Source organism: Telmatherina bonti, assembly GCF_933228915.1.
Source record: "Telmatherina bonti genome assembly, chromosome: 4".
NCBI classification, from domain to species: domain Eukaryota; kingdom Metazoa; phylum Chordata; class Actinopteri; order Atheriniformes; family Telmatherinidae; genus Telmatherina; species Telmatherina bonti.
In genome coordinates, this window is record NC_136622.1 from 9,859,431 (window position 1) to 9,919,727 (window position 60,297).

At 40.0% G+C, this 60,297-nt stretch overlaps 2 protein-coding genes across 2 annotated transcripts in view; both read right to left on the minus strand.

Moving 5' to 3' along the window:
* Window positions 1-18,871, minus strand: part of LOC306755366 (natural resistance-associated macrophage protein 2-like) — a gene marked incomplete at both ends in the record, with an annotated part of 22,449 nt that extends 3,578 nt beyond the window's left edge. Inside the window, 13 exons of the mRNA XM_079239727.1 lie at window positions 1,240-1,389; window positions 1,583-1,702; window positions 2,675-2,761; window positions 3,234-3,392; window positions 3,478-3,633; window positions 6,359-6,426; window positions 6,521-6,591; window positions 6,687-6,793; window positions 9,801-9,920; window positions 13,235-13,357; window positions 13,452-13,606; window positions 14,284-14,376; window positions 18,850-18,871. Of these exons, the coding sequence (XP_079095853.1) occupies window positions 1,240-1,389; window positions 1,583-1,702; window positions 2,675-2,761; window positions 3,234-3,392; window positions 3,478-3,633; window positions 6,359-6,426; window positions 6,521-6,591; window positions 6,687-6,793; window positions 9,801-9,920; window positions 13,235-13,357; window positions 13,452-13,606; window positions 14,284-14,376; window positions 18,850-18,871 (1,431 nt within the window). The remainder of the gene's footprint in view (window positions 1-1,239; window positions 1,390-1,582; window positions 1,703-2,674; window positions 2,762-3,233; window positions 3,393-3,477; window positions 3,634-6,358; window positions 6,427-6,520; window positions 6,592-6,686; window positions 6,794-9,800; window positions 9,921-13,234; window positions 13,358-13,451; window positions 13,607-14,283; window positions 14,377-18,849) is intronic.
* A 6,453-nt stretch (window positions 18,872-25,324) lies between these two features.
* On the minus strand, window positions 25,325-51,016 carry marchf9 (membrane-associated ring finger (C3HC4) 9; the record flags this gene model as incomplete). The annotated part of the gene is made up of 4 exons (XM_079238889.1): window positions 25,325-25,656; window positions 27,343-27,535; window positions 33,568-33,723; window positions 50,684-51,016. 4 exons carry the CDS (start codon window positions 51,014-51,016, stop codon window positions 25,325-25,327), a joined length of 1,014 nt encoding a protein of 337 aa, XP_079095015.1.
* Window positions 51,017-60,297: the final 9,281 nt, after the last annotated feature.

The window sequence follows — 60,297 nt, forward strand, 5'->3', positions numbered from 1 at the left end:
CTCGTCAACTTCTCAAAAACCTCCATTAGGAGCTGCAAATAAACTACAAAGATACTCAAACAATACTTCGGTACTCAAGTTTCTTAGCGCTAGCTAGAGCTACATGATCCGATTTAATTTAAACAGGAGGCTGGCAAGGCTGATGGCGGCACGGTGGGATAGTGGTTAGCCCTGTGACCTCACAGCAAGAAGGCCACTGGTTTGAGTTCGCCTGGGGGGGGGGGGGGGGGGGGGGGGGAGTTTGGCCTTCTGTGTGGAGTTTTCATGTTCTCCCAGTGTATGTGTGGGTTCTCTTCAGGTACTCCAGCTTCCTCCCATCGTCCAAAAACAAGCATGTTAGGTCAGTTATCTACTCTGGATTGTCCCCAGGAATTAATGTGTGTGGGTGTCTGACTGCCTGCGATGGACCGGTAACCTGTCCAGGGTGACCCTGCCTCCCGATCAAAGATTGCTGGAATAGGCTACGCATGACCCTTAATATACTGGTTAAGAAAACTGAATGAATGTATGAATCTGCTGGTTCATGGACAGGACCAACATCCATAGTTAAAGTAAGACATCTTTGCTGCCATGTGTGACGGCCCCACCATTATTTTTACTTTGTTTAATTGTTTGTCACCCTGGCCCGGTGTGCTCTGCCACTTGTTAAAAGTTCCATCCAGCCAGAGCTCGGTGTGTCTCCCAGGCTTGGGCTGGGAGATCACCCTGGGTTTGTGCAGGTGTGGCACTGGTTTACTTTGGTTTAGGTTACTTTGATTGTGTTTTGGTTAAGTTCCTATTTTGATTATGTTCCTTTAATAAACCTTTTCTGTGTAAAACACCCACTTTTGTGCCTGCCTCCCTTCTTTGTTGCAGCTTTTTGAGCCGGGCTGTAACACATGTTTATGCAACACAGTCGCTCATTTCTGAGAATCATTAGGTATGTCTTATAGTACAAGTTGGGGTGTATATGTGTGCTGTTTACATGCGAGACAGTGATCAGGTGTGTGTTATTAATCTCTGATGCTTCATACTTGAGTGTGAAAAGCTTTTAATCATGTTCAAAATGAGTTTTTATTAAAGTACTTTGAGCTACATCTGCATGAAAAGTGCTTTATAATTTAATCTTGATTTGATTAAAGTAAAAAAAAAAAAAGACTTTCTAAACTCAAACGCAGATAGAAATAATAATACACAACAAAAGATGGAGAGATGTTGATGAGTTGGATGCGGCTGAAGCAGTTGTAATCTGTGCCTAACCTGCATACTCTGCAGCACGTTGAGGAAGTTGTTCATGCCCGTGAGGTGCTGCACATCCTGAAAAATGGCCACCAGCAGGGTAGGAGTAATGGCAAGGGAACGAGTCAGCAACACCCGCGCAAAGCGGGACCAGTGGAGGTTCAAGAAACCCTGCGAACACAACAGTCTGGGAGGTTTACAAGTAAAGCAGGTCTGCTTCCATATGATTCACAAGAGGTAATCATGGACGGCTGCATACAGGGATTTATAACAGTCTTTGAGAACAGAAAACATGTTTGAGATCATTTTTATGTCCGATTTGTGGTCTTCATTGGTTTTTTTCCCCCGTCACTCCTCTACTGACCTCCATAACAAACTGGCCGGAGTACGTTCCAGTCATGGTGGAGCTCTGCCCGGCTGCGAGGATCCCCACTGCCCAGATATAGAGCGCTGCTGGGCCAAAGTAACAGCCCAGCACCACTCCCTGTGACACACACATTCAACCACCGCGTTCATACAAGCCAATTGACAGAAAATTTATAGGAAAAGCAAGAGATTGTATCGAATCTTGACTGATTCAAGCGGCAACATGTCTCGCTTGTTCAGGATGGAGGATTGAAGCACAAAGAGGGTTTATTGTTGTTTACTTAAGTTGATGAAGTTTAGTTTATTATCAGTCGGTATTTCATAAACTGGATTGAATAAGGATGTAAAAAAAGAGAAGGGAACTAAAGAGCCTTTAATTACATTAGAATAAAATAATAAAACTAGAAACACTCAAATAGTGCAGACTCCATTGTAATTTTTTTTATGACAGTAAAAGTCTAAATGTCAAAGCGAGCCCTGTCTTAGCAAAGTTCTGCTATGTCCTGCTGCTATGTCATGGTGCAGCACGGTGGTACAGTGGTTATCGCTCATAGCAAGGAAGTCGCTGGTTCGATCCTCAGCTGGGCAGTGTCTTTTCTATGTGGAGTTTCAATGTTCTCCTTGTATGTGTGGGTTCTCCCTGGGTATCCATCCAAAGACATCAGTGTTAGGTTAAATGATCACTATTCACATGTAAGTTGCTTTGGACAAAATGATCAGTCAAATAGCTTTAAAAATCCTGCAGAGATCCCACACATCATAGGATATGGGCGGTGTGCATGTGCATGTGGATCTCTTCTAAAGACCCACCTATTTTCACTGGCATTTTACCTAGAATGAGTTTGCTTTTACTGCCTTTATTGTTTATTTGTTTCATTGTTTTTAGATTTTATGGTTTTAAACTTTTCTGTTTTTTTTGTTTTATGTTTTTGTATGTTAAATATGTTATGTTTATCACTTTGTTAGCAGTGGCTGTCAGAAAGTGCTTTATAAATAAAGTTGGCTTGGCTTGGCTTGGCTTGGCAGGTAACACATTCCACGTCTTTCTCACAGTTTTATTTCTTTACAGTGAGAATAAACGAAATCATACCCCTTTGTAGAGGTCCACCTCCAGAGTATCATTATTCAGAGGAAGCAGGGGTGAATGAAGACTCCCAGTTTGATTGCAGACATTGTACTGAAAAACCAAACAAAATCAAGACAACACTACAGTGAACCCTTCTGCCATCTGGTACTGTTATCCAAAAACTGTTTTTGCCCATTTGGTGATCATTTCAGCCATGTTCTGACTATTAAAATACCAATTAGAGGTTGATTAGGAAAACATTTCACACATATTCACACCATAAACATTTTTTATGGGCCCATGGTGGACCCACAGCTCCACAAAATAACAAAAAATAGCTGCTTGTGTATACAACAGGAAATCAGTGCAATCTGGTGGAATCCAGCAAAAATGCCAGGACTTCTCTTCCAAACGAAACACTGACATCAAAGACTGAATGGTTTTAAACTGGAATGACTGTGAGATTAAAATACATAATGTTAACGGAAGTCAAGAGGAAATTTTTAGCTTTGAAGATCACCAGAGTAAATAAGTGCGGTGGACACACAGGCTGATTCACAGCATTAGCAGCGGAGAAACTTACCACTTCTACATTTGTACGTTGGTAGAAAGCTTCAGCAAACACAGCAACCACAAACATGTTGATGAGGAACGACACAAACAGTGCGATAGCTGACTCGATGAAGAAATATTTGTTGGCTTCTTCGATCTCTTTCTTGTTAGACCGATCCACTTGTCGGGACTGAAAGAGTTTCAAGACACTTGACTGATCAGCTGATAAAGATTAGAAAGAGCAGATTAAAAAGGAGCGTTTGCTGCTGTCTGACCTTTACGAGTGCTGAGTGGAGGTAAATGTTGTGAGGCATGATGACGGCGCCCACAATGCCAACAGCCTGACCCAGCTGAACGGGTCCGCAGCCCTCACAGTGAGGCACAAACATCCCCTTCAGCAGCTGGCCTTGGTCCGGACCCACTGTCACATACTTTATCCACAAGCAGGAAAAGATTGTAATGGTGACTCTCACAAAGATAGCAGCTTAAACACGTTGGGGAGGTTTATTTAGAGTAAGTTATAGAAAAATTATCTAAATTTTGGGTTGAAAACTTTAGCGTCCTTCAAACAAACACCAGGAGATGTTACACCCCATCCATCCATCCATCCGTCTTCTGCCGCTTATCCGGGGTCGGGTCGCGGGGGCAGCAGCCTAAGCAGGGAAGCCCAGACTTCCCTCTCCCCAGCCAAATTTGCCAACTCTGCGGGGGGATCCCAAGGCGTTCCCAGGCCAGCCGAGAGATATAATCCCTCCAGCGTGTCCTGGGTCTTCCCCGGGGTCTCCTCCCAGAGGGACGTGCCTGGAACACCTCACCAGGGAGGTCCAGGAGGCATCCTGACCAGATGCCCGAGCCACCTCAACTGGTTCCTCTCGATGTGGAGGAGCAGCGGCTCTACTCTGAGCCCCTCCCGGATGACCGAGCTCCTCACCCTATCTCTAAGGGAGAGCCCGGCCACCCTGCGGAGGAAACCCATTTCAGCCGCCTGTATACGAGATCTCGTTCTTTCAGTCACGACCCACAGCTCATGACCATAGGTGAGGGTAGGAACGTAGATCGACTGGTAAATCGAGAGCTTCGCCTTCTGGCTCAGCTCCTTCTTCACCACGACAGACCGGCACAGAGCCCGCATTACTGCAGATGCCACACCGATCCGTCTGTCGATCTCGCGCTCCATCCTTCCTTCACTCGTGAACAAGACCCCGAGATATTTAAACTCCTCCACTTGAGGCAGGACCTGACTCCCGACCCGGAGAGGGCAATCCACCCTATTCCGGCTGAGGACCATGGTCTCAGATTTGGAGGTGCTGATTCTCATCCCACACCTGCTCGGCGCCTCTCACTATGAGCAACTCCAGAGTGGAAGAAAGTCCAGCCCCTTTCGAGGGTACTGGTTCCAGAGCCCAAGCCATGCATCAAGGTGAGTCCAACTATATCTAGCCGGAACCGCTCAACCTTGCGCACAAGCTCAGGCTCCTTCCCCACCAGAGAGGTGACGTTCTACGTCCCTAGAGCCAGCTTCTGCAGCCGGGGATCGGACCGCCAGGGTCCCCGCCCCTTGCTGCCGCCCAGCTCACACTGCACCCGACCCCTACGGCTCCTCCCGCAGATGGTGAGCCCACGGGAGGTGGGGCCCATGTAACCCTTTCGGGCTGAGCCCAACCGGGCCCCATGGGCAAAGGCCCGGCCACCAGACGCTTGCTCTCGTACCCCACCTCCAGGCCTGGCTCCAGAGGGGGGTCCCGGTAACCCGCGTCCGGGCAAGGGAACATTCATGCCCAGGTTGGTCGTCATCGTAGAGGTCGATGATTTTACACCCCAAATTAAAAAAAAAAAAAAGGTGGGGCTTTTTCTAAAATGTAAATGATAGAATACAATGATTTATAAATCTAATTAAACCACATTTTATTCCCAGTAAAACATGAATAACACATCAGATGTTGAAATTAAGTGGAAAATGTGAGCTGAAACTGATGGCAGCAACATGTCTGTAAAAAGTAGTTCCAGGATGATGTTTAGCATCATTAGCATCTCCTCTTCTTCTAACATCTGTCTGTAAACATCTGGGAAGTGAGGAGAAAAGGTTGTGAGATGTTTTAGGAGAGGAATGTTGTCCCATTCTGGTCTGATGCAGGATTCCAGCTGCTCTACTGGTTTTCTGCTTCCACGATGCTCCAGATGTTTTGTACTGGTTAAAACATCTGGACTACAGCAGACCAGTTCTCCTGTTCCACCATGCTGCTGTGATGGATGCAGGATGTGGTTCAGCACTGTCTTGCTAAAAGAGAGCCATTAAATCTATTGTTTATTCAGTTACATTTTTTTAAAAATATAGTTTTCTGAGTGTATTACACTATTTTACAAATTATAGAGAAAACAAATAACACCATGTCACCATATTTAGCTATTTTTCTTCCCTTATTTTTGGATCGTATCAAGAATGAATCAATGCAAAACTAATTAAAATTAAATCAAATCTGCAAGGTCTTCCCTGAAAGAGACGTTGTCTGGATGGGAGCAGATGTTTCAGCATTGATGGAGCTTCCCAGATGTGGAAGCTGCCCACGCCATCGGCACTAATGCAACCCCATCCCATCAGAGATGCAACTTTTCTCCTGTCCACCGACAGCAACCTGGATGTTACTCACCAGCATCCAGTCTCGTCCCCTTCACACAGAGATTCCTCTTGATTCTCTGAATCGTTTGATGATATTATAGACTGTCAATGTTGGGATGTTCAAAGAATTTTCTGAAATTGTTTTTCCCAGATATGGGAAATCTGTTCATGTTTACTGCTCTCAAATGTTCTTTTTACACCCAGTCATGTTACTGAACTGTTGTCTGGTGGCCTAAATATTTGTCAAATGTTCCTCCTGTTTTTTTTTTTTTTGTTAATTCCAACCTTTCGTTCCTCCTGTTCCAACTATTTACAGATGACTTGCTGCCAACAGTTTTACAATGAGCTCATATTTTCTATGAAATTGTAAAATGTCTCAGTTTCAACATATTGTTTATGTTCTGTTAAGAATGAAATATGGATTAATAGAATATGTAAATCATTGGATTCTGCATTTATTTATACTTTACCCGACATCCTGGGGGTTGTAAAGGAATGTGTTTTACTGAAGTATGTTGGCAGATGTGCAAACATATTACCTCATATCCAAAAGTAATGGCCATGATGGCAATAAGCAAACCAAAAAAGGCTTCCAGCCTCCTCAGACCTGAAGAGAAACACAGGCGCCATTGACTTTAATCAGGCATAGCACATTTTACTGTTTAAAAATTATTATGAAAAAATGTGGATGGCCAACCTACCGTACTTGTCAAAAAGCAGGAAGACAAATGTATCGGTGATGGTAATGAGGACACCAGCCCAGAGAGGGATCCTGTGGTACAACATATACAGTAGAAATGGTCACCACTGAAGACAGGATTCTCAAAACACTTCCTGAACTGCAGCTCTGTTCAGTATTTACAGCACCTGCCAGAGGAGAGGAGGTTGGAAGCAATCGCACAGCCAATGACCTCCTGCATGTCGGCGCCAATGATGGCCAGCTCCACCATTAACCACAGAATGATGCGAGGCACCTTAACAGACACACACAAACTCCTTTTGTTAAATATGTTTACTTCCTGTTTGCAGACAATTTAACTTTTTATCATCTTGTCATTGAAACTGCATCACAGGATATGTTGCTTCCATGAAGAGGATGCTTTTCTCGTTCCAGAATGTGCCATTTTTCATGCTAAGATATTTCATATTTCTGCCTTCCCATTCAGAAAGTCCCTGCCTGTGTGCAGATATAGTCTGCTCCAGATTCACATATGTGGAAAAAATGCCCGACTCTCCAGCCTTGTGCTTTATTTCTTCGTCGTTTACACACCCCGGTTAAAATTCCAGGTTTTTCTGTTGATCAAAAAAAACCCCACAATAAATAATTTCCAAACTTTTCCCACCTTCATTATTGGCTACAACCTGGACAGTTCAACAGAAATCTGATCCCTTACGCTAAAACTGTTTTAAACGCCTTTTGATTCCATCCATCCTCAAACTGTTTACCTGGGATGGGGTCACGGGGTCAGCAGTCTAAGCAGAGAGACCCAGACTACCATCTCCCTGCTCATTTCTTCCAGCTCCCCTGGGCAAATCCTGAGGTGTTCCCAGGCCAGATGAGACACTCCCTCCTGCATGTCCTGGGTCTTCTCCAGGGTCTACTCCTTGTAGGATGCGCCTGGAACACTTCACCAGGGAGGCTCTTCTGGATGTGGAAGAACATCAGTTGTACTCTGATCTGACAGAGCTTCACGTCTTATCTCTGAGGTAGAGCCCAGCCAATCAGAAGAGGAAACTCATTTCAGTCACTTGTATCCATGATCTCATTCTTTTAATCATTTCTTTTGGTCACAGGTGATTGTGGGAATGTAGATCAGCTGATAAATCCAGAGCTTCTTCTTCCAGCTCAGGTCATCCAGATGGATGCAACGTTCACATCACTGCCAACGCTGCACTAATCCACCTGGTGATCTCCCACTCACTCATGAACAAGGTCCCCAGATGCTTGAGATCCTCCATTTGGGGGAGGACCCCACTCTCAACCCAGAGAGGACACTCCACCCAAGACCATGGTCTCAGATTTGGAGGTGCTGATTATCATGCCAACTTCATATTTAAATCATAGTTTTCAGTCTTCTTGGGTTGACTGAATAGTGGGATGGAAGTCTAACAGAATGACTTGGAAATATTTCTCACCCTTCCTCTCCTCCAAACTAAAATGTTTATTTATTGCTGTGTTCAATTAGCTGCTTCTTTAAAGAAAATGTTAAATTGTTTAAGAATTAAGGATACAAATGGGTCCAGTTTTGCAGAAGGAATATGCATTTCTGCCCACTCTGGTTGAAATGAAATGGAAATCATTTAATCAGTCCCAGAAAGGATAAATACAAGAATGCAAGATGTGATGCAAGTTAGATAAAAACAAGAATATTAGTTAAATTCAAGTATTTCAGCTGTTCAACAACAGGTGGTTGGGATTGTTTTTTGCCTAGTTCTCTACTTAGTGATGCATCAACATTTTATGTTAGATTTCCTTCAGAATAGATCTTATCTTGTCCTGCTGGAATAACGACTGACATACTGGGAAAATACAAATCCAGAACTCCAACATCAGCCTTATCAATACCTGCACTCTAATGAAGTCCTCCATGGTCACCGATGGCCTCCATACATCCCACTTTACTCTGATAAAAGTCCAGATGATCCTTCTCATCGCTGGAATGTGGAAGTACATGGCAAGTTCTCCCAAAAGCTGCTGAAACATGGACTCATCTGTCCACATGTCTTCTGTCTTTCTGTCCAGCTAAGATGAGCTAGTATCAAGAGAACTCACATTGGTCTTGGTCCTTATGTAATCCAGTTACAGTCTGATGAGTGTCAGGTGTGTTGCAGCAGGGAAACTCCCAACACTTGCAGGAGTGTGGCTCTCAAGGACTGGAGTTAGCCACCCCTGGACTAACCTTTGCTGGATGCTGCTTTTATACCCAACTGTGACACCCTCACCTGTCTCATTTAAGCTCCTTTGTGAGATATCTTGCAGAATAGGCTAAGCTTTTCTGTCTGTCTTTGCTTTCCTAACAGCTGTTTTTCAATGTGTTACTGCTGTAAAATATTAATTTGCCTATGTACGTGAAATACAAAGATATTTACTAGTGAATATGCTGAAAGTAATTTATTTTGGACTCATATCATGTCAAACAAATCAACAAAAGGAATAACTAACAGAGTGAAAATAGTCTCAGTCATTCTGAACAGATGTGAACCAATTGTCAAGAGATTGGTGCCAGAATCCCAGTTTGTACTCAGTGGGAAGCTTCATTACATTTTGATCTAACGGAGTTGCTGCGATTCTTATAAAATCTTGATCTGCGAGAGTCCACTTTGAGGAGGATGGACATGCAAAACATTTTGTGTTTTGGATCAGCTGTTTCTGTTGCCACAACTGCTGTTACTGCTGTGCTCATCAGAAAACTAAAGCAGCTAACTGTATGGGAATGGGCATGAATGAGGAATTTCTAGGAAAGAATTGTTACCAAGGAATGCTATAAGCATCCCTTAGTTATGCTGCTATAGGTTTAGACTGCTGAGGGACATTTCCTGATACACTGAGCTTCTTTCTCTCTCTCTTTATCTCTCTCTCTTACCCCCCCCCCCCCCCCGCTAACTGTGTTGCATCATTAACATGTATGTCTCCTGTCTCAGCAGGTCTCCCTGGCCGGGAGTAGCAGTTTCCTTCCTGTTAAAAGGGAGTTTTTTTCCTTCCCAGTCGTCAGTGTCCTTGCTCAGGATGGGAGATTGAGTTAAAGTTTCCAACTCAATGTTTTGGTTTCTTTTTATAGGCTATTATGAATTGGCTTTCATTATAAGTTTCATTAAAGTTGAATTGAATTAAACTATAAGGATACACAGTTATATTTTCTCTTTAATTATCTGTAAAACATTTTCTATCTCCTTCTCTTTCATTTGTAAAAGTGCTGCAGACTGATTTGTAGATATATTGTGCAAAATGGAAGTAATAAACAGCAGACAGCAATGTCTCACCGTGTGGTACTGGCGGTTACAGACTTCAGCCAGGTGCATCTGTGTGACCACGCCCAGGCGAGCTGCCAGCCGCTGCAGTAACAGACCCAAGATGGTGGCCAACAGCAACACCCAGAGAAGCTGAAAGAATGAGAGCACTCACATGTTAATCAGTGACCTCATAAACTCAAAGAAATTCAGACACAGCTGTTAGTAGAATCTGCAAAGTCAACTCTATAAATGTGTGGAAAAAACAAAACAGGAGAAACTCAGGTATGTTTTAAACAGAAAACACATAATCTGAGAACAGCTTCAGACCTGCAAACACATTAACTTTAACCAGTCTCCATGAGTCCACAGCTTTCCTGTCACACTGCTTCTCTGCAATCCTGAAGCTCAGTCATGTACCTTAGCAAACAATCATTTCCCTCCACATCAGAAAATAGATCTCCTGTCTCCACCTCCAGCCTGTCTGTCTCCTGAGACCTCCTCTCTCTCCACCTCCAGCCTGTTTGTCTCCTGAGACCTCCTCTTTTTTCTCCTGAGACCTCCTCTCTCTCCACCTCCAGCCTGTTTGTCTCCTGAGACCTCCTCTTTTTTCTCCTGAGACCTCCTCTTTCTCCACCTCCAGCCTGTTTGTCTCCTGAGACCTCCTCTTTTTTCTCCTGAGACCTCCTCTCTCTCCACCTCCAGCCTGTTTGTCTCCTGAGACCTCCTCTTTTTTCTCCTGAGACCTCCTCTTTCTCCACCTCCAGCCTGTTTGTCTCCTGAGACCTCCTCTTTTTTCTCCTGAGACCTCCTCTTTCTCCACCTCCAGCCTGTTTGTCTCCTGAGACCTCCTCTTTTTTCTCCTGAGACCTCCTCTTTCTCCACCTCCAGCCTGTTTGTCTCCTGAGACCTCCTCTTTTTTCTCCTGAGACCTCCTCTTTCTCCACCTCCAGCCTGTCTGTCTCCTGAGACCTCCTCTCTCTCCACCTCCAGCTGGTTTGTCTCCTGAGACCTCCTCTTTCTTCACCTGTGGCCTGTTTGTCTCCTGAGACCTCCTCTTTTTTCTCCTGAGACGTCCTCTTTCTCACCTGTAGCCTGTCTGTCTCCTGAGACCTCCTCTTTCTCCACCTCCAGCCTGTTTGTCTCCTGAGACCTCCTCTTTCTCCACCTCCAGCCTGTCTGTCTCCTGAGACCTCCTCTTTTCTCTCCTGAGACCTCCTCTTTCTCCACCTCCAGCCTGTTTGTCTCCTGAGACTTCCTCTCTCTCCAACTCCACCCTGTCTGTCTCCTGAGACCTCCTCTTTCTCCACCTCCAGCCTGTTTGTCTCCTGAGACCTCCTCTTTCTCCACCTCCACCCTGTCTGTCTCCTGAGACCTCCTCTTTCTCCACCTCCAGCCTGTTTGTCTCCTGAGACCTCCTCTTTTCTCTCCTGAGACCTCCTCTTTCTCCACCTCCAGCCTGTCTGTCTCCTGAGACCTCCTCTTTCTCCACCTCCAGCCTGTCTGTCTCCTGAGACCTCCTCTTTTCTCTCCTGAGACCTCCTCTTTCTCCACCTCCAGCCTGTCTGTCTCCTGAGACCTCCTCTTTTCTCTCCTGAGACCTCCTCTTTCTCCATCTCCACCCTCTCTGTCTCCTGAGACCTCCTCTTTCTCCACCTCCAGCCTGTCTGTCTCCTGAGACCTCCTCTTTTCTCTCCTGAGACCCCTTTTTTCTCCACCTCCAGCCTGTCTGTCTCCTGAGACCTCCTCTCTCTCCACCTCCAGCTGGTTTGTCTCCTGAGACCTCCTCTTTCTTCACCTGTGGCCTGTTTGTCTCCTGAGACCTCCTCTTTTTTCTCCTGAGACGTCCTCTTTCTCACCTGTAGCCTGTCTGTCTCCTGAGACCTCCTCTTTCTCCACCTCCAGCCTGTTTGTCTCCTGAGACCTCCTCTTTCTCCACCTCCAGCCTGTCTGTCTCCTGAGACCTCCTCTTTTCTCTCCTGAGACCTCCTCTTTCTCCACCTCCAGCCTGTTTGTCTCCTGAGACTTCCTCTCTCTCCAACTCCACCCTGTCTGTCTCCTGAGACCTCCTCTTTCTCCACCTCCAGCCTGTTTGTCTCCTGAGACCTCCTCTTTCTCCACCTCCACCCTGTCTGTCTCCTGAGACCTCCTCTTTCTCCACCTCCAGCCTGTTTGTCTCCTGAGACCTCCTCTTTTCTCTCCTGAGACCTCCTCTTTCTCCACCTCCAGCCTGTCTGTCTCCTGAGACCTCCTCTTTCTCCACCTCCAGCCTGTCTGTCTCCTGAGACCTCCTCTTTTCTCTCCTGAGACCTCCTCTTTCTCCACCTCCAGCCTGTCTGTCTCCTGAGACCTCCTCTTTTCTCTCCTGAGACCTCCTCTTTCTCCATCTCCACCCTCTCTGTCTCCTGAGACCTCCTCTTTCTCCACCTCCAGCCTGTCTGTCTCCTGAGACCTCCTCTTTCTCCACCTCCAGCCTGTCTGTCTCCTGAGACCTCCTCTTTTCTCTCCTGAGACCTCCTCTTTCTCCACCTCCAGCCTGTTTGTCTCCTGAGACCTCCTCTTTTCTCTCCTGAGACCTCCTCTTTCTCCACCTCCAGCCTGTCTGTCTCCTGAGACCTCCTCTTTCTCCACCTCCAGCCTGTCTGTCTCCTGAGACCTCCTCTTTCTCCACCTCCAGCCTGTCTGTCTCCTGAGACCTCCTCTCTCTCCACCTCCAGCCTGTTTGTCAGCTAACGAAGCAAAGAAACTGAATTCCCACCTCCTTTGGATAAGTGGATCTACTGTAAAAATAAATAGATATTTCTGTTTGATGTTTTTCAAACCAAATAATTTGTTTGAATGATTTCAGAAATACAAATACCAGAAAATATCTACAGACATGTGCTATGGTTACATGTTATTTTTTAATTTGGAATTAATTCCCAAAAAACATTTGCAACTGAAAACATTTTCCTTTGAGTTTACATGGAAATAATTCAGAATTGAGGTGTGTATGTTTTACTTAATTCCACTTTAGATCCCAGGGTTTGGAAGAGTTCTGATTGGACGGGGCAAATGAGACATACTTATGTCTACAGGAAATAAACAAACTCCACTTCCTGATTCTTTTCTTTCAGTCATACCAAGGAAGACAGAGTGCCAGAGACGGGAGGCAGAAGACTGTGCAGAATATGCCCGTCATTGCAACAAAACAAGGGAAGGAGCATGTGCACAACAAATGGAATTAACTTTGAGCTGAATAAATGTTTACATGATAGAGGAATTAATCAGTTCAGATTTAAAATAGGAAGAAAGCAGCCACTTACTTTGCAATTCAGTTTAATCCGGAGTTGTCTTTTTCATGTGAAATGAGGTGTTGACATGGTCATTTTTCAATTCTTTAAAGCAGAATTAACTTTTATTCCAAAGTAAAGAGGAATTAAAACTCATGTAAATGTGGCCACTAATGGTTTGTGAAAGCAAATTACCTTGAATCCAGCTTTAGCTCCGGACTGCAGGTCAGACTCGATGTTACCTGGGTCCAAGTAGGCGATACTCATCAGAAATCCAGGTCCAGTAAAAGCCCAGAGCTTACTGAGGCTGAAGCTCCTCTGTAGGAGGTAGAACCACCAATTGTAACATTAATAACACTAAATCTGGCCTCATAAAGAGAATCTGCAAGATCTTTTAAACTATTCAGATTACCTCACTGTCTTCCTGGGGAACAGGGACCCTCTCCTCAAAGTAAGTACTTGGAGGCGGTTCATTGTTGTGATTGGGGAAGACGGAGGTTGTGGCGAGTACTCTGTGAGTGTGTGTGGTCTGGATTACTGCTTTATCTTCTGTCTTTACGACATCATCTGATGAAACATTGTGATTTTCATAAAAAGCTTAATTTTTATATCTACAGATATTACTGAAAAGGTTTTACTCAGAACAAACAGAAGTGCACAATGGCTATGAAAATGAAATATTAGAGTAATCAGTACAATGCTTATGCTAACCATTTTAGTCAGTATGCTAGCTAAAACTCGCTTCAGATTTAAGGATTTTAAATGATCATTTAAATTTCAATTTAAATCATTGATAACCACATAGTTCAGCCTGATGATGGCAATATCACTGTTATTACAGTTCAATCTGAAATTGTATCCAGAATGATCATTTTTCGAGTGTCTTATGTGAAAATTGATGAAGAAATTTATTATTTATTCATTTATTGTTGTTTGGTCAAATTTACATCACAAACAAAATTGAAAAAAACAACATAAAATAACATAAGTTTCATCATTCTCATTTGACCAGGTGTAGGCAGAAGACAAGGCTTATTATACTGACCCTTCTCTCCAAACTTAAAGTACCAACTGCGTTGGAGATTTGTTTACAATATATAACTAATATATATATATAAGAAAAGATCCATGAAGACATGGAAATGATCTTAGACTTTTTCAACTCCTGCATTTAAGTACTTTTTATTCATTAATATATATATCCTGATTCCAGGCAAGAAAAACAATCAAATCAACTCTCTCACCTTGTTCTGTTTGTTCCAGCTCTGGAAGAAGCTCTGTAGGAACACTGGGGGGTAGAGATGAGATGTGGATGCTCTCAGGAGGAGGATTCCTGCCTGGAAGTGAACAGAGTCTGATTGTTCAGAAGATTTAATCCAGATAAGAGCTATCCAGATTTGGAAATCATTTTTTTTTTTAACCTTTTTTTTTTTTTATCATGGAAAATACTTTTATCCGGGTTGTTCAAATTAATTCGGATTAGATTACTCTGATTTTGATAGACTTTTCAGGATTACTAAATCTGATCATTCAGGTCGCATCTCCAGTTGTTCAAAAGATTTAATCTGGATCAAAATGACACAGATTTGGAAATTTCACTTTTACTATCCAGGATCTGGTAATCTGTTTTACTTTTATGGCAGTTTTTCAAAACAACATGGATCACCCTGATCCATATTCACAGTTTTCAAGATTACCAAATCCAGATTACCAGTACTTAAAACAACGTTGGCATCCAGCTTTGTGAAGAACAAGTAGAAAAATAAGTATGAGGTCACTGAGATTATAAAACAAAAATCTAAAACATCCTCTTGTGTTTATAATTTCATGACGTCTCGTCTGAGTCACAGCAAATAAAACTCTAATTAATAAGTAGATCATGGATTTTTTTGAAAATGTTTTAAATAACAAAATAAAGGATGCTCAAGGTTTTTAAGGTTCTTTATCTATGAAGGAGTGATCAGCCTTTTGAAGCCTTGGTTTTAGGAGGTGGATCTGAAGTTTTGCTTTGGTTTGGTCTGCTTGATTTGTTCCTCTGCTAGAGTACCGGTATCTGTGTTTAGGCTCTTTCAGTTTCTCGTTTGATAAGTGATTCACAGGCATCCTCATTATTATTTGGCAAGGACCCTTGTCTGAGCTCCTGCGACTGCTGGATCTACCACCTAGGATCCAGATTCTTCTACAATAATAAAGGCCAGAATTACTGTTTCCTCTGAATTAGACGGAACTGATTCCCTTTGTCGCACATTTATGGGCGCATCGTCTCCTAACACCTTTAATCCTGTACAATGCCATAAAGTTCCTACCACTAACTATGTCCAACACTACATCTGGGTCTATTTCCCTTTCTTAAAGGATTTGCTGCCTGTTTGGGTGTTTTTTATTTGCTTCTGCAAGATCGATCGCAAGTATTGTTAATCACTACCACCATTTTGGTGTACTGCCAAAGGGTGATTCTCGCTTTTGCTTTGGGGATGCTGATATTTGTCAGGCCAAAACTTCAACGAGGAACCTGAAAGAGTCACAATCTGTCGGTGGAAGAACAGGTCCTCTGCATGTCTATGCTTCTTGGGCTTTCTAAGTAGTTGGTGACAATATGGGAATGCAGAAATCAACTGAGATCGATGTCTCAATTGCATTGGGCAATCTGGTCAGTCAGTTTGTTTTATATCTAAATGAGGATCTGATTGCCCAGACCCAGCAGAAGGTTTTACTTGTGGGGAATATTCCTAATGTTATTGGGGTTATCGACTGTACTTCTGCATATATCAAGCACCTCATGAAAGGGAGTGGGAAGGAGAGGCACAGCATCAACATCAAGCTCGTTGGCAGTGCTGACCTCACCATCACAATATGTGAAGTGGCCTGGGTCGGTCCATGATGCCTGTACCCTGAGGGAGTGTGCCTTGTACAGAGAGGTCCAAACCAACTGACCAGATGTAATAATAAGAAACAGCACCTATTCACTCCTATTATGGCTGATGACCCCTTTGCCTGTGGCAAACACTCCTGCACAGGCAAGGTTTAACACTGCTCACTGAAACACAAGATGTGCCATTAAACGTCTTGAAGAGGTACTTTCCATGCCTCGATTACTTGCAAGTGGAGCCACAGAGAGCATGCATCATAACTGTATTATGCTTCTCAACATTGCCACCAGGCAGAATATCCCCATTTACGATGATGCTAATGATGCACTTAAGCTTGTTGAAGAGCCAGAAAATCATTCTGTAATATCTCAGGATGAGCAACCGACTGGGGTTGTGATAAGAGATGCAATTGAGCTAAATTATTTTGAACTATGTCACTATGATTATCAATGAGACATGAAAGTTAAATCTAAATAATTTTTGTTTGTTATTAAATGATTTGTGTAGGATTATTCATTTATTTCTTTTTATTGTTGTGCGTTTCATCTCATTTATCTTTTCAAATGCTGAACAAACCAACTGATCTAAAAACTAAATAAACACTTCATAATATATATCCATTGTTAGCCCAGTTTGAAGTTAGTTTTTATTATAATTTGCTCCTGTAATTCACAATGCTTTCACCGTTCTCTTCTTTTTTATATGCTGTCTATGCTTCTCCTTTGACCAGTCTAGTCCATTTATTTTGGCATCAAATGTCCTACCTAAAAGTTGTTAACACCACAAACTGAATATTTCATCCAGATAAAATGTGAGATTATGTGATTTAAATGGAATACATTTTTTTCAACAGCCACTTTTCAAGATTTGATCCAATCTGAAACACTTTTACCTAGATTGGATCTTTTGAACAGGGTGTAGTTGACCCAGTAGGACTGAAAGATATGAGAACTGTAAATGTAAAACATAACTTTTCACATTATCTGTTTATTCAATCTAAAGACAAACCTAAATGAAACTAGTAGGGATGACTCCAACAAGATGCCAACATTTGCACCATTTTTTTCTTTTATTTATTTATTTATTTACTTATTTATTTGGTTGTCAGTTTTTAAAGAAATTAGATATTATGTAAAACTGATCTAAAAAACAGACATCCAGGTCAGTAAGCAGAATTATACAATCATTACAGCCTAAAGTTTCTGAGTTTGAGCAGAAAACAGAAATATTCCACACAATGTCCCTGAAGGCTGATGTTAGCATATTTAGGCTAACGTTAGCATGTTTAAGCTAACGTTCCTCTTAGCTTGAGTCCGGTTTGGTTTTTTATTGTTAGCTACTGATATTAGTGTTTATAGGAAGTTTTGTGCACACATATAAGTGTATTTAAGAGGAATTCTGAGCTGTGTATAAGATTTGTGACCACAGTAACCTCTCTAATAATCTAAATTTAGTTTGTTTCCAGATTCCTCTTCACACATGAACAAAAATGGTTTACATCTATAAATTTGTTAGCATAACTGTACTTATTTTTTCAACTTAAGCTTTCTGCATTTTTATGTATCATTTAGCTGACATCAATGATTTTGTTAAAGGCAACAGCTCACGTGACACTTGAATGATTAAGGGGAAAAATGAAATAATTTCAACATTCATAAACCTGGACATTTTGTAAAAAGTTATGAAAAATCAGCAAAAATATTTTGTCAGATCATTAATCAGCTATAAAAGATTTCTGTAGTCTATCCATTGATTTCATGGTCTGTAACTTCAGGGTCTTGATGATGTAGCCTCTTGTGTGATGGTAACATAAATAGAATTTTTATGGTCTTGTTCCAGGAGGTGATAACTTTAGACCATAAAACATATCAATCAGGTGATCTGAACATTGTCACATAACATATTTATGTTGTGAACATTTACACCACAGTAAGGAAGTTACCCCTGATATTAGAGTTTTTCCTCAGTTGTTTTGCTTTTCTCACAACAGAATTAATATTTTCATAAATATTTGTTAAAACTCCAGGGCAGCTGGTCCTTTCTCATCAGAGCAGCATTTTTTGTTGCATTGATCAAATTGCAAAAGCTTTTGCTTTGACACAGTTCTCTGTGCTTCTATTTTTATATAATTTGCTTTGGTCATATCAGTCAAAATGAACTATACATACAAATGCAGGATAGTGAGTTCCGATAAAACTAATTGATTGATACAAAAACTAGATTTAAACTTGAGAAAAATTAGCTGGTTGGATCAAAAAGTGTGTTTTTTTTCTGCATATTGCTGTGAGTATGAAGCAAAATGGGAATCAAATGTATTCTGTCTCATGTATTCAATTTCTTTAAAAACAGTAGTGCGTAACTTTACTGTAGTTTTCAGATGGCTGTACATCCAGTGTGTTGAGATGTATTTGGCATTTTCAGGTCATGTCTCCAAGATCTGACATTTTTCTACCATATTCAAAATAATATTAAATGAAAACATGACTGAGTAGCTTGTTAGTCCTCAGTGGTGACAGGACTTTTCATTTTGATGCTCTGACAGTCTCACTGACATAAATACTTGCTTTTGATGAATAAACTCTCTATTTTTAGCATGCTTTTGCAGGTTTTTCACCAGGTTTTACAGCTTGTACAAATTGTTTTGAGAAATGCACCAACTGCTGCGCAAATGTTAATTCTTTTGTGAGAAATGCACCAAAATGACTGAGAAAAACTAAAAAAAAGAATTTAAACCCACAATAGAGATCTAGTCAGACCTTGAAAGAACGTGGATGGATCGATAGATAAACAAATACATATACAGATGGACATATGTGTAGGTAGATAGGTAGATGGACGGAATGACACACTTACAGATGGACAAGTGGATAAATAAGGACGCTACCTGTCCCTCCATGTGTTTTGTGCTGCATGAGATCAGCTCAGAGTGAGACACCTCACCTGTGCGCAGGAAGGAGAACATGTTGTGCAGCGTGAATCTAAATCCGCAGACCTCTGAGCTGTGTCCTGGTCAAATGATCTCGTCCTCGTCCTCTTCCTCATCTGTAAGGGTTGGAACAGGAAAGTCCTGCAGGTTGAATGTCGACCCTTGGTTGAGTCACCGTGAAGGAGGAGGGAACGGCTTGAGAACAAAGGTAGACATTAGCAGAACTGACCCAGTTTTTCCTGTTCGGACCATGTGATCTGGTTTAAATAGTGAAAACAGTCTGAGCTGATCCAGGACCAGAAGGAAATGTTTTATAAAAGGGATGTGGATGGAAACAAGATCCATGTTTTTTTCCTTTTCTTCTTCAAAGCAGCTTCTTAAGGAACCAGATACACTGCACAAAAAATGTTGTATTAACTTAAAAACACAAGGTTTGTAAGAAAAATCTTAACTAAACGGCTCTGCTGTCGTGCAAGCTCTAAGTGAAGAAGTAGACTTTTAAATGTGAACAAAGTTAGGACACATATCCAGCTGTGCTCGTGTCTTTGAGCTGAAACAACTCATGCCATTAAGAAGAAAATGTCTCTGGAAAAAAAGAGGTTATGTTCACAATTTCCTTCAACTTAACTGAAATGACAAAAATATGTTATTAATACCAGAGCGAAAATCATTTTCTGTAAGAAGTTTTTCGTTGAAAACAATATTATGTTAATATTATTAACAATATTATCATAGTATTATTATTAGCTGATGAAGATGATGGAGGATTCTTCACACCCTCGCCACAACACAGTGATGAAACAACAAAGTGTGTTCAGTGAGAGGCTTCTTCAGGTCCGATGCAAGACTGAAAGATAAAGAAGATCATTCCTGTCGGCAGCCATCAGCCTCCGGAACAAGACCTCCTCAAATTAATTATTGTTATATACTACAATATTGAATTTCCCTTTGGGGATTAATAAAGTATTTTTCATTTCATTTTTCATTTCATTTCATATTAATTAATGACAAAATTATTATTTAGTCTCGTTCCAGAGGCTGATGCCGCTGGAAGGAATGATCTCCACCAGCTTTCTGTCTTGGATTGGACTTGACGAAGTCTCACGCTGAACACTTTGTTGTATCCTCACTGTGCTGCGTTGTGAGGAATCATCACTTATATTCAGCAGCTTGTGCAGCATTCCTGGACAACCATCTCCAGAGTTGTCTCCAGCACAGAACCAGCCTTCTTGATCCATTTGTCCCGTCTAGTTTCTGACTCTGATTCTGCTCCAACAGATGCTGCAAAGCTGATTGCACTTTCCACAGCAGACATATGAAAGATACACAACATTTAGTGCAGACGTTGCAGGATCTGAGCTTCCTTAAGAAGCAGAGTCTGCTCTTTCCCTTCCTGTTGATACCTCTGTGTTGCATTTTCAGTCTAGTCTGCTGTCCATTGAACTTAGAGGTAATTGCTGAGTAGTTTATCCAACTTACTTTGATTATGATTTAATCTCTTACGCTGATATAACATGATGTAATGTGTGGAGTTTACTCAGAAAGGTGTTACAGCTGGATAGCTTTCTTGTCTTGAGTTCACTAATCTTTTTAAACCTTTTTACAGCATGTGTGTGGTGTTTTGAGTTGCCTTCTTTCCTACTAAAAATCTCATCAAAAAACATTTTGTCCTGATAAATCCTTTCCTGAAACAGATGTACAAGAGATAGATTACAACTAGATTAAACAATGTTTGAACAACATAAAAACCAAAATATTTAATATGTCGATTTTTCACATGATCACAACTGCAGCTATTTAACCTCTAGTTTTTATCTCTGATAAAACTGTTTGGACATACAGTAACATTAAAAAAAAACATGTTTTTACTCTCCTCTTTTGTAATCACCACTAATGTCACAAAATGTCTTAAAAAGTGAATCAAAGCAACAAACAAACAAAAGGAATCCATAAAAATGACAATTGAACAACCTATAACCATTATAATTACAGTTTTATATAAAGTTAAACTAATCAAATAATAAAAGATTATCTGGTTATTATTTAGCTGTTTTATTGATTAGTTTTATTGGCAGATGCACATAGTTTTAAAAAATGTTGACAGATAAAGCATGTCTGGGTTGAGACAACAGTAACAGGCAAGTCTGTAAAATGTTGAATTATCAGGATTTATGTGTTTGCTTCATTGTAACCATGACTATAGATCCCCTATTTTAGGACTAGTTTTGGGCCGACAGCCTTCTCTAGGAAGAGTTCTAAGTCATGGATCGCAGACCTTAACACCATACCGGATTTTAAAAGGTTTTCTTCCAAATTAAGAACTGGATAAAGACAAATCAGGTCTGCACTTACTTTTAGTATTCTAATTTTTCCATGTGGGTGGTAAAACGGTAGTTTTGATCGAATGTATTGACAATGCTCTTATTTCGGACTGATTTTTATTTACAGCCTTGAACATGTTTTACTTAATTTTACATTTTGGTGTATACATACGTACTTGTATTTTGTATGTATATATAAAGGCACATATGTGTAACTTTTAATTTTGCAATGCAATGTAAACTGTGTATACTTGTGTTGTGTAAAAGTCCAACTAGGGACGGGTATTTGAAATTAGCCTTCATTAGCCATCATTCATGGAGCATACTTCTCCCTATCAAATAAAAATTACTGAATTAAATTCTGTGTAAACATGATGTGTTTTCACTGCAAGAAACCAAAGGATGACATGAAAAAAATCATTACTTCAACACAAAAACTAGATTTAAACTTGAGAAAAATGAGCTGGTTGGACCAAAAAGATCACTTCCAAACATGTGAGACGAGCTGAGTTCCCTGGAAGACATGGAGCGTGTTGCTGCACGCTGAGCTGAGTTGTTTTCCAGACCAGGGTGTTCTGGAGTGTGTGACCATAATGGGAGCAACCACTGGGTGGTGACAAATTCTGCCTGATTTCCACAGGAAGAGCCACGCTTCTACATCTCATAACATCAAACCCAGTTCTCTGGTTCCCAGTTACACACCAGGCTCCTTGTTTACACTGACTGGAATTGATCTGACATACAAACAGCTGAAATATTGACTCGGCTGAAGGTCTTACAGTGAAAAATCAGCCAATAAATCATGTAGACTGATGTAAACAAAGCTTTTCTCTCCCCTTGACATGAAGAGGACTCCAGGTTGGCTTTTATTCCAGCTAGATGTTCCTCGCTTACGTTTCAGTTCAGACCAAACAACTTCTGATTTAAAATCAGAATTTAGAGCAGAAACTTCTCAGAGAATGAGTCAAAGTACTGTTAGACTCTACAGTACTACAAGTTGCCACATGACTGGGACATGCCGACAACAGATGCAGATTAGCTGCTACGTTAACTCTGTGGCACATTTACTTTATGTATTTTCACTTCTGGTCTTTAATGTTCAATTCATAATTAAATTAGATCAAATTAAAATTAGATCAAACTCTTATATGAACACACATATTTGTGTGTTCATGTAAGAGTTTGATTTAACTTGAATAATTAAATTTTAGAATCTGAATTTATCATATTTTTTTGCAATATCATTGTAATATACAGTTTCTTTTCCATTAAATCCAATGTGAAAATGGGTCAAACTTTTGACTAATATTGTATAGGTAAATATTTGTTTAATTTAATTTGATATGTCCCTTTCATGTAAATAAATACACCATCGGTCGGTGGTTCAGATCATGTAGGAGTTTCCTACAGTTCCTTTTCCAAGTTTGTTACTGGGTCTGTGGAGCCAAATCAGCGCCATTACATTTATCAAATTTGTAAGAACTATTAGAAACTAAAAAAATGAGAGCTACAGTAACGTTTTACTGTGAACTTTGACTAAAACTGGAATAAAACAAAATCAAATGTTAATTTCCATTTGACTTTCAATGGGATGATTATTGTTTTAATATTTTTTAAATAAACTTGAACTGTAAATCTTCAGTATTATATTTTGTGATGATGTTTTTGCTTTGCTGCATTCAGATCTTTCAGACTTTCAGATTTTATTTCTCACCTTAGATTTCTGTATTTCAGTTTCAAACATTTGGCCCTGATCTGGCGTGGTGGGCGTGGCTACAGGAGGGGCAACTTTCACGTTGCCTTCAGGAAACTTGGAAATGTTTTGAAATCATGAAAGTCAGTCGGTTGTTGTAAGATCAGTGAAGAACCTGTGCTGTTTTCAGCTTCAGGTAAATGATATTTACCTGACGTGTTGCCTGAGGAAGTCGGCATCTTTTTGTGAAGTCCCGCCTGAGTTACTTTGAGAGCGTGGGAAATTTCCCTTTCTGACATGTGTTCAGGGAAACTCTTCCTAATTCCCCACTCGAACCCCGTGATTTGTCCACAGTGCAGATGAAAACTGCTCCAGTAACTAAATAATTTAGTGCCAATTGCCATATTCTTGGCTAATTACATGAGAATAGTGGTGGTGATGGTATTTTGTAGATTCTGTGAATTTCCACGTTTCCTGAAGGTGACGTGGGAAGTTGTCAGCATCCTTTTGTCACTCATGACTCCACACCTCCATCTTCCGTGGCCACCCCCACCACACCAGATCAGGCCTGAAGTTTGAAACTTAATACAGAAATCTAAAAGTGTAAAAAAAAAAAAAAAAAAAAAAAAAAAAAAAAGAGTCTAAATGTGAAAAAAAATGTTGATATTTATGGTAAAAAAAATCTGAAACTTAAATCTGAAGCAGAGAAAAAAAATATAAATTGTAAAAATATATTACGGACAATTTATAATTAAAGTTTGTTTAAAAAAATACAAAAAATGTAATTGAAATTGAAATTGAAATAAACCTTTGTTCAATTTAGTTTTAGTTTAAATCTAATTATTTGTTTTTTAAAGTTCACGGTGACAATGACACTTTTTCCAGATTATATTTTTAACATTGTAGGGATAAAACTGCTTCTCACTCATTCAATTCTTGCTCACTTCAGTGTGTCTTCTTACTTTGTGGCTACTGTGTTAAAAAACAAAATACAGACATTAACTTCACGGATAGTTTTTTTTAGTAAGGTTTTTATCTTTTATCCTTTATACTTTTTAATTCTTATATTACTCCTGTTTTTACATGTTATAACTTCGCACCTTGAACTAATCAGCACTTTAAACTTTGTTGCACATGAGAATGTTATAATGACAGTAAAATCCTATCCTGTCCTGTTTATCCTTGTAATAATGGTTTAATGTTCTCAGCCTTGATAAAAATCCAAAATATATTAATTAAATCTCATATTTTTATAATTATCTGGCAAGCCCATGAATTGACCTCCTTACCTCCAGATTGGGAACCACTGGCCTACACAACACACTGAAACATCAGGTCAGGAATTAAAGAAAACTCTGAGAATAAAAGATGTCCTCTTTCATTTCCTGAAACTTGCACCTCACTTCATTCTGACCCCAGAAGACAACGATGCGTTTGACCAAATAAATCCTACATTCAGTCACCAGTCAGGAAAAGACAAGGATGAATTGAGACTGACAGATCGTCTGAACCTCATTTTAATTCAACAGTTTACGTTTTTATCAAACCTTCATCAGCAGCAACAATCCGTATTTTAGCTGAAACGACTGACACACTGCCAGGTAGACAAAAAGTTGAAACTGAATGTTTTAAAGTGTTTATTTTGGCAAGCACCTTTCGAAATAGAGCAAATCTGTCAGGTGCTTATGTTAGTGTGATGAAGAATAAAATTATATACCCATGCAAAATTCCCTGTGAAATGTACATACACATTTTTTATTGCAAAAAGGTTAAGCTTAACTGAAATAAAACAGATCATAACTTCTTTATTTTTCACTTGCGGTGGTTTATTGTTGAGTTGACACCTCCGTGCTCGCTTGACGTCTGCTTCCTCTCAGTGTTCGGTCTTTGTACCTGCATCGGTTGGCTTGTAGAAATGCAAAGATCATCGTAGCGTTATCTGGAAATGTTTGGCATGTATGGAGCTACATGGACGTCTCTGAAGTCACACATCCATACAAAATAAAAGCAAGAAGAAAAACAGACAAACAAGAAAATAAAAACCAAGAAAAAACTTAAACTAGGAAAATTTCAAACAAAAACCATTTTGTTATTGAACTGATAAAAACATCTTGTCGTCTTATATCACGTTATAAAGCCAGTTTGCCCCCCCCCCCCCCTTACCCTCCCACCGCCCCGCTCTTACATTTCATGTTTAATGTCTTTTTATGCTTGCTCAACTCTTTTTCATCAGTTCTTTAATTATTGAAAAGGAGCATCTGGTTTCCTTTAGTTGTATGAAAAAAAGAGGAGAAATCCTCGTGTGTGTCGAGTCCGTTGATGCTCCAGGCATCATGCAGCTCCTCGCAGGCGCCTCGCAGGGCTCCTGTTGCCGGCACGAGTCTGTAGCATTTAGCATTAGCTCCTTCGGTCCTTCCACTCATTTACATCCGACACAGAAATGATGTCTACCCTGTCAAGCATGCTGGGTCCAAGTCATACAGTGGTGACCCTCATCACCACCTCCCGGTTAGCAGCGGCGCTGATCCGCGGGTCATTGGGCCTCAACTGACTCAGGATGTGCAGGATAGTGTAACCACAGTGATGGTTAAGGATAGTCCTTAGCCTCCTGCTCTGTCGGCCACTGCTGCTGCTCGCTATACCATGAGGGTTGTTGCGAGAGCCGCGGGCGCCGGTCTTACTGCTCGAACTCACCGGGTCGCCCAAGTCTTTTGATTTCTCATAGTTCAGCACTTTCCACTGCTGGTTGACGGCCTGCCATCGTTTGAATATTCGATACACAGATGAACCCTCGTGGATGATGAGGCCTAGGCGGGAAAAGACAAACATTAAAGATAATGCATTAAAAAGAAGTACCTTGCTCCATTTCTCTAATTTAATAATGTAAAAATATGACAATATTGCTGTCTCTAATTAATTTCTCCTTTTTTCCGCAGGTTTTCCTGAATAAGTGCAGTTGTACATGTTGTTCCGTCTTTCCTGTCCTCTCCACCCCAACCAGTGGAGGCAGATGGCTGCCCTCCCTGAGCCGGGGTCTGCCGGAGGTTTTCTTTCTGTTAAAAGGGAGTTTTTTCCTTCCCACTGTCGCCGCGTGCAGCTCAGGATGGGGGATTGGAATCAGTTGGTTTCTATTATAGGCTATGTATGAATTGGCCTGAAATGATGTGTATGTAAAGTGTCCTGTGACAACATTGTTGTGAAGTGGCGCTATACTAATAAAGCTGAATTGAATTGAATTAAAAAGCCATCTCAAGTGTAAAACACAGATTTATTATCACTGTAAAACCTCGGTAAGTTGAACTGGTACCTCGCTGTAGGAGCAACACTCAGTTAAAAGGTAAAAATGAGCTAAAAGTATGCTAAACGCCAGCTAGAGAAGAAACAACACAGTACTGGAAGGTATAGTACATGGCTTGTGCTAATAAAGTATCAGAGAAATATGCACAGCAGTATGTAAATAATTTGCAAGAATAACTCGTTTTATGATTCATTCAGTGATTCCACCTAAACCTTCTTTCTTCTGTAGCATAATTAAAAGGAGTTTGGTTTTAGGTGGAGATGTTATGTATTACTAAGCACCATCTGTGTGTTACGTCTGGTATGTCTGCACACCCTTAGCATGGTGTGAAATGCTGCATGCATGTGTTGTAAAACTCATATAGTACACCTAATTTTTGACGGCATGGAAACAGCCAGTAACTTGCAGCTTTTCCAGCTTTGGGACTTGGCGCTTTATGTAGAGGATTCAGACTAGTGAATTTTTAAAAATGCGACAAATCTCGTAACTATTTCTCATTAAACTGGAGACTTTTGGAAACTGACTGTGTCCAAATGTCCACATTATTCTTACAACATAGTGCTCTACATAGTGGTCCCGCCATTTTCTAATATGTCCAAATGTTGAGATACAAAAAATTTGAGCTCTCAAGATGACCCATAATGCATCTTTAGCATCAATAGTCACTAGTTGGGTCAATATGGACCAAAGCAAGTTAGAAAAAATGATAGATCATGAATATGTTTCCTCATTTATTTTATTGAACTGAATCTACAACACTATATATATATATATATATATATATATATATATATAATAATGATAATAATGATGATGATGATGATGATGATGATGATGATGATGATGACGATGATTACGATGAAGATGACAGTAACAACGAGGTTGTAATTTGATATTTTACTGGTTTATGGACTTCAGGATGATATTTTTTCAGTTTAAGAAATTTTATTAGTTTTATAATGATTTATTTGTTCGATGGAAAAACGGTGCGACTTGCCTTTAAAGGAGCTAAAAGTATCAGTATCAGGATTGATAACAATGAACTAATAGCAAAAACTATTGACATGCTATCAGAAGTGATTGCTCTTGTTTTTGCACACTTCTCCCCTCTGTGCTCCATCGCTTTCGCCTTCTCTTGACATCCGGAAGTCCTGCTAAAGCAGTTTTCAGTTTTTACACACGTTCTTCTGTTTACCTATGCAGACGATGTCCATGAAGCCGTACATGCCGTAGCAGATCTGGAAGAGCAGGTCCTGACGCTGCCACTTGGCCGAAGGGCTGAGGGAGGACCAGATGAGCCAGGAGATGCTGGCGATGAGGAACAGGGAACCCAGAATTATGGCCGCTATCTGCACTTTCTCTATCACCGTCAGCGAAATGGCCTGCCACTGTGAAGGGAAGAAGGTCGATCAGCCAGTTTGACACAAAAATACAAAAGTTTTTAGTGATTTTTTCTAAAAAATAGTAGAAACATTCCAGATTTGGACATGAATAAACCTGTCTGGAAACGATGCATATGCAGATATGTTAAAGTTGCATATTTATATTCTCAGCTGTTTTTTCTGCAGCTGCCAAATGCATCTGGAATATCTGGAAATCTACGATCCTTTCTTAACCTCTGATGCATGAATTATTAAAACACAATGCCACATTTATTTACATACAGACATGTACACGGACACTTTTTGTTTTTAATATCATTTGACTTTTTATTTAGTTTATTTATTTTATCTATTCAAGGGAAATATTTATGAAATATACTGTCATATTTATATAATAGAAATAGTGTATAAAAACAGATGAGTACCATTTTATTTGTCCTGTTTACCACTCAGGTAAAGTCAGTAATTATAGATGACATTTTATATATTTGTTTATTCTTCAGTGAGCAGCAGTGTGTTAGGGGACTCTCCCAATGTCCACTGAAATGGCACATATACCATCCTCACTTATGAACATACTAAAAATCAGCTTTTAAATAGGCATCCACTGTAGTAGACACGATACACCAAAGGGTTAAATCTGCAAAGACCAATTTGGACCCCGGTTTGGACGACAGTGAAGTCTGTCAAACAAACCTTTCCCATGTCAGCATACAGGAAGTTTACAGATTATGTAATTTGCAGGACATTTAGAAACTTTCAACAACATTTTCACAATCAAAATGGGTTTATTTATACGTTCAAGTATAAATATTATAACTTTCATTGTTTTTATTTCAATCATTCTGCCTGAGAAAAACCAAAAAAAAAAATCTCTGCTGGACGGTGTCATCGCCACAGTTAACCAAAACATCTGTCAAACTGGTGCTTTAGTGGGCCATCTGAGCAGATGTGTCTCGTGTTCCACTGCTTGAACCTCAACCTAGAACCAGTGAGGAACAATGGGAAACCTTCTGGACCAGGATCTGTCCTTTCACTGGGACCACCTTCTCCCGCCTATAATGTTCCCATAAAGATGAACATTCCTTCACGGAGTGATGCAAAACTCTCCGCCATGGCTTTGTTGCTTCCAAACCGGACTGCAGTAATTCCTGATCATCGATGTGTCCCAGAAGGTTCTGAAAAGTCTCATCCAAAACGTTGCAGCAAGCGTTTGGCAGAGAATTATCAGCAGGGATCAAATTTATCCAGTTTTACCTTTTCTTCATCGGCTTCCCGTTAAATCCAGTAAAATCGAAAATTTTCTCCTAAAATCTAAAGCTCTAGTGAAGTTTCCCTAGATTTTAACCCTTTAAAGCCCAAACTGAGAACAATTGGGCAGAAAAGTCCAATTTATTAAAATCTGAATCCTTTATTTGGCCCTTTAACAAAATCGGAAATTTTTTTCCAATATTTACAAGCATGGGCATAGGTCAAAATTATTGTGGTGTAATCCTCTGCTTTCTGGTGTCCAACCAGGATGCAGGAGACCAGTATCATATGGCACCCCAACCAGTCGAGGCAGATGGCTGCCCTCCCTGAGCCGGGTTCTGCCGGAGGTTTTCTTCCTGTTAAAGGGGAGTTTTTTCCTTCCCACTGTCGCCTCATGCAGCTCAGAATGGAGGATTGGATCGACGTCATGACTCGATGCAATCAGTTGGTTTCTATTATAGGCTATGTATGAATTGGCTTGAAATGATGTGTATGTAAAGTGTCCTGTGACAACATTGTTGTGAAGTGGCACAGTCTGGTGGAACCTGTTTTTTTGCCCTCCACCCTACATCCTAATGTACCTCTGTTCTTATCTGTTGTAAGGCGGCGCTGGATTTCCGGCTAAGGCCTAGGGCTTAGCCTAAGGCTACTCGGACCTGTGACCTGGGTTTAATGTTAAATAATTGTCTGTTAAATCTTGGACAGGTTGTTCTTGAACCTTGGATTTCCCCTTGGGATGAATAAAGTTGATCTAATCTAATCTAATCTGATCTGATCTGATCTGATCTGATCTGATCTGATCTAATCTAATCTAATCTAATCTAATCTGATCTGATCTGATCTGATCTGATCTGATCTAATCTAATCTAATCTAATCTAAAGGTATTATAATATAAAGATGAATTGAATTGAATTATGGTGTACAACAAGGGTTTCAGTAAAGTTTCTACCATAAAATGATGCAAAACGTCTCAGAAACTGTACGTGTCAAATATGTTACATTTAGCTTTTCAGGCTTAAAGAACTCAGAAATCTATATTTTCCCAACACCACAGTTCACTCTCAGCTTGCAGGTTTATTTGTGGTTCCTGAAGGTCCCAAATGTACAATTAATAACCCTCTTTGTGGACTCAGACCGAGTTTAACTTCCAGTACTGATGATAAGGTGACAGTTTGGTATGACGTGCCAAACTCGTCCCGGCTTCTACTAACAGGACATTCATTTTATACCCAATCCTGACACCCTTACCTGTCACCAGGTGGTGCTACATACAGTATTTATCCTATGAATTTAAACCCCTAAAACTTCAAGCCAGTGTCTGTTTTTCTATACACATAAAACTGCATGCAGAGGCTCACCTTATTTAATCCCAACATGCAGACATTGTTTTATCAGGACAGCTTCTCTGGTTGAATTATGAGGTTAAAATAAAGTAAAGTGAATGTATGAATAGATACAGCAGCATAAAGGCCAATCAAAACAATAAAACAGAATTTGATTCTGCCAGTACTTTGTAGAAATAACACAAAGATCCACAGTGACCAAGACTTTTCTCATCACAAACATTGTATCTCTTAATGCCTGGTTGGCACTAAAATAACCTATTTTCACATTTACAGTTTTTCAGATGACTTTCCGCTCACCTGCATCCTGAGCTCCGGTTCTCAGGACTCACTGTCCTGCAGACTTGTGGAGTTTCCCTGCTTTGACACGCCTGACTCGAATAAATGGGTGAGTAGCAGACTTTTGCATAACTTGACCGAGAACCATTTAAGCTGAATGAGGTGTGTTGCAGCAGGGAAACATCTAATGTCTGTAGGAAAGTGGGGTCTTGAAGGCCAGGGATGGGGACTACGGACCTAAAAGGTGAGCTACTGTCACAATTCACCCCAAAGAGTTGGAAACTGCTGTTTCTTTTTGTTTTTTTTTTTGCTTTTTTAAAAAAATAAATAAATAAATTACATTTAAAAAAAAGAAAAAAAAGAAAGAAACTGCTGTTCCTGAGAAACTGCTGATGACACTGTGGGACCCACTCTGGGAAGTTTAGTTTTTTCTCTCTTCTTTACAACTTTTTGTAAAAGTTAGTTATGTTCTGATGTGTTTTAGCTCTGCTATGAATGTTTCAGGACTCAAGTTTCTGGTGAACTTTAGCTCACTTTAGTCTCATTGGGTCTTAAAACTTCTCCCAGTACAGAGAACGTCAGATAAGCAAGAATCTTCAGGTTAAGACACTCATAAAGAGACGTCGGCAAAGAACCACATGTGACTAAGTTTGATATGATTCTCATCCATCTCCGTTGCATCGGAGACACGCTTCAACCCAACATTCACACATGCTGAGCATCACATCCTGATCTATCACGTCAGCAGTGGGTGGCCTGCTCACGTTAACGTTACCTGGCCAGTTACGGTTGGTTGCGTGTTAAGCCATCCCGTCGTGCGAGGCAGTCTTCCGGCCTAACATTTTAACATGTGATCACATCCAGTGCTCTTGAGCCCAGCGCCACATTGCTTTACCTGTGACCTGAACTTAGAATAAATTATGGCCTGATTTAAAGAGATCCTCTGTTGTATTCTTTTCTCAAGCGTCCAGTAAAGGATTGGGGTTTAATGGTTGTATGTCACTGATTTAAGTCTGTTGAATAAAAGTTCAAATGAAGAGAAATCTGGAGAAACAGCTTTAAACACCCGGAGAAGCTGTTTGTAGCTGCAACCTAAAAATGTGAAGTAAAAACTATAATATGCAGTCAGGAATGGAAAACTACTGATGTGGAAAGCAGCTTGTCATGGAAAGTTCCTGTTTTTAAGTACAAATTCCTAACATGTTTTTTTTTTTTTTTTTTTACTACATGTTCACACCATTTTCAACCAGTCCGAAAAATCCACACATGACAAATGAACACACACATTTCTCAACAGGTTTTTGAGTTGGCTGCATCTGTGAGGGAGGGCAGACGGATGGTGACGCAGAAGGAAAATGTGTCAGTGCAATATGGCAAACAGTCCTTGCACCAGCAACGACCTGTGATTTGTACCAGTACAGTGTTTGGCTCTGCTGCAGCATCGTTTAAATGTTACGTATCTCACAAAGAAACTCACAAACAGCAGAAACAACTCAGGCTAAAAATAATAAATAAATAAATATTATTATTATTATTATTATTATTATTATTATTATTAATAATAATAGCATATTATTATTAATAATAATAATAATAATAATAATAATAATAATAATAATAACAATAATAATAATAATAATAAATAATTTAACGTATTTTATATATTGAATGCTTTCCCAGTTACACTTGTGATACAAACAGGTTGTAAAAAAGTGAGCAAAGCAAAACAAGCAGTTTTTCCAGAAACACTGGCTCAGTGAGCAGAACAGCAGCGCTTTTATGGGTCAAATATTCAGGTTGTATCATGTAATACAGCCTGGTATCATGTAATACAGCCTGGTATCATGTAATACAGCCTGGTATCATGTAATACAGCCTGGTATCATGTAATACAGCCTGGTATCATGTAATACAGCCTGGTATCATGTAATACCACTTGGTACCATGTAATACAACCTGAATATGTACGTTTCTATAAATCAGCATGTTTGACTGAGATGTGCTGAATTGTCAGAATCCGTTTCATTTAAAGAAATACTGGGATTGTTCTGGAGCAGCTACAATCCAGCAGTAAAGTGATTAGCACTTGAAGCTACTAGTCTCCAGCTCCTCCAAAGAGCTATCACCTTCATCATCAGCAGTTTCTCAGGATCAGATCAGTAGTGTGTTACTGAGGTAAATTGTGATGGATAGCTTCGCGATGCACAGATGTTTTCCAGGAAGTTTACAATCAAGCCAAAAAATCTAGTGTTTATTCAGAGATTCAGGGGTTTTTAATTCGCCCCTATGAGGGCTGCAATCCAGCAGGTTTTCCACGTATCCCTGATGCAACACAGCTGACTCAAATGAATGAGTCATTGTACAGAACCTGATTGCCTGTTAGATCCATTTATTTTGAGTCAGCTGTGTTGGAGAAGGGACACACGGAAAACCTTCTGGACTGCGACCCTGCTAAATGGTAAATCCACAATGAGTGATCCATGATAACACCATTATTTATCGTATTTTCATCATATTTCATCACTATGCCGCTAACGTACCTTGAGTTTTACCTGTAATATATGATGAAGCCTTTTCCTGTCAAACTTTCCACCAATCAAAGAGCTTAAATCATTGGCAATTGATCCAATCAGGAGCAGCGAAAGACCAACAAGTGATCAGAAAGTTGTGTGTGTCTGAAAAGAAGGAAATTAATGCTCCTTTATGACTGGAATAAAGCCAAGAAGACGTTTGGATGCACGGTGGTGCCAAAGACCATTTAAGTTGGACTTGGTTTAATAAGGATAGTGGAATAAAAGACTATAAATGATAATAATAAAATAAAAAAACATCTGGAGGAACTAGTGCAGGAATGTCGTCTCGTTCAACGCCAATATTTTTTCTCCTGAAAGCCAAAACATGAAAGATGAGTAAAGGTCTGGTCACTGTTGATGTACACAAAGTGCTGTTAGTAATAAATTCTGTTTCCTTCCTCTGATTGGCCTGTATGCTGCTATATTTATTGACACATTCACTTTACATAATTTTAGCTTCATAATCTGACAACTGAGGCTGTCCTGGAAAAACAAACAAACAAACAGATATACCAAAAAGAGCTCCAATGTCCTGGAGTTGAAGCGTTGAGGTTTGATTTGTCAGAGCAGAGTATCTCCTCTCCATATTACCTGCAGTGGGTTCTTGGTGCTGATTGCCAAGACCTGGTACTTAAAGTAGCAGAGCTCACAGCTCCAGGAGCCTCTTTCGCTTATCCAGCGGATCAAGCAGGGCTGATGTGTGCAGCGCACAGAGCCGTCGCAGCGGCAGGGACTCAGCAGCTCTCCCTACAGGACAGACAAACCAAACAAAACCAAAAACAAAGAACAATTTATTTCCAGAAACTGATCAAGATCTAGTATCAACCATGGATCTGAGTTTTCACAGCTGTATGACCTGATCATGAAACATGTTTAAAACTTCAGTCCTACACAGTAACAGTCATGGTAATGTTTTGTCCTAAATGAGAGTTGGATTAGTCTGATATGACTCTCATATATGAACCTGCAGCAGAATTTACAGCTGGTTTCACACAGCAGGGTAGAGCTGAACAAGTTGCCTGTCCCCTGAAAAGGATGCCGAACCATGAGCCATTCTTACATAAAAGATCATTCAGGATGGTTAACGATTAAGAATGTAATGACATACATTGTACATCTCTTCATTGTTATTAGAGACAAATATTACAAACACTCAGCAGATCCAAAGTTAGTTCCAGCAGGATAAAGCGTCATAAAGCAGATGTTCCGCTTCAGTCTGATATCCTGCTGTGATTGCAGAGAGGAGACAACTATATGAAAGAAATCAACAAAAATCCAGCTTTGTTTGTATATATTTTTTCCCTAACTTAACTGTTTTTCTGTTTTGAGGTTTCCATATAAATGAAAGTACTAAATATCTAAGCGAATATAAGCTTGAAGAACAGCAGTTACATCCAGCACAGAGGTGACGATGTTTGAAGCCTAAAATATCCTGCTGTTCTTTGTTGGGTTTTTTTTTCTAGCAGGATGATAAATCTGTTGTCATATTAAGTGAGGAAGAGAGATAAAATGGACAAACTAAACAACGTTTTATAGGGAAAAGTAGAGACATATGAGTTCATACTTCTGTCTGCTGCTTTTCTGACAAGTAAATGTGTAAATACCATAAATTTAAATGCCATCTGTAAAGTCCACCTTTAAAAAAAAATCAAGCTTTTAACCTTTAAAAATACAATAATAAGATGTTTTTAAGTGTTGTGAGAGATAATCAAAGTCGGCCATTGCAGCTATAATGGAGGGTTGAAATCCATATAAAAAACTATGTGCTGTATCTGCAGCACAGATGAGTGGAGCTGGTAAAATGAGCCACACAGGCTCCAGCTAACACAGCAAACAGTTGGGTCATTACCATAGACCGTATATAAAAATAATATTTCAATATACAAACTATAAAAAAATCTAAAAATATTTCATAAATGGTCTATGGTCCTAACTGGAGCCTGCTGGGGACTGGCTACTAGCTAGCTAGCTAGCCTATGGCTAATGTCTCCTTGTAGCTTTAGCTAGCTTCTCATCTGGTGGTTTTGGAGCTATTAGTATAAAATTACATGGCATGGTTAAGCATTTAAAGTGTAAATAAGTAAGAAATTGCATCCAAGTCAGTGTAAAGCAATGACTCTAGAAAAAAACACATCAAACAGTGCAGTGTTTAGAACCCAGATTACTTTAACAGACTTGAGCAAAATATCTGGAAAATAGTTTATTTCAAAAACTATTTCCACAACAAGAAGTAGAATCTATTAACCCCTTCAAGTCACTTCAGGTCTTTTTTTTTATTTTAATTTATTTTAATTCAATGTATTGATTAATTTTTCTCTGTTTATTTTAGTATTATTTTATGTTTAGCCATTTCTTTCTTTCTTATTACTTTGTTTTGTTTTGTATTGTTGTAAATAAATGTGGGTGTTAAGTTATTTTGTTGGTGAGCTCCCCAGAGACAAATAAAATGTTTGTTCAGTTGTAAATTTAGGCATATGAAGAAAGTGTTTGGTACTTTTTAGGACTTGGATGTGAAAATCTGTCTAATTTGGTTTCTGTAGCTCTTTGCAGAGTTAACAAAACATGATTAATATCTTTAAATATGTCAGTTCAGTTTTTTTTGTACTTTATAGACAGGATTTTTTATGATATATGTTCATATGTTTGTTTGTGATGAGTCAGAGGCTATTAACAAACTAATTATCTGTAAATATAGATATAAAAGGCTCCTTGTCTGGTAAAACTTTTCTCCCTCGTGGTGATTTTTTAATACCCAAGTTACAAACACCATCTTTATATCGAGCTAATATTCCAGGGCACAGATCAAATCTTCTCCATGAGGCATATCACAGCAGATGGAGGCAGAAACTGGAGGATTTAGCTGCTTTTATAACCTGCACGTTTTACTTACAACCAGAGACAAAAGTCAGATAAGAAGGAGGGAGATGATAACAGCGTAGCTCCATGGATGTGATGAGAAGAGCACAGCCCTGCTTCCACTTCAGCAAAAAGGACCATTAGGAATAAAGGAGCAGCTCAGATTGATCTGAACAGATCTTAGCGAGGCGAAGACTTGTTCTGCATTATGTACTCCTCCACAAACAACACATCTCTGTGTTGCTTCTTCCTCATGTTTGGCCTCCAATACAGAGATAATTGCTCGAGGCTCCTGTTATAAATCATCCTCGATGACATTATTCTAAAGTTTAATCATAGATCTGCGTCTTCTCTGCCTGCCCCACTTTTTTGTCTGGTGTAGCTTTTGCGATGAGATTTTACAACAAAGCAAAGGTGTTTATGCTAAAGTCTAACTCAGTAAATGCATTTAATAACAGTTAGGTACAAAAAGAATTGCTTTGATTAAGGCATGGATGTATCTGAGGTCACTACTTTCATATCTAGTCAGGATATTAGATTCAATACTTTTTAAAATATCAGATGCGTTAATAAAAAAAAACATTTGTTTTCACTCCTTATATCTTTAGGTAATAAAATTACATGTAAAACCAGATTTTTTGGATTGTTTGGAGTTTTCCTGCTGCAACACACTTGACTCAAATCAATGGGCAATTAGCATACTGGTGCAAACTTTGATGTCAAGCTCTGCACCAATCTCCTAATTAAGTCTGATGTGTATCAGGTGTGTTGCTAACTAAGACCAGAGTTTCCCCATCCCTGGATTAATTGCTTTATAAAAATGAATTACTTTGGCAAAAGATAATTTGTTATTATTTCTTATTTTTATTTTATATGTATAATATATGTGTAATATGTGTAAAGTTAATTTTATCAGCATTCTTTCATGTATTTATGTTATTGCACAACAGAGTGATTAATTATGAGTAATCACATTGCTGTGTTCAAAATATCATTTTTCTTTCAAATAACTTGCTGTATGAAATTCTAAACATTAAGCAAATAAACAGCTTTCGACTCACTGGCTACCAACAGCATCTGCTGTAACAATGGCTGGCATCCACTGAGTTAACAGCAGTTATCTGACAGTTAAAACAGATCTTATGAATCTCATCCATCTATTATCCTAACCGCTAAGTCTGATGAAGAGTCACGGGGAAGCTGGAGCTTATCCCAGCAGTCTTTGGGCGAATGGCAGGGTACACCCTGGACAGCTCACCAGTCCATCGCAGGGCCACACAGAGACAAACAACCACTCACGCTCACACTAATTCATAAGGGCAATCTAGAGTAACCAATTAACGTAACATGCATGCCTTTGGACGGCGGGAGGAAGCCAGAGTACCCAGAGAGAACCCATGCATACATGGGGAGAACATGCAAACTCCACACAGAAAGCCCACTGCCCAAATCTTTCCAAGGATCAAACCTGCAACCTTCTTGCTGTGAGGCATGAAGTATTCATGTCAAAGATGTATGAAAATGTTTGGATTTAGTTATTAAAAAGTAACAAGTCAGCAGGATTAATTTAAAGCTGTGTGAAGCTGCCTTCCTTTTTAACAGAGAGGAAACAATATGTGCTAAATTTCCAGCCATCAGGTGAACAGAGAGCAGAATTATTACCTCAGATACTTTAGATTCCGCCTCTAGATCCAGAAGTTTTAGTTAATTATAGGTGAACATCCAGCCTCCTCTTTATGTCTAAAATTCATGGGAAAATAATTTAAGATCAACTGGGTTCCCGTTTGAGCAGAAACAGCCTGTTTGAAGAATTTCAGTCATGTTTGAGAGCTCATCATAGCACGGAGACAGCACTGGTGAACGTCATTAATGATCTTCTCAAAGTCTCAGATAAAGTCCTGTCTGTACTTCTCCTGTTAGATCTCAGTGCTGCTTTTGATCACATATTCTGCTACAAAGGCTGGAACATGTTATTGGGATTAAACGTACTGCATTAGGCTGATTCCAGTCATATTTATCTGATAGTTTTCAGTTTGTGAATGATGAGTCTTACTCACACAACACAGTAAGTCATGGAGTTCCTCAGGGTTCCATACTTGGACCAATATTTTCACACCAGACATGCTTCTTTTAGGTGATGTCACAGCAAAACTTTCAATGGCAGCTCATTTTGGCAAGAACAAACACCGGTACATGACTTATCAACATTGAATTAAGTGATGTCTCCTGAGTTAACTGTACAGCTCTCACTGACTAAATGGGAAATACGTAAAGCTTTCAGTTGGCTGTGGGCGACTTTACAGTGCAGCATTAGCTGAGAAGAAGTGCAAACATGCAGAGTATCCAAGATAGGTGCCTGGAATAGTATCAGTAACAAGTTTAGAGGCAAACCAGGGCATTTTTTGGGTCAAATTTAACATCTGAGGGAGCTGGAGTTCATTGTACTGCTAGAAATAAAAAGTACAAAAGAATAGTTGTCTTTGTGTTGCGTTTACTGACCAGTTAGTTGGTCAGTAAATGTTTGTTTTGTTTGCATTTCAGGCACTGAAATCTGGTTGTGCTGTGCTGAACAGAGTAACTGTCTCACAGTGTCAGATTGTGTGGCGCCACCTGTGTGTCTTACACTGCAATGTGCACTCGTAATACTTTTGTTTCCATGATAACGGCAGACAAAGCTAAGGTCATGCTAGTACCAATCTGTTTAAGAGAACCTTTTCCATGTCACCGACTGTACTGAGCTTGTTAAAGAAAACTCGGCTACATGAAACAACGCCAGCTTTTTCTGATTAGCCACTGGGACATGAGCTTTTAGATTTTATTTATTTTTATTCAGGATTTCTTGTTTTTCAGAATTTATGCAAATGCATTTAAAATTTCATTTTACAATTTTGACTGCTTGCAAGAGGCCATTGCATAATAAAAAAGGCCATTACATAATAAACAAATAAATAAATCCACCTGAATTTCAGGTTACAAACGCAAGAACAGGTATTATCACCCCAAAGGTTGGTCGTTGTGTAGAAGATGACAGCAATGTGGCTTTTAGCTTAGCATTTGTTCTTCAAGTTTTTATGTTCATTTACCATTTTAACAGAGATCTGTTTTGACTTTCAGATCCTTTTTGGTTGTCAAAATCAAATCCACAAAGAGATTAACTGAGGGGTGTTTTCTTTAGGTCTTTTTCATCATCTGGATGTTTCATCCACATGGAACATTATAGAGCCTGAAAACCTTAAAAACCAGGATCCAAACTGAATAAATTGTCATCAAAACCTGATAAACAATAGTGTATTAAATCATATCCCTAATCAGAAATAGAAATCTATATATGAGGCCACAGCTTGATTTTTCAGTCCATTCTGGTCGATGGTACTGTGGTTTATGGAGGTCAGTTCTGGTCCATCTACTGGAGTCTACTGAGGTCAGTTCTGGTCCATCTACTGGAGTCTACTGAGGTCAGTTCTGGTCCATCTACTGGAGTCTACTGAGGTCAGTTCTGGTCCATCTACTGGAGTCTACTGAGGTCAGTTCTGGTCCATCTACTGGAGTCTACTGAGGTCAGTTTTGGTCCATGAACTGGGATTCAGGGAGGTCAGTTCTGGTCCATCTACTGGAGTTTAGGGAGTTAGTTCTGGTCCATCTACTGGAGTTTAGGGAGTTAGTTCTGGTCCATCTACTGGAGTTTAGGGAGTTAGTTCTGGTCCATCTACTGGAGTTTAGGGAGTTAGTTCTGGTCCATCTACTGGAGTTTAGGGAGGTCAGTTCTGGTCCATCTACTGGAGTTTAGGGAGGTCAGTTCTGGTCCATCTACTGGAGTTTAGGGAGGTCAGTTCTGGTCCATCTACTGGAGTTTAGGGAGTTAGTTATGGTCCATCTACTGGAGTTTAGGGAGTTAGTTCTGGTCCATCTACTGGAGTTTAGGGAGGTCAGTTCTGGTCCATCTACTGGAGTTTAGGGAGGTCAGTTCTGGTCCATCTACTGGAGTTTAGGGAGTTAGTTCTGGTCCATCTACTGGAGTTTAGGGAGTTAGTTCTGGTCCATCTACTGGAGTTTAGGGAGGTCAGTTCTGGTCCATGTACTGGGAGGCCAATGAGCTGGTGAAGCTACAGTTTATGTCTGTCTGTCCAGGTAACTTGGTTTTTTTCTCCATCTTTTCATGACTAAACATATCTGAGAATCACCACAGTGCAGAAGATTTGTATCTATTAGAAAGTTGTTTATGTTAACGTTACGTTTGGTTTTATTGAAGGACAGAACTCAGATTGCATCATTTATGGCTAGAAACAGATTATGACAACATGAAGCCATGCATGGTGTATAAAATGAGACGGGTGAGGGTCTCTTGATGTTTTATTTTGCATGATGTTAATTATGTTGGGAAACACTAGTCTATGGCTCTTCAGTGCATGCTCAGAGGATGACATGTTGTCACTTGCAGGTGCTGCCCACTGTTTTGACATCGGAAAACATGGATGATGCACCTCAGTGTGTGTGTTTGAGTCGTTGCACAATTAGAGTTATGATGTAATGTTGTTTTTCCATCATTTACATTTGATCGTCCTGTCTCCTCTGGTGCAGAACGGTGACATCTGTCCCTCTTTAGTGATGTAAAAGTCAAATGAAATGTGGCATAACTGCTCAGACTGGGGTCACATTGAAACGATCAGGTATGGCTGTTTATTTAAGCCACCATACGGAAGTTGTCTGGTTCTGGACATGAAAAAGTCTGATTTTTGCTGTTCAGATTGTCATTTAAAAACATCAAATATGGGTCACACATGAAAAAAAAGTAAGATTCGAGCCACTTTGCCTGCAGTGTGGATGTAAAGTCAGTGTATTCAAATAGTAGGGAGGCAGAAATGCCAGCAGTCCCTCAGAGCCGGGCCTGACCGGCTCTTCCAGACCCCACCGGCTGTCTTCCCAGCAGCCTGCTGGTGTATTTACCACAGTAATGATGGCAGAACTCAGGCTATCAACACAACTCAGCAGCAAATATTGTTTTATCACGATCCAGGTCTTGATTCACATATTTATTTAATTTCAAAAGCTCTTCAAATAACGTTGTTTTGATGTAATAATTGTTACATGGATGAATGGACACAGCTTGATGTGAAGGGGATTTTGCAAAGGAACATGTGGACACTGTGCACAAGCAGCAGGGAGTGTTGAGGCTTCAAGGGCAGGCAGAGGAAGGAGAGAGGAGCTACTGGAGCCTGACACTGGTTCACAAAAACTCAGGTTAATGCATCTGAATGGAGCCTGCAGAAACAAGTCAGCTTCAGCAGATCCAGGAAGATCTAAGGTGGATTTTTCCTTATTTTAGGACTTTTTTGGGTTTTTTTTTTTTTGTTCTTTGGGTATTACTGAAGTCACAGACAATGACATATTTCATGTCTTTGAGCCTTTTTAAAAAAAAAAAAAAAGAAAATGTTGTTCAACTAACCTTGTCAACAGTGATCTTGTCAACAGCAGCGCTGCGAAGCTGTTTATCACCGTGGTAACTATCTGAGGTTTTCTAAGCATGCTGATGTAAACAGGCTTAGCTGGAATTAGATGGGCAAAATCATTAAATGAGCAGCCACAGTTCAGAGTGGCTAAATGCAGAAACAGCCAAAGCAGGTAGGGAAGTGAAGGAAAAGGATTACTGGTGTGTGTATATCAGCTGTTTCACTGCAGCATCATTAAAGCTCCACTACTTCAAGCAGTTTACACTTCTGGGTTTTATTTATTCCTGCTGCTGCTGGTATGTCGTATGTAAGAAAGTTTTCTGTCTGAAAATCTTAAAAACCTATCGGGCAGGTTCGATTATCAGAAATGTAAACTCTAACATGTCTATTTTTCCATCATATTAAATGCAATTGTCTCAGCATGTCTCTAGTTTAGTTTTTTCTTGTTGTTTCTGTAATATTTAATGACTCAGACAGAGTTATTTAGGAAAACTAAAATGTCTTCATATTGCCTCTTGCAAATTTGTCCAGGTGGACCCTGCCTCTCGTCTGCTAGCTGCTGGGACAGCGCCAGCTCCCCTGCAACTCGAAAATGGAATATATGGAGTAGGAAACAGATGGATGGATCATCTCATGTCTCGTTGATGAACTCGAGCTCCAAACCTCCTGGTGTGAGGAAACCAGTTCTAGTCTCCATGTCAACTTCATATCAAATCACATCACATCAAATTTTATTTGTACGGCACCTTTCACACCTGTAGCAGCGCAAAGTGCTTTAGACGTATCAAAAACAGCAAAGAATACAAATATATAGATACATTTGATCATTTACAAACACATACACCCCCTCCAATCTTCCATCCCTTCCATTTTGCTGTTGCACAGCAAAACTCTAAAAGCATCTTACGTCTCCTTAACAAACAAGTTAATAAATAAATAAATAAATATATAAACATCTTTCTTGGCACACCGTTAGGAAACAATATTGTGGGGATCCTTTCACACCACGGACCATCCCACCCATGACTGCAGAGGGCGTCACCACAACTCATCCATCAGTCATTTTCTAAAGGGTCGATGGGAGGCTGGAGTCTATCCCAGCGACCGCTGGGTGAGATGCAGGGTATACCCTGGACAGGTCACCAGTCTATCACAGGCCACGACTCATATCAGCTACAATCCACCTTCTACCATAGTTTCAGTGTGTAGACATGTTCCAGACATAAAAACACAGCTTACATGTTAAAATGATGAAGGGTGTATAATCAGTGTTGGTATTGTCTTGTAACTGCTCTCCAGTCACAGCTTATAACTGTGTTTACAGTCAGTTATCCCCCCTAACAGAGGGGTTGGACTTTGTTTAAGCAAAAACACGTCCACACCAACTTCCTGTCGCAAAGCAACGTCTATTTACACTTCATCACTTACTTTAAGGAAGCACACGATCATTTATTTCTTTTAAGGGAAAAAGAAGATTTTCTATTGGTATTGATATGAAAGTACCATAACTAAATACTTCCATTTAGACTGGATACTTTCTAACATCTCTCATCAAAATCTGCTTTCACATCACAGGAAAAGCGGCTCAAATCCACCTTTTTTTGTCCATATGTGGTCCACATCTGGATCTCATGTGAAGTAAGTAAATGTTTCTTATAAAGCACCTTTTAAAATCAAAGTAACAAAGCTTCACACTGAAACACGAAACAACACAGAAAACATAAAGACATATAAAAAGACATATAAAACTGAGTAAAAGCAAGTTTAGGTGTGTTTTGTTCGCAGGTCTCAGGCTGAGAGGAAGCGAGTTCCAGAAGGAAGGAGCCACTGCTGCAAAAGACATGATCACCGGAACATGAGACTGTAGCAGGTCTCTGATGTAGTCAGGTGCTTGAACACGTAGAGCTCCATGGTAATAGCAGAATTATAAAATGGCCTGGCAGCTGGATTAGTATCAGAGAGCATTGAGAGAATCTGGAGGATTCTGGACAACCTGGAGACGACCAAGAGATTTTTTTGCTTGAGCATGTGAAAATGAAATGACAATAATCAAGTCTAGATGAGCTGTGATGGGATGGCAATCTGTCCGGGTTGTACCCTGCCTCTCGCTCAGTGATTGCTGGGATAAGCTCCAGCTTCTCCACAGGGCTGAATTGGACTAGGCGGTATAGAAAATGAATGAACAAATGAAGTCTAGATGAGATGAAAGCAAACTATGAAAGACTGACCTGCAAAACTGACTTTTAATACATCTATCAAACTCCAACCAGCCTGTAGCTAAGAGCTAACTGAGCTAACCGAGCTAACTGAGCTAACTGAGCTAACCGAGCTAACTGAGCTAACCGAGCTAACTGAGCTAACTGAGTTAACTGAGCTAACTGAGCTAACTGAGCTAACCGAGCTAACTGAGCTAACGGAGTTAACTGAGCTAACCTCGAGCTAACAGAGGCTAACCATCCAACAGAGTTAAAGCGGGCTAAAGCTAAATCACATGGTTAATTGGACACTGCCTTCTTGCAGTGGATATCTATGGTGGCCCTGAATTGTCACAGCAAAACAGAAGCCACAACACAATAAGCTACGATGAAAGTCATGTTGCTTTTCATTATTTTTTTCCACTGGACCATCGCAGTTGAATTTATATCACCTGAAGTGAGCCGCGACCTACATAACATCACGAGAAATTTTCAGTCCTTACAGATTAAAAGCGTGAGATCTTTTGAAAAAGTCAGAGAAGTAAATAAAACACTGATGATAAAAACTGTGATATGTAAATAAAGAGTTGTTGCACATTTGTGGTATGTGGCTATTTACACAGACCAAACCAACTGTCTCAGCCTGTTCAGTCGTTGTCGTAATAAAGTCCCCAGGAACAGAAAATTTAGGTTGTGGAAAACGGGGATGTGCGGGGAAAACACACAGACATTTACTGATTTCAGGGTTTCCAGACGTCCTCTTTTACCAGGACAAGTCTTATTTTTGATAACTTGTGATAGCATGTAAAAATCTACGGACTTTTACGCTATGTCGGCCTTATGCGAATGTCCAGAGAGTAAAATACTGTATGTGTTAAATACAGTAAATACTGAAAATTAGTGAGCATCGATGGTCACTAAAAGGGCCAAAATAGACCACAGTGGATTATAGACAGGAGCTCAAAATGCTGCAATGGAGGCGGCGAGCAAATCAAGCGGCGAGAACTATAGCTATTTTATTTTTTAACAATTGTTTTATGGAATAGATATGCAACAAAGAAATAATAAAATGCAATACAAAGAAGTAAAATATTTTCAGGGACTAGTGTGCACATTCGGACACAACCTACGTTACAGTTGACATATCACAGTTGGCACAATCATGGCAGTGCATGCTTTAATTAATTTAAAAATCTTTTAATTATTTTATACGTTTTATTTGTTTTTTTGTTTTTTTTAAACATCTGTGTTTTATTTACTTGTCGGACTATTTAAAAGATCTCCCGCTTTTTATCTGTAAAGTCCGCTCATCCCGTTACGTACGTTGCCGCTCACTTCAGGTGAGGTAAATTCCACTGCTGTGGTCTCACAAAAAAATAAATAAATAAATAAACAGCAATGTTACTTCTGTTGTGGTTTATTGTGTTGTGTTGTGGGTTTTGTTTGCTCTGACACTTCAGAGCCACCGTAGATATCGGCTACCAGTCACTCAAAGAGACAATTATGTTGAATTTCCAGATTAAATTACTTCTAAATGGTTAGAAAAAAAATTCACTCCCACCACAGTTGTCATCAAGGTAAACCTGATCTATTATACCTACAATGTTCTTTTTTTAACATGGGAGTCTATGGGGATTTGCTCTGTTTCGGAGCCCCTAGTGGATGAAGGGGGAACTGCAGTTTTTGGCACTTCTGCACAGGAAGTTGCTGCTTGGGTGGGACACAACAGATTGATGGAAATGTGGCAACATTATCACAATCCTTACCAACGGCCTCTCCAACATTTATAGTGATATAGGAAAGGTTCCAGTTATTAACCATTTGTGCCACCAAAAGTCTAAAACATAATCAAGGCCGGATTATCCAATGGGCATTATGGACAAGGGCTAAGGGGCCCATGCCCACTTGGGGCCCACGTAGGGCAAACACCAGCAGTTTGGACATGAAACAAAATGTACATAAAAGCCAGATAGTTACACCTCAGTGTCTAGTGTCTTGCTATTGGTACCACTGGCTGAGAGATGTTAGAAATGTCATTTTACAGTGCATTATTCCCAGTTTTCACAATGTTGTGGTGGGGAAGGGGGTCCCTGGAACACTCAGGGCCCAGGGCCCAGTGCACTTTTAATCCAGCCATGGTTTCAATAGTGTATTTAGTGGATATGACTTCATTTTAATCTAGTTGTTATTAATGCTGAGCTTCAATAAATCAGATGGCCGAACCGCTCAGTCCAATTAAAGGTGGTGGGAAAGCTGGAGCCTTTCCCAATTTTTCAATTTGAATACAGATATACAACCTGTCCACTGGAGAAATGACAAACTGGCCACCACCTGAGTGTCATGAATTTATAAAAACACAAGCACACCTTCATTCACCATTACATTTTCAGTACCTTTTATATTTTCACTACAGTTTTTCTTTAAACCACTACAACTCAGATATTGTCCACAGCTAAAAAAAGAGAAAAGAGATTAAAACAAACTGGTGGGATTAATGGGTTTTGCATTCATTTAAGAACAGTTGTAACAGAAGGTTTCATTAAATTGATGATTTGATGGCATAATTTTCTTGCTCTGTGGTGATGATGACTTTTTTGTGTCATTAAAAAAGTAAAAACCGATACAGATAATTTCCAATATGGCATTATAATGTCAAAACAATATCGGTATCCCGATTATGTTGGACATCTTTAAATACATATTAATATTTTTTACACACGCACACATATGTGTATATATATATATATATATATATATATATATATATATATATATATATATATATATATATATATATATGTATTGACATTATAATACTATATTGGAAATTATCTGTATCAGTTTTTACTTTTTTAATGACACAAAAAAGTCATCATCACCACAGAGCAAGAAAATTATGCCATCAAATCATCAATTTAATGTATATATATATATACACACTGTATATCTGTGTGTATTGAGCCTTCTTTTTTATTTTTATCACAACAATAACATTTGTTTCTGTTTTTTTGCACTAAATATAAGTTTCCGTGTGTATATTTTATGCGCATGCAAATGACAAGACAGGAATTTTATGTCTTATTTTCCAGCCGTCCAAAGTAACGAGTGATAAACCATCATCTCATGTCTCATTGATGAGACATAAGCTGGAATCCTTCTAGTGTGAGGACCTCTCAGATAAATAGGTTCTGCTCTCCATATTGCTCCCATATGAGTGATAATCAGAATCAGAATCATTTATTGTCACTGAATCAGCATCTCAACACAACAAAATTCTTCCAGTTCAACCCGTCCAAGACTAGACAGACAGACATACATAAAAACATAAACAGTGTAGACCGACTGAGGCAGCTGCCACGTCAGCAGTGCCTTTTTTTTCTTCCACGGGATGGGGAAGAAAAGATAACATGAGGAAAGGATGGGTGATGGGGGAAATACAACTTTCACCATAGTTTCAGTGTCTAGACGACATTTTCTGGACATAAACAGTTTAAAACAATGACTGATGAAGAAGAGTGATTTGTAGGTTATGTTGGTGTTGATATGTGACCACTGTACCACCTGAGCCACTGTGTGCTTTGCCATTCTCACATTTCCTGGATCCAGATTAACCATCATATTTAGTTTCTCTTGTTTTCAGAAATTTCCACTCAAACTAAGACAGAAACACTAAAATAATCAGGTTTTTTGTATAAAGGACTTTAGGCGTGTGTTTCACCACTTGTTTTAAGATATTTCTTATTTGTCTAGAAATATTTTCCTATTACATGAAATAATACAAAGTGTAACTATGTTCCTGCACTGGGTCTTGATTTCACTGAATTACAGTCTGAATCTTCTCAAATTAAGTGTTTCACCAAATATTTAGATATGTAGATTACTATGTGTGTAAAATACACTCAGTGTTTTAGTAAAAAATAAAAAAACAGACAAGATTAATAATCTGACACATTCTGCTCTTGAAACCACTGAAAGCAACATAAAAAATACTTTTGTCAGGAGATAAGCGTGTAAGTCTTGGTCAGCAGCTCATGTTTGCAGAGTGATCCCTGCTCCTGTTGTGATCTGCCTGAATAATGAAACAACAACAAAATGGCTAACGTGGCCTCCCACCACCATTCGCCCAGGAGGGTTTACGGTGCTCCTGAGTGAATACCTGTGTGGTGGGAAGGCAGAGACAAGCAGACATTAGCTTGAGGAGATGGCGTGGTAATAGTGATGTCCAGAGCTTTCCCTTTTGCTTTCTCTTTGTCTGTTGCTAAAAGCGGAAGCTCAGAGCCGAGCAATTTGATGAGTCACCTTGCCACAGAGCCCAGAGCCTAAAACATGAACCTTTTATTAAAAGGGAGATGTTTGAGTGGGCAGGACAACAACCTGGGCTCCGTTCCTGTCTGCAACATCAGGCCTGAATTTATTTAGACCCGCTCCAGTTTACAGGCTGACAATCCAAACTCTCAGGCAGATGTCATAAATTAGCACCAGGCTGTTATAAGACCGCACGGATCTCAGCGAGGCGACTAAATAGTGATATCCATCTGTGCTCCTGCAGGATTTACCGTGTTTCCAATTATCTCTGCATTTGGAGCTACCTGCTGATCCAGGCGGCAGATTTCTGCTCATCTGGTGGGAGAAACGTTTGGCCAGCGACCAAAAATCTGCACGGTTTATTGCTTTTTTAAGGTTCACGAACAGGCAGGAAAAAAAACGAAAAGGCAACATGTTATTTATTATCACAGTCCAGGAACACGTGATTGTCACATGATCATCATGTGCTGTGACACAGACACAAAGAGGACCTCCAAAATCTGATAGTGACTCATGCATATTCAGTCCCGCTCACCCTGTTTGTCATCCTGCAGACCTAATTGGCTAACTTTCTTTGTTGCTATGCTGGCCAGATCTTAGCTGTGTGGGAACTGCTGCTCTATCACTGATTACTGATAACAACACTGCTGTTTAGATAACCACATCATCAAACAGTCATCTTCTCAGAAAGAAGGGAAGCTGGGAAGATTGTGCCACACAGTCTGTACAACTCTTCTGGAGTAATTTATGATCTGTGATTTTAGGCTGTGAAGATACATCTGGCTTGACTATTTTTACATGTTAGAAACCGAGGACTCGTGGATTGTATTTGTCAATGAAAGAGGGGAAGGTGGGGAGAGAAAAGTAGGACAGGATGGTTGTAGTAGCTTCTCTCTGAGGGGATTTACAGAATCATACATTTTGAAAAAGAAAGAAAAAGCTAAACGGCAGATGAGACCAAAGATTGTGACCCAAGTCAAGCAACAACCGGTTAAACATTGAGCCAACGCGGAAGTGCCAGAAATGGCAGTTCCCCCTTCATCCACTAGGGGCTCTAAAGAGAGCAAATCCACACAGACTCCCATGTTAAAAAGACCAACTTCACAGCAGAAATAAACATGTTAAAGACAGTTTAGGTTTAATAGGTCAGGTTTACTTTCATGGCAACTGTGGGGGGAGTGATTTTTTTTCAAACTCATTTGTCTCAGGTCAAAGTTTGAGAGATGTCAATCATCCACCTCTATGCTCACAGCCCCCTTCTACCGCTTAGTCCATTTTTGTATTTTCTGAGAACAACGACGCACAAGATGCTGCCAAATGGAAACCACCAAATGAGCTTCAGCTTTTCAGAAACATGCAAGTGGCGTCACGGAGGCTCCGTTCATCTTTTTTATACAGTCTATGAAGAGCCATCATGCCTGTGATTCTCCACAGAAAAAAATAACACACTGCATGTTGTCCATAGCAGCATGCAGCAAGAAATAATGTAATAAAAGCCAGGAATATGATGATTTTGGCAATTTTGCAGGTATTAAAGACAATAATCTAATAAGTCATTGGCTGAGTGTTGGTAGCGTGGTAGTCAGCATTAAATGCCTTAAAGGTTAGAGCCTTGGTTGAGGGGAAGATGCATGTTCTCCCCATGTATTCAGTGATCCTCTCCATGTCTAAAAACAGTACATGATGTTGGGTTAACTGGTCAGTCTGTTGGTCTTGTAAAGGAAAATGGACGGATGGCTACTGGTTGGTAAATTGGCCAACCATGAAAAAGATCAACATCAATAACGATGAAGAAACTCTGAAAAAACTGATAATATGAATGAAATATTTTCTGGCCATCAAGGAAGACATTTATAAAACATGAATAAAGACAAACAATGGAGGGTCATCTTGAGTAAATAATAGTTGAGAAAGAAAAAATGTTTTTGCTTTGCTAAAACTTTACTTTTTACGTCAAACAACATTTTAATATGTAATTATTAAAGACCTATTGTTCTAATATCCTCCTGACTACCAGGGAAAAAAATGTGTAACTACAAATGTCCACTACGGAGGACATTGCTTAAACTTTTAAATATTGTGGTAAAATATAGTTATATTTATCTAAGAAACGATTTAATGTGTTTATAAGATTCATTCATTCATTCATTTTCCGAACCGCTTATTCCAATTCAGGGTCGTGGGGAAGCTGGAGCCTATCCCAGCCGGCCCTGGGCGACAGGCAGGGCACACCCTGGACAGCTCGCCAGTCCATCGCAGGGCCACACACGGAGAGACGAACAACCACACTCATGCTCACACTCACTCCTAGGGACAATTTAGAGTGACCAATTAACCTATCATGCATGTCTTTGGATGGTGGGAGGAAGCCGGAGTACCCGGAGAGAACCCACGCATACACGGGGAGAACATGCAAACTCCACACAGAAAGGCCACTGTCCAAACCAGCCAAGGATTGAACCAGTGACCTTCTTGCTGTGAGGCCACAGTGCTAACCACTGCGCCACCGTGCAGCCCGTGTTTATAAGATATTCAATGAAAATATAACTACAAAATTTCAAGTAAAAATCAGCACAAAGAAAAGTATTATGCACTTTTGCTCAACATGCTGGTTGCAACGGAGGCCATTTTTCTTGAAGAGAGAAAGTTCACAAAGCCCCCCCCCCCCCGCCCTCCATTTACCATTTTAAAGCACTAAATGTCCTCTTTAAAGACCAAACGGTGTTAGTTCAGTAGCATTCAGGGAGATGAAAATATAAAGGTTTACAAAGGTCCTCCACAGAGGACAAATTTGAACTACTGTTAGTCAGGAGGATATTTTAAAGCCCCCCACCCACCCCCCTTGTACATTTCTTGTGCCGCCCCTGGCAGCATAAGGACCCATCCTCTGCAGCGTGTCTGTACCTGCTCTGGGCCTTGAAAACAGATCCGGCACTGGGGGGTCCGCAGGCTGCTGGCTGTGCTGGTGAGGGACACTGCGTCCAGGCCCACCTGCAGCTTGGGCTCCTTGTCCTCAAACGCCAGGCTCCGGGGCCGCGGGTCGCTGCCGTAGTACTCCTCCTCATCATCCCGGGAATGGCAGTCGACGAACGGCGGCCATCCGCAGCCGCCCATCCCCAGACCTCTCATGCTGCTGGAGTTTCTCTCTGAGTCTGAGCTGGACTGTCGTGAATCGGATCGCATAAACACCAGGACTTTCAGTTCATTGAAAAACATGCGGATCCGATACTTGAACATGTTTGGCTACACAAAGAATGCCAGAATGTTTATTGTTATTATTATTATTATTATTATTATTATTATTATTATTGTGTAATTATTCATACACCTGCTAGGATCGTGTTCATGGTAATATCTCCCATGACACCTCAGATGTTAAAGGTTCACTGATGGCATGTGTGTCTAACACAATGCGGATGAAAGATTTTCCCTTTCTCTTGGCTTTCAATAAGCATCACTGAAAGCAGTCATGCAGCTTCCTCCTCAGCAGCTACACACCACAACCCAAACGCTGCTTGGTCCATTTTCGCTCCATTTTCTCCGCCGCTGCTCTGAAATGCAGCCAGTTTTTTTCTTCCCTTTCTTCCTTCCTTCAGATGCTGTGGGCTTGCAGCAGAAAATAACCTACATGTTTTGCTACCCAAAGCAGAAGACCGCGAGAGAGTGGATGCGTGGAAGAGAGTGGGATGCAAAACCCAACAAGCCATCCACACACTCGCATCTGGGATTCTTGTCAAGAATCATAATCCAAAAAGGGAGGGAAAAAAAATGGAAGTCGAAAGATGAGATGAAAGTTGGGTTATTGTCTTATTTTTATTGTCCCTCAGCGCGTCAGATCATGGTCCATTTTTTTTCCTTCTCCTTCTCTACATCAGCTCCTGGTTGGAAAGCTTCTGCCTGATCCGGGAAAAATCGCTGCCGTCCGTCTCTATAATCCACATCAACACCAAAAACACAATCATCTTCGTGTAAGGGAGCTTGGCATATCACACGGACAGCGGAAAAAGCCCACTGCTCCGTGGATCCCTTCTTCTCTCGATGTCCATCAGCGTCTCACTGCAAATCAGGACACGGAGAGCTGAAACGTCCAAAGAAGAGGACGATGAAGGCATCTGGGGAGGAAGACGTGGAGATGTCTTCATATCAGGCAGAAATCACACATTGATCACTGGATCAGATCCATGGTGGCGGTGAGACTGCTGCCTCTGGTTTTCCTTCTCGAAATGGTCGGATTGGAGACACAGCGCAGCCCTTACTTCCGGAACGGAGAGAGAAGGGAGGAGAAAAGGGGGAAAAAATCTGACTGCAAGGGTGTAAACAATCCGCTGTTTGTCCACTCATCCGCCCATGTCTGCTGGATGGAGCTCCCAGCAGCGGCAGGAGAAGCTCCGGTGGCTTTTCACCTGACCGGGCTGCGCTGTCCAGGGTGCTGATCTGCCCCTGCTGACGTGGACACGGAGGACACGTGGAAGGGGAGCGCGCGGAGTATGAATGCAAACTGAACCCTCCTTTGCTCCTGATGTGGAGGACCTGGATCTCCTTGCAGAGGACCAAAGCTTGGATGTTGACCTGAGGGGGACTGAAATGACGGAATAACAGGGAGATTATAGTTTAGGGACAAATATTCCATCCATACAGCATGAATTTAAGACAGAGATTAAACAGAAGAACATGAAAAATAACAGTGACAGATGTGTCCCAAAAGATGCAAAATGACTAAAATTAGAAAAGCCCCCAACATTTCGTCAGTCGCCTCAAAAGAGGCAGAAAATGACCAAAATGAGACTCAAGATTTCAGAGATCTTTGCAGGAAGGTTTGAGTTTGTCTGCTTGTTTATGCAGCCACCCTGTGACAGGAAACAATGGTTTTTATGGAATATATGTAGTACATAACACATAATTTTATTCTAGTTGTTATTATTACTAATCTTAAATGAGTCAGATGAACAGTGTGAGAAATGTATAAATTAATGAATGGAATTAAGATGAACAGCAGAAAAAATGATGGAGGGAGAACCGCTGACAGCGGTTCATTGTGTGGAACTTTACACTTTTACTTTGGATTTATAGTTGAAATTACAGTAGTATTTAATTTAATTTAATTTAATTTAATTTAATTTAATTTAATTTAATTTAATTTAATTTAATTTAATTTAATTTATTTCATTTTTATTTTATTTTATTTTATTTTATTTTATTTTATTTTTGGTTAATCAATAAATCGAAAGACACACAGAAAGGTACCAATGATTTCAGTAAAGGGTACCAAATGAAAAATCAACTTTGATTTCATCCATACATTTTCTTAACTGGAGACTATCGCAGTAATCATCAGACAAGATCTGGGCTGGTCACCAGTCCATCACAGGGACAACACAAACAGCCATTCACACTCACTCCTCGGGACAATTTAGAGGGTGTCAGACTCCAGTCCTGGAGGTCCGGTATCCGGTAGGTTTTTGTTGTTTCCCTCCACCAACACATCTGATTCTAATCAAATAGAATCAAATGGATTCAGCAGCTTCTAGTCAACCTATTTATGAATTTAGGTCAGGTGTGTTGGAATATGGAGACAACAAAGACCTGCAGGATACCGTGATTTAGAGTAACCAGTTAACCTACCATGCATATCTTTGGACACTGGGAGGGAGATGGGTATCCAGTGGAAACCTACATATTCACCCAGCCGAGACTCAAACCAGTGACCTTCTTGCTGCAAGGCCACAGTGCTAACCACTATTCCACCGCGCACCCATGTCATATTTCCAATCATAACAAACTAAAACGTCATAAAGTTTTCCTTGTTCAGCCTTTCATGTATGGATCATAGCGAAACGGCACCATGTGATTTAAACATACGGTATTTCACTTTAACAGTTTTTCTTTTTTTGTTTTCTTGCATATGATACTTTTATTCAGTTTATTTATTGTGATATATGTTTCTAAAAAATATCCATAAAATGATGTTTTAATATTTCAATAGAACTTTAAAAGAATGAAGATAAAATAATAAGATTTTGTGAAGTTTCTCTTCTGGTTTCTGTGAAAATGAACAATTCTTCCACAACTTCATGAACTAACAGCAAACTCCGATTTTATCAGTTTCTCTTGATGTCAATAAACACACATCATTTCTGTTAAACTCACTCAAGTTTATCAAAACATCATTTTTCTGATGCAAAAATGTGTTTCTATTCTTGTCATTTTTATTAAAACTAACTAGTTAGATCCTACAGTGTGTGTTTACTAACCTACCCACCATAAACGTGAGACAGTCGCTGTTGTCTACAAACTACTTTAATAAATCCTTTGTTGAAACCAAAGCAGATGGTAGTTTGTGATTCCACTAAACCTTTTTGCATCATATCCAAAGATGTTTATATTAATTTTTAATTCATTTTGTACCAAAGAAGTTTCTGTGTGAGATGCGAGATGAAATGACAACAAACTAAATCAGCTACAACTGAGCAGAACATAATCATAGTTTAACTTCAGTCTTATTTGAGTTAAAGTACTTTTTTTTTTTTTTTTATCAGCAAAAGACATTTAATGTTTTATAGTTAAAAGATCATTTAAACCACAGGACAAACAAATAGAAAATAAACTAATAAATAAATAAAGAACCAGAAAGGAAACTAGAGAGCCTCCAGATGGAGACAAACAAACAAACAGAACAAACACACGCAAAATGTACATGACATGTATGACAAAACCAGAAACCAAATTCTGACATTAGAAGTTACAAATGTCTTTAACATAGAAAAACACAAAACAACATGATAGATACACAAACTAACGAAACAAGAAAAAGACCAGAATGTAAAACAACAAAGATCTACAAAATGTGTCTCTAGATGTTATTTACTTTTAATAATATGAAGAACCTACTACAGACAGGACAGAATAAATCAGTACGATGGTCCAAAATCATGATTACCATTCATGAATGAACAAGTTCAGTTCCAGTATTTTCATGTTTTTCTCTGCTTGTGGAGCGGATCCTTTCCCTGCTGGTCTGAGATCCGGCGGCTTTCTGAACAACTAATAATCCATTTCCAGGTGCCAAAACCTGGATCCTGTTCCTCCACAGTACACACACACACGCACACACACACACAGATATGTATATATGCCAGTCCTGGTCCAGGAATCCTGGTCAAGCAGTCCTGATCCAGCAGTCCTTAACAAAACACGTCTTTCTGGATGGAAACTAACATCAGATTTCTACTTTTCTGTGTTTGTAATTTACTTATCAACATTTAAATCTGAATATTTCACGAAAAAACATGAAAATCAAGAATTTTTTTAATTGAAATTACAAAAAGGTCAAATTGTTCAAATATGAAATTAAAGTCTATTAAAACACTCATAAAGATACTGGACTCACTTTTCAAAAACACTTTTATTTTATCTCATAAAAATAAGTTATTTTGTTTTATTTTCATAACTTTTATTTTAGTAGGTAAAATAAACTGAGAACAAGTTCTCATTTACTATGATGAGACCCAGCAAACAAACAAAGTAAAAAAGACAAAACAAAACAAGACAAGAGAAGAACAGATAAAATGATACAATACAGACAAATCAAATAAGAAGATTGTAAAGTTAAAACCACTTAGAGAACTACTAAAATACATGAAAGAAAACTAGTGGAGTGGGGGGGGGGGGGCAATTACAAGACGACTATGGAGTGTTTTATTTCAGTTTATACGTGGAAATTGATGGGAGAACCGAAAGTTTAAAGAAGTTTTGAAGGGAATTTCAACCCTTTGCTGCAGCCGCTGGATTTCAGGTGATAGTTGATAATAAATGATGGTTAATCCGACTAACAAGTTAATATTGGATAGTTAGAGTTGAGATGGTGAATGCAGACATGTTGCTCTATAATATACAGACATGTACAGAGTGTTTATTGTTAAAAGGATTCCTGTTAGCTGTGTCCAAAGTTCCTGGGGTTCATGCAAAACGACAAAGTACAAAACAACGACACACAAGGAGCAAATCGACAAAAATCCTCTAAAAACAGTGAAACATTGCAGACGTCATTATAAACATCAGAAATTATTCAGATAAGATATTATATGAGTGGCTTTTACCTCCATTATTACATTCATGCTCACACATTTAAACAGTGCTTTGTGATTCTCAGAGTAATCTGGAGCACAGAACATTTTCCCAGTGCTGTAAAGTTCAGACTTACTAGGAGGAGGTTTGAAGGCTGATGTGAAAGATGAGGGAAATCCCGACGAGTGTTTTAGTAAAAACTGGAATGATGTGATGGTTATGTGTCTTTAACATGCTTAAAAGCTGCAACTTTACACTTAAAAAAGGACCAAAAAGCAGAAGTAAGACTCGATCAGGCAAATGTTAATCTTTTCCTCCAGAAAAACCAACTGGACCATTTCCAGCGGCTGTGAAATGGATGAAGCTGTCAGAGGATGAAGAGGAGTGAAAAAAAAAAAACATTAATGAACATGTTTAATAATAACCGCTTAGTGGAAATATAGAAAAATGATTTAACAAACAAAAAACTTGCTGGATTTTAATTCAGAGATGGTGTTTTACCAATTTTTTTTTTTTTTTTTTTAAATTTTAGAATTACAAACGTTTCTGAAAACGTGTAGAAAAGAGTGCTTGGTGGATACTTTCTTTCTTCCAGCAAGTCTTTCAGCGATGAATCTTGTTTATTTCCCTTTTAAATGGACTCATGTTTGGAAGGAAAATGTATTTGTGGGATGAGCAGCAGAGGTGAGTATGTGGGTTGTACTTGTGAAACAGTGTCCATATCGTCTCTGTCAATGACAAACAGCTGATTGTGCCGATGACGCTTCGGGTCATCACATCCAGGAGCCTGACTAGCTGCAGGTCAGCCGGACTCCAGATGCTTTAGCTGCCAGCGCCGTGGATTACTTTCCTCTGCTGGTCAGGTATTTGTGCCATAAAACATGCAGATTATACTGGTGCAGCACGTCAAGGTGCTTCTTAACCCAAGGTTCAAACTGAAAAGCAGTATGTTGTGTTTCTGAAGGTGTCTGAAGGTCTAATTTATTTTGGTCATAGTACATGTAGATGTAAAAACACAGTGCTACCTTTGTGTTAGATTTGTGCGCTATTTTGATTTTTCTGTATATTTAGCTATGTGCAGCTTCCATGCACGTTTATTTTGTACTTGTAAAGCAGTCATTATGTTGAAGGCTGCAACTAATGTTCTTCCTCCTGTTGCCTCACTTCCTGTGACCCACTTAAAAAAACAAACAGAAAAAAGACGACGACAAATAACGAGAAGCTAACATACAATACAATACAATACAATACAACTTTATGTATAAGGCTAGCATCTTCCTATGATGTCCTCTACTGTTTGATTTTGTGCTTGTGTTGTTCTCACTCATATGTAAGTCGCTTTGGATAAAAGCATCTGCTAAATGACTGTAGAATAGGATAGAATAGAATAAAGGCACTTTAAAAACAACAATGTTGACCAAAGTGCTACATTGTGGGGGGTTAAAAAAAAAAAAAAAAAACTGAATAAATAACATGCATTAGGACAAGTAAAAAAAAATTCAGACATCTAAAAACAATAAAAAATAAATAAATAAATAAAAGCAATCAAATTAAAACAATAGAAATAAAATCAGATCTAAAAAGTCAACTTATTGTGTGGAAAAAGCCAGCATAAACAAATGGGTCTTCAGTACAGATTTAAAAGCAGATATAGTGGAGGCCAGTCTAATGTGTAAAGGAAGCTCATTCCACAGTTTAGGTGCTGGCTAACAGTAGTTACAGTACACAAAATTAAATTAAAGACAGGAATCATTTGTCCTAGTCGGACTCATGACATAAATCCATTCATACAGATTGTTGGGGCGGAGCCTATGTAGCAAATGTGGGCGGAGCCTGTGTATGGGCGGGGTGTGTATAGGTGGGGCCTGCTTGGGCGGGGCCTATGTTGTAGATACGGGCGGAGCCTATGTATGGGCGGGGTGTGTATGGGTGGACACTGTTTGGGGCGGGGCCTATGTAGCACATACGGGCGGAGCCTATGTATGGGCGGGGTGTGTATGGGTGGCGACTGTTTGGGGCGGGGCCTATGTAGCAGATACGGGCGGAGCCTATGTATGGGTGGGGTGTGTATGGGTGGACACTGTTTGGGGTGGGGCCTATGTAGCAGATACGGGCGGAGCCTATGTATGGGCGGGGTGTGTATGGGTGGCGACTGTTTGGGGCGGGGCCTATGTACGGGTACAGCCAATATATACAGGAGGATAAAGGAAAGATTGTTTGGGGTTAAAAAAAAAAAAAAAAAAAAAGAGTAGCTTCCGCTGCTTTTTGTCAACAAATAAATATCACAATAAGTCATCACTGTTGTTTTCACCTGAATGAAACTATCAGCATCACTTTGGAGCAACATGTGAAACCGTACCCTGCATCTTTCTCTCTTCCCTTAGTTACAGCGGTCAGAGCCATTTCCTGAAGTACTTAAAATCTAGATTTAGAATATTTGCTGAGGTATGTATAGTGCAAACTTTACGTCGGCGTCTGTTTGATGTTTCATTCTCTACTAAACTGACCCCGTCCTTCAAGCATTTCTCTGCCAGTATAAAACTATGACTAACTGGAACGGTGCTAGGTTGCAGGTTTTCTATTTTTTTTATTGTTGTGAAGCACTTTGTGACCTTGCGTCTATGAAAAGCACTATATAAATAAAGTTTATCTTATCTTCACTGATCCTCTGATATGAAACACTGACAGTGAACTGTTCTTACAAGAGTAAAAAGATCATTGGGAGCGATTCCATCATCGTTTGCTGTAAAACAATTAATCATAGCTCTTACATAACTGATCCGGTCTCCATGCGCTTGCGGAGACCATGCTATATTGGTACGAGGACAGATGGCCATCCCTGTTGGTTCCACTCTCCACAGCTTCTCCAAACGAAGACTCGGCGTATGGGCATGCATCAGGGGGTGGGGGTGGGCACCGTGCCCTCAGGAGAGCATGCTGACAAGACAGGGGGGCCTGAGATGTGAAGCTATTTTCAAAGAGCTGGTCTCCAGCCACCGGAAACACTCACGACCCAAAGGCCTGAGCGGGCAGACCGAACCTGCATCCACAGTTTTTGGGTGTTCAGAACACGACCCTGCAGGCGTTTGCTGGAAGGTGGAAATAACACCACAGGTAGGCAGAGGTGGCGATTCCTGGTCCAGAAAGTAGAAGTCCTGCCATGTTTTTGGATCTACCTGTAAATTTAGAACAGGTGTTTACCTGGAAAATAAACTCTGCTCATTAAATGGTGACGGATTGGAACAGCTGCCGGACTGGAATTTCACTTTCTGGACCAGGAATTGCCGCCTCTGTAGGTGGGTCATCCCGTCATGGGTGGGCTTAGCATGTAGCAGAGAGGACAAGTCAGTTTGTCATCATTTACAACAACCTTGGCTGACAGCTACGGAGAAGATCTCCATGTCTGATGTCTCTTTTCCCTTATCAATGTCAATCTCCTTCTACTCTAGCCCCGCCCACACACACACACACACATATCTGAACCGATCCCTGCTGAAGGAGCTCAATCCCCCCAGTCAGGGGGCAGTACAGAGGATGCTTGCAGACACCAGGAAGCAGCAAACCCAACATGTCATGCAGCAAAGTGATGAGGAGAAACTCAGCTGGAAGACTTTAACAAGAACTGAAATCCAAACCAATCACAGTTCAAACCCCGAGAAATTAGATTGAAATGAGAAGAACAGAAGAAGAGCACTGTCCATTTAGTGGCCTTCGCTAATCTCTCCACTTCAAGCAGGGTGTCAAACGGAGGCAGAGACTCTGCTGAACACAAACATGTCCGTCGCTGAACGACAGAAACTGGGAGCTAGAAGCCACCATCATAAATCACGTCTTACTTTTGCTGTTTTCTGATCAGATTTAACCCAGCTGGAAATAAAACCATCATAAAGGGTTTGGCTTGACTTCATTCTGGATCCTGGAGGTGTTTTTATGGGCTAACCCTGAGTTCTCCAGACTAACCTGAGATACTTACCTGTTTCCCACCTGTTTACCTGTTAAGGTTCATTTTTTACCTGCTGCTGTTGCAGAGCTCCTCATCTGACATCACTTTCCGCATTCTCAGGACGACTTTACCGTTTCATAGATGAACTGAGCTGCCATCTTCTGGTGAAACTTTCACCAGCAGGTTACTCTGAGTGTAGGAAATGTGGTTTTCCTTTTTTTTTAAATTTATTTATCTCAAACATATATACAATACAAAACAAGGATGTACATTTGTGTAACATTATACTCTGTTTGAGAAGGAGCAGAAGGAAGCCCAAGGCTTGTTTTAATACTACTCCTTATTTACAGTCTTGAATTTTAATTTATATGGCTATTTACACAGATTACATATTAAAAGTCATCAGTCAGATGGCAAAATATAAAGCAGCAAAATAAATCATGAATTTTCTTCTTTTTTTTAATATTTATCCAAAAAAAAATCTGTACATTTTTTAACTGAATAATGTTTT